Source organism: Rhizophagus irregularis, chromosome 5 (assembly GCF_026210795.1).
Source record: "Rhizophagus irregularis chromosome 5, complete sequence".
NCBI classification, from domain to species: Eukaryota; Fungi; Glomeromycota; class Glomeromycetes; order Glomerales; family Glomeraceae; genus Rhizophagus; species Rhizophagus irregularis.
In genome coordinates, this window is record NC_089433.1 from 1182281 (window position 1) to 1254369 (window position 72089).

Sequence of the window (72089 nt, forward strand, 5' to 3'; positions counted from 1 at the left end):
TAACGCGGAAGTTGGACTTCAACATACAACTTGACCAATATCAGATATGAACAAACCTTATTGAGAGTTGATTGCTCTAAAAATGTGTGAAGCAACCGTTTAAGTTTGGAATATACATTACTATCAAACATTATGATAATAAAAACAGTAAAAAATGGGAATTTCAAGAATCATACAATTTCTTTAAAGAATATAAAAACTTTAAATTTGATATCATCAGATTACAAGTCCAAATTTCAAGATGAAACTGTATACCTCGACTCCATATGAACCCAATACTTCATTGACACAGCCAACTCCTCCTGATCGTATTATATTAAAAAAATTCAACACCTGCCATATAAACTTTTTAGTCATCTTCATCCACCCTTATAGCCTGAACAGAAAAAATCTAAAAAACGTAAAAAGAATTGACGTAAATGACAATTAAAAATGGCTTGTCATAAAAAAGAAAGGCAACTAGAACAAGAATAATTAATGAAAGAACACCAAGAACATAAAAAGAACCCAGTGTATATCCAACAAAAGAAAGAAGTGGACGCTGCCTGAAACTTGAACGTTAAGCTAAATGTCTTTAGCCAAATGTGAAAAAAATGAACAATGGAAAGCGCAATGGAAAGCACAAAAAGTTGTAGATAAAGCTGCACACACGATGTTAATTCCGCTATGCAATCTAGATACGAATTTCACCTCAACAAGAAAGATTTCAAATTTCTCTCATGCCAAGACATGTTCATCAAATGCTCTCACCTATGAGCGACAATGAAACTTCTGACAAATGTAAACATTCAAAATCAACAATCATTGACGAAAATGACATGCCTACCTCTGGGTCTAAGAGGATGAGTGATTACCATCTCCCATCTCCTCTCCATAAATAGACCACCTTTCATTATCCCTGATAGAACTGGTCATTCCTAAATAGTTCAAGGTTTATTATTTTAGGCGGGACGTTCTCACGCGTGAGGTTAGGTTTTAACTTTTAGAATGTTTTATTACTTTATTTTAGAGTGATTTCTACATGGTGCTGTACCTTCATTCTGTCATCATGTTAAAAATAAAAATAATCATTTTTAAGTTTCGAACAAAATGAAACTTATTTTTTTTTTTGATGTTTCAAATGAACTTTAGAAACTTTTTAAACTTTTCGTAATTTTTTATTTAAACTTTAGTAGTATAGTAAAGTTTTGACTTTTGAAACTTAACTTTTAAAAACTTTTTTATACAAATGAAGTTTCGAATTGAAAAAGTCATGTTGATAACTAGGCGATTGTTAATAATAATGAATTTTTATTTGAAATAATAATTAATCTTTAATGAATTGCCATTTTATTAACATTAAATGTTCATTAAAGATTTAATGATTTAATTAATTTATTTAATTTATTTCAATTAATGATTCTTTAACAAAAATAACAATTCTTTTTTAAAAAAAAATAATTTGATTAATAAATTAGGTAATGGTTATAGCACAAAATTGAGAATCTTAATTTTTGATAAAACGATAAATATGAAAATTTTTTGGTCAATAAAATAAGTATTTTTGTTCATTAATTTAAATAATATTATTTTTAATAATTTTATTAGTAAAATTTATGGTTCGGTCGGTGGTTCTGATAGAGTCATCCCCATCCCCAATTATTCCTATAAAAAAATTTATCCGTTATTTTAAAAATGAGCCTTTCACGGATCCATTCACAGAAAATGTAAATAATTCAATAAATTCCATGATATAAGGTTATTAATTCCAGAAATATGAACCTTTTATGGAAAAAAGATGGAATATAAAAAACGGATTGACTTATAAGTATCATTGATCAAAGCACTAGGATAAATTCGGAATTTTGCCAAAATCAAATAATGATGCAATATTTATTACTTGTGACACGTTACTTGTGAAATATTATTTTAAAATGTATAAAAATAATGTATATTTTTTCGTAAATCATGTAGGAATATTCAAGTATATAGTTTAATAGCGGTACGTAGTGTCGCATTAGACTATTATATAGTTTAAATCATATTAAAATCATGTCCATACATGTATACCAATAATTGGAATAAAATATTCAATTATTAAATAGTTCTACTAAATCAAGTGATTTTCTTTAGCAAGAATAAATTTAAGGATAGATTCTCTCATTTATTGTGAATATCCTGACATAAATATAAATTAGGCAATTAAATATAGTGCTTTACAGGCATTGTATTATCTTCTTAATATAAAGCTTAGTAAAGCATGAAATTAATTCTCAACTTCCTACCAACTTTATAATTTATAATTTTTAACTACATTTTATGATTTTATTCAAAAATGTGTTCGTATGGAGAAATCCCTTTGATAACTAATTTCAAGAATACTAAATACTTTATTGCAATAAAAAGTTCCCAATAATAAATTATGCATGATACCATATATAATTTTGATTTAATTAATTGACCGTCCACGGTTTGCTTGTAATTACTGTAATGTAAATTGTAATCAAATAATTCTTCACATTTTCAATAAACGGTTTGTACTTGGAAACTTTTATTTCCTCATGTTAACATTCTCACGAGATCTTTTTAAATTGCTATGCTACTAACTTTCATATATAAAACTTTGTCTAAATGAAAAAGTTTGTATAATATTCTTTCCTACAGCTGGCTACAGTACCACCTCTTTGCAAAATATATAACACTCCAAGTATTCTCATTACCACTAATTCAAACCAAATTTTGAAAATCTTAATATGTGATGACTTAATTATTTTGATAAAAGAATCTATTGAGATTTATTTCGAATTATAAATGAATTTAAAGGAGCAATATAACTCGAAAAGAAATTTCAGCCAAATAGATAGGTAACCCATTAACATTGCAATTATATTACTTTCTACAAACTGTTAATATAGAACTTGATTAAGAATTTTCTTATTAAAAGCGAAAAATCAAATGTTATTGTTGAATGGTTTCGGCTGACTATCATGTGTGGTTAACAAAGAAACGTTCGTGACCACAAAGTTTTCGTAGAAGAGTAGACGTAATATATTGTTCTTCAATAATTAAATAAATTGGGAACATTATTATTTAAACAATAAATTGAAAAACCACTTGATTGTTAATTTTTATATGCTATATTTTATGCATATACTGCACAACTAGATAATTTAAATTATTGTGGCTGTGATTTTTGTACAGCTTTCCGCAATTTCAGGCTTTGTCAATATTATGTGGCAAAGTTTTGAATGTGACCTTGATTGGAAAAATTAAATGTGTAGATTTTTTATTCGTTCAATTTGCTGTAAAAAAAAAAAAATATATTTAAATATAAATAAGTCTGAAGTTCATTGATTTTTGTCTTTCAAAAAATTATATATCATTAAATTAAAAACAGAGAAAATAATAATTATTATTAACCACTTAAATAATATCATAAAAAGTTTATAATTATGTATAATAATAACAATGGTTTTTGTACAATTTAACAAAAGACACTTTTATGTAGCCACTTACGAGAATCTACTAAAATTAAATTAAATTCAAATTAAATTTTTAGAGTCTATAAATATGACAAAAGTTTCTATTATTTTATCTTTAAATGAAAATAATATCAATCAAATTATTAATTATGTTGTTTATCCATCATCATCATGGTTTACAATCTTCCCAAGATATCTCATCAAAAATCAACTCCTTACAAAAAGGATACATTAAATGAAATTTTTATATAACATTACAGTAAACATAAGATACATTATTATCAATTGATTCTGTAGAATGGGAAAAATATGTATGATATAAGTATACAATAATTCGTTAACACGGAAATACCTACAGGATTTACAAATAAAGAAATGGTGTAGAATCATCCCTATAAGAGATTTATCTAATATTATAAAAATGTTGTCAATGTCAGCACAGCCAGGAGCAACTTTAATACTGACGGGAGCAACTTTTTATAGTAAGATTTACTAAATACCAGATCACCATCCATTCACCATAATGAATTTTACCAGGTCTTTGGTCCAAATTTTAATTTTAAAGACACTTGAAATTCAATCATAGATAGTTTAAATAATTTCTATGCATTAATACTTTTCATCAACCCAGATTTAGATCATTAGTTCTTCAAACACTTTCATTTAATTACCTAAAATCAAATTATTATATTATATGTTAGCCTATATATAATTAATATCAAAAGTTATAGAAGATGAATATATATGGATATAACCAATCTGCTTCTTGATTTAGCTTATAATGGATGGCATAAAATCAGGAGCAAAATCTGTAAAGACATTGAACACAGTATCTAGATAATTTTTTAGTTACCACAGTAATCCTAGTTTTGATGTAAATGCTATCTCTGTTAAAAACATACTGAAGAGATAAATGATGAATTGATTTTCAAGAAATTAAACTTTCATTTTTATTTTTATTGTTTTTGCCAATAACTCTCCTATTCTTTTCATAAGCCAATTTTTTTTTCGCCACTTTTATACGTTATTTTCTCCATTTTTTTCACTATGACCAGAGTTACCGTAAATAAACTCCAATGACTCTGGATATTTATACTATTCATTTTTGATTTTACTAAAAGAATTTATTGATGTAAGATGTATAGATCATTATATAAGATTTTGAAATGGAATTTGGAGGGAAATTTACCATTGATGAACAAGAATTAATGGCAAGTAATTAGCATATTTCTTGTAAATAAAAAATACAAGGAAATAGAAATTCAAGAAGATTTTGCAATTATAAATTTTGGAAATATTGAGACAAAACTGTAGTAATTATGCTGCCTAATATTATAAATTTTATTATAAATATTAAATATAGTGTTAATAATCATTAAAAATATTAAATAGTGTAATTGGACGATGATATTGGCAAAATCATATTAATAAGTGGAGAATATAAAAAAATTGACATAGAAGAAGGTTTTCATGTTATAAAAAAATTGATACTGACTGTAAGAATTTCGAAAAAATCAGCATGGTTAAAAAAGTTGAAAGACAGATTTAGTTATAGTTTCATCTGAAAATAATTTAACTAGAGCAGATAAAAATTGTTTAGAGAATTCCCGAGATTTTAATAGCTAAAAAATTAAGACATGAAAATCAACTCAAGCAGATCGGCTATATATAGAGTTAGAATCTCTTTATAATCTAACTCTGCCTTTATTCAAAAGGAAAAGGATGAGTTTCAGGCTTATTGAAAAGAAATAATTTAGTACAATTTTTTATTTCCCTAATTTTAACATTATTATACAATATTTGACAAAACTTTCAATGATGATGATTTCAAATTCTCTATAAACAAAAAATTGACAAATCTCATTTTCTATATTTCACTGGAGAAACCTTGTGCAGGATGAAATTACAGTATATATTGTTATATTTTTGGAAAATTTGATGGTTTTTGTCATCCAAGAAATTATAGCATTATTTGTTTCTATCACAATTTCTAAAAATAAGTAGAAATTTATAGTTAGTAATGCCTATGAAGACTTCAACTATCTGTTACATACATGAGTCCACCGAATGTCTAATGCAAGAATACACCGTAAAGGAAGTTATGGTGGTTGCATTAATGCAGTTTCTGTTGAAAGACTTTGGAGTTGTATGGGATTTTTACAAACAAATGTTACAATTAATTGTATATATATTAGTTACTATTCAATTTATGACTGATGAAGAAACTAAATATTTGATAGATCAAAGGATGTTTAGGAATGAAGTGTTTTGGGGTTTAAGTAGTGTAAATCAAATGGACTTTTGGAATAGTATCACAATAAAATCAACAAATGCTTTTGAACAACATTTATGACAATACAAATAAAAACAAAATGGAAAAATTTTGTAAAGGAACATACTGCAAATATACTAAATATATAAAATTATTAATTACTCTGGATTTCTTATTATCATTTTAATTCTAATGATATATAAGTATCTTAGCAGAACTGTAATCCATTATTCTTAAAGAACTGTAAACTTCACCACAAATTAAGGATTTATATTAGATATTATCAAATCATTGCCATCTTATTAATCAAAGTAGAAAAAATAATACAATAGTTATTTTTTAATCATTCATTTAGAAATCTATATCTGAAATGAACCAATCAATAATTACACCAAATGAATGATAAAATTAATAGAAATTAAATGAAAATACACTTGATCTTTTAATCGGAATAGCAACATTTGAAGAAGTAAGTCACATATTGGAATCTTTTTCATCATTAATATTATTAATTTATAGAAATTGCAAATTATGTATAAGTTTATTAAAAAAAGATGAATTCATTACCCAAATTAAACATATAAATCTTTATGATGATAATCCTACAATTACTTTACCAAACACCCTTACTACTTCTAAAATTTATATTCCTATTATTAAAATAATTTCAAATACTATCATTATCACAACTGATGATGACGAAATACCTGATGATTACTATCCAATTTCTATTGATGATGATACAGTAATATAGTCAATAATATTATTCAATTAAAACAACTAATCAAAGCTTTGAAATAAACTAAAAACTATGAAAAGAAAATACTAAAAGTCAATACACAAAAAGCTGGCAGGTTTTGCATATATATAAATGTTAATAATGATATAGGTTTATATCCTAATACTGATAAAAAACAAGCATTCATTAAATCAAACTTTAGAGATATCAATCAAAGGATTTCTTATCTGTTATATTTGAAATAGACTTAAAATCTTATTGATTCTAATGCTAAATGGACATTAATAATTTTTTTAACTCACAAGATATGAAAGATGACTAAAGCCATAAACAGCTATTATTTTCATATGTTAGACAACCCAACCCATCAAAGTAGAAGTTTTTGGAAAAATCTTGAACAGTTTGGAGCTTTCATTAGTTATGGTGATCTTCCATATACCAGTTCTGACACTGCCAGCTCTCATAATGTTAAACATCAGAATTGTATTAATGATTTACTTTTTCACCTACTTTCTAATGAAAAAATTTCTTCTTGGACTAATAATAAAATATCATATAAGGAAATTACTGAACATCTAATTAACTATTGACTGGATGCATATAAACTTCCCTTCACAATAGAATAAACTTTACCAAAATTAAAAAATTTGTTTACAGTATCATATGATCAATAACTGTAATCAAATACCAATCAACATGAAAGATAAAAAAATTTCTATTTTAAATAATCAATAAAAACAACTTAACTCAAAATTGGCTAGTACATCAAACAATAATGAAATAGAGTTTATTCCAGATTTATATAATAAGGAAGCCCATAGAAATACAAATGATCTATAAAGCATTCATCTCCAAAGATTCAAAAGTTTCTTTGTAAATGAAAAATATTTTGTAAAGTTACAAAAAAAAACACGTGTTATTCATTTTCTTTGCCATATTAAAGAAAAAAAGACATACATGAACAATATAATATACTTAAAGTATTTCTACAAATCAAATCTCAAACAATAACAGTACACAAAAGGAAATAATGGGACCTTGCGAAAATTGCAAAGCTATTCAGAATTGGTTGAAACATTAATACAGAAAATTATATTTGAAACTAAGATACTAATATCATTAGGGTAGTTGATATTAAACTCCTTATACAACACATAGTTAATCAAATAGGTAAAGCCATTATTTCATACAAAGAAATAATTAAAAAACCAAACAATCAATACTTTAATGCCAATCAACAACCTGGAAATAACAACACAGCATCTATATCACAATAAAAAATGGTTCAACACAAGGAAACTTTATTTTAAACAAGCTATCATTAAATTTTCTAATAATAAATCAACTACTTGATAGATATCCCGATAAAATGAAATTTTATATATTTTTAATTTGGTTTTGTGATATTTTTATATATAAATGTATACATTCATACAAACCAACATATTTTCTTCTACCAAAATTTCATATATCTATATTTTACCAAATGATTATATAGGAAATGATAATAAATTAGAAAAACCTTTTCTTTACCAAAATTATCTACACTTGCCCAAATCTTTCAAAGGCAAATTATTCTCAGACACAAAATTTTGGCATAAGAATTTGTTACATATTCTCCTGCTTTGCCCCAACATGAACTTAAAACATGAATGGAAAATTACAATACATTTAAAAGGGCAGTATGCACTTTTTTAGTTAAATTATGCAACATTTATGAAAAATACATCCATCAATTCAAAGATTGTGATACTCCATACAAGATAGATCTTAATAATCATAAATTATATACCAAGATCTTTATTCAAAAAGAAAGAACAAACCTAACACAAAATAAAGAACTTATAATAACTATATATAGTATAAGGAAAGTATCTCCAGTACATTCTTAAGGTATTATAAAAGCGGGCTGCTGATAATTTAAGCTGATTGTTGATTTGGGCAAATCGCAATTTAAATCTTCAGATAAGAATATAAGATCCACATGTACTAAACGTGAAAACATGTAAATTAGTAAATTTAACTCCAAAAGAGTGCTTTATACTCTGCAAGTAAGCTTATTAGAAAAATATATAAGGATGTAAATACCATAAAAAAGTTAAACTGGAAAAGACAATGATAAAATCAAGTTAAATAATTAGTTCAAGGCTCAAAGACTCATTACTTTTATATTATTAAGCTCAACCAAATTTCTCTGCAATGATACAAGATCTTACTGTTACTGCTCTTAATACAGCTATCAGAAATGTATCCTTAGAGCTAACACAACTTCCAAACATTCTGGCAGTTAATATCAACAATATAATCTAACTAAACTGTAATAATATCAAAAATACCAACTTTAGAGATATTCTTAAAAAAAATATTAAAAATATTCTTATTCTTATTCTTATTAACTAATCATGAGCGACTCCAAAAACTACTCTGGCCAAAATGGTGAATCCTATGTTTGATTTGTATTAATTGTATTACTTATCAATTCAATAATTCTAAAAAGGCCAGTATTAACTCATAATGGACAGAATCAAAAACAAAAAGGGTAAAGCTAATAGAATAGTTTTTTACATATATCACAATCCAACATCCAACACCCTCTAACAATAACAAATGCTACATAAAATTAAGAGAATAATTCAACAAAATCAAAAAATTATATAAAATACTATCTAAACAATATATAATTTTCAAATAGAATATTAAGAATAATTCTAATCAAGACTTCTTGATAGTTCTTGATAATTAAAAAAAATAAACCCTTTTTTTGCAGACCGAACATAGTGCATATGCAAATAAATAATACATTCATTATTCCCTTAAAAATGGCAAATACCCATGGGCTCTCATAAACAACTTGCTCATCCAGGATTCTAATACAAAACTAACCAAAGAAAGCAAAGAAAGTACCAAAGAAGAGGTAAGCCACCAAAGTCCAACCTTAGCGTTATTTATACATCGTCTGACAAAGATATCACTGTATTAGCTATGATATAATTTCAGAACTCAAATGGAAATTAAAAGAATTTGTAAAGTAGGAAATTGTATTACAATATTCTCCTTTAATTTCAAAAGGACAAAGTTGGGCTTATTATAAAATTAAAAAAGAAAATTATTCCCTCCAAAAAAACTTCTATCAACTCACCTTTTATCTTTCATCCTTTACACCTTCAACAATTTAAATAATATGAAATAATACTTTTAATTTAAAACAGCAGATTTAATTTTCCAGAAAAGAAAAATTTTAATTTCAGAATAATTTAAAGGGAAATTTTTATTTAGTTTATTTTACAGATAAAAGGAGCTCAATAATGTTAATAAAAAAGGTAGATAAATAAGTCAAAAATACATGTTTAAAACAAGATAAAATATCAGCATACTTGATAGATATAAGTTATATTGACATATTATGTCATACTGTATGATGCAACATTACTTTAATATAGAAAAAATTAATGGACGTATATTAATAGTTGATTTTTCTTTTAGAAATAACAAAAAATTACGTTTAATATTATTTTATAATTTAGCTAATCATAGGACTGGTGAAGAGATTAACAACAAGATTGATATGAATACACATGTGATTAAGCAGATTAAGAAAGCTAAATCTCAAAAAATGGAAATTATTTGTTGTGGTGATTTTAATTTACAATATCGAAGGTTTAAAAAACGACAAGATAATAAACAGTCTATACCAAAAATGTTAAAAATTTTTCAAAAACTTGAGGATCTTAATTTATGGGATGTTCATAAAGAAACTTATGATATGGATAATACAAAAGAAATAATGACTTATTGGTGCTTTATTTGATTATTGGAATGATCCTCCTACAGCACATCAAATTTTATTCAATTTCAGCCATATTTAAATAAGATTATAAAGAATTTTGTTGATGATATATATGAAATATTTACACAGTATTTTGGTATAATTTAATATTTCAATTGCAAATTATTTGGTAAGATAAATTTCTTTTGAAATATAATTTACTTTAGCATTTGGGTTTGCCTATTAATTATTTATTATATTAAACAAAAAATTCATTCATGTAATATTTTATCTATCTTGAAAGTAATTTTATTGGGCATCCCTATAGGATCATGTTATTTAATTTCCGCTTAATATTGTTAATGCATTACTCATTTACCAAATATCATTTACATAAGTTTAGCTTAATACTGTACAACAATTCAATTTGAAATGAAATATAAATGTACAATTATTAAAAATTGATCCGTTTCCTTTAAAAATATCCTGTAAAGTTTCAGTTTCATTTATTGTTAATTTGTTGGATTTGTTAGAAAATGGAATTTGGCTTTTCTTGATTGATTTTAGCTAATTAAATTAAGTTTAGTAAATAGAAATCAATAAAATAAATAAAATAAAATATTAATAAATTACCTTTAAAAACTTCGCGTGCATTGGTAAAAGTTGATTGAAGTTCAATCGGTGTTAGTGCTTGCTTATCTGGTGTTGAAAAATGTAAAAAGGGTTCTAGAACTTCTAAAATTCATATTGTATATTTAGTATATTTAGTAAGGATGAAAATCAATTTAAAAATTAAAAATAAAACTCACCCGAGCCTTCCATTTAATCATTATCTATAAGAATGTTTATTAAGTTGTTTAACTTCACATTCTGCATTTTCTCTTTAGTTCTTTCATAGCTAGTAAATCCTGAATTTGATTTATGCTAGGCGGGTAATTGCCATAACTTCATTGTCACTAGTATCAAGTTCTTTCAATATTTCTACTAAACTTTTTCAGGCGCCGTGATTGCTGATATTTCGATTGCCAATATCAATACCACATTCTATTACAATTTCATGTAAAAAATTTTTTAATCACTTTTTACCAACATGAAACTTTTGAAACCAATGATTATAAATAATATAATCTATAAATAAATTAATTAATTAACTAATAAATGCCATATTACTGAAAAAATAGCATAAAATGATAAAGTACATTGAACTCACCATCTTCAGCCACATATTCTCTTAAATAGAATTCTTTATCAGCATTACCTGGTCTTTTAGAAAAATATTTGTTATAAGTTTCCATTATCATTGGATGATATGGAATTCTTAATTTTTCATCATTAATGAGCCATTAATACCCCTTTGATTTGTTTTACTTTGAGGAATATTTACATCAAAACCCTGACCATTAGCTCTAAACTTGAAATGAGAATATTGTAACGAATAGTGCTCACCACCTCTAAGAGCTAAGAATAATGCATTTAAAAAAGACTTTTTTAACAATCCAGTGGGTATGTCAATGTTTAATGCTGGTGAATACAGTATTTTTTTACATTCTTCAACCACTCCTTGAACATTGGCCTTTCCTTGTTCTGCTACATGTTACATTTTACCATCTAATACATCATATAATATTGGAAATTAATTTTCTTGAAGTAAAATCCATTGATACTGTAATAGTAATGATAAATCATTTAAATGTCAGTTCAATGCATGTATAGCATTAAGTATAGATCTAGCCTTGTATTCTTCACCAGAATTAGTCTTCATAACTGTTATGAAACTACAGGTTTGACTTTCTAACTCCTTTCTATAAGTAATATCTATGCTTTTACCAGTAAATCCAGCTTTTTCACAAAAGTTTTCAAATTGGTGAACCCAATTTTCTGTGGGTTTATCTATATTTACTACTCTTGGCTTATTTTTGAAATAATTTATTTCATCTTCTGTAGGTAAATAAAACTTGAATAGAAAATACTGTATTAGCAAATTAATATAACAATATTTTGGTAGTAATAATAACATACTTTATCATTATTTATTTTATGTTGAAAGAAGAAAAATGGGTATATAAAAAATGTATATAAAAAAGAACGTGTAAAAGAAAAACGCGGAAAGAAAAAAGATGAGTGGATTTAAAAGAAAGCTTAAATAAACTTTCAAAACATGATCTGCTAAAAGTTGATTTGACCATCAACATTATTTGTGACACGTAGTGGTACAATAACGGCCAATCATTTGACGTCGATGGTCATATTGAATACTTCTTAGTTCTTACCCAATAACTATATAATATAATATAGTGTATATTTTCGTATATTTTATAAAAGTACAATAATAAAGCAAAATTCTTTAGAACTTGACAAATTAAAAATTATATGAAACTTTTCTATAAGTTAAAAAACTCTATAAGTAAATATAGAAAATACATTTCGGCCAATTTGTTCGTCATTTATTTAGTTAGTGATCTGCATTTATAATAAAAATCAACTATTATAGATTAAATATCAGTTTCCTATAATATCATTATTTATGAATTTAAGAGAATATTTTTTAATTGATTTAGAAATTTTTGAGCTTAATAAAATTCTAATTATTTTAATGTCATCTGCATATAAAATGTATTAAAATATTTTAATTTCATTTATATTGTTTGTATGATAATTTATATTTATTTAAATTACAAACTAAGAAACGTGTAAATATTTACTACTCTAGACTTAATGTTTAAATAATTTTAAATATAAATATAAGAATAAAGAAAGAAAAAATACATATTTGATAATTGGATAAGCTATAAAAGAAAGAATTTATTTAAATTACAAACTAAGAAATTTGTAAATATTTTACTACTCTAGACTTAGTGTCTAAAAAGAATGAAACAAAAAACAATTTTTATTGAATGCATAATATCAAATTTCACTTAAAAGAATATAGATTTTTTAAAACACACAAATAATCAGTTAATTTTTATCTGTTTTAATATCTAAAAAATTAAATAAAAAAAATTAATTACACGTAAATAATTTGCAAATTACCTTTTTTGTATATATTACATTCCCAATGACCTCATATATTTATCATTCAAATCTTCACTTATTAACATTTACTGTGAATCTTCACTTTCAAGAATTTTATTCAATTCTTTACTAGTAAAATTATGAAAACGACTTTTATAATATGCTTGTGGATGAGATTTAGTAGTAAGATTATTATGCCCAATTGGTGCACTTATAAATTCCATAACATTGCATTTTAATTCAGCATCAATATCTTCAGCTTTCTTTCTATAAGGAAGAAAAATCCACTTGATAATAATATTTAAAACTTCTTTAGAAGATGGCCTTTTTAATGGATCTTCATTCCAACACTTATTCATCAAATCTACATAACATTGGGGAGTATTTTCAATAATTTCAGGACGTTTCCCTTTACAAATACTTAAACTAATTTGAAGATCATGTGCTCTATTATTAAATGGTGGTACTCCGGATGTAAATTCCTACATAATCATAGAAAAACTATATATATCACTAGCTGGAGTATAAGAATTGCCTTTTAAAACTTCAGGTGCCATAAATGGTATAACACCATAAATATCATTTTTTTTCAAAGATGATTTTACAGGTTGACATAGTCTAAAATCACAAATATAAATTTTCTCCTTATTATCATCATTATGATTTAAAATATTGCCATCATGAAAATCACAATGAATAAGATTTTGATTATGTATTGTATTAAGCCCAGAAATAATTTCATGCAACATATATAATTTTTGTTTCCAATCATTTTTGATTATTTTTGGTAAATTTTCTCTCAAATTACCTTTGTTTGCATAATCCATTACAGCCATATAATTATCTGGACTTTTTGTAAATCCATAAAAAGAAATAATATCATATGAATCTAAACAACTTTCATGATATTTCCACTACAAAATAATAATAATATGTTGGTATAAATAAATCAATAAATTATAATTTAAATTAAAAAATAAGTGTTATACTATCATACTTCATTTAAAAATTCATTTAAATTTTCATTAAAATTATTGCGACATTTAAGAATTACTTCTCTGTCTCCATCATTATTTAACCAAATAGCTTTGTATATAGTACTATATTCTCCCTCATTAAGATATTCAACATTTCTAAAGTTATTATAGGAAATCCACTTTAATTTTTTTTCAATAATAAATTCATCTATAATTTTATTTCCACTTCTTCCAAATCTATAAATTTAAATAATTAAAATTAAAGTTTATTTATATTTAAATTTTATATAGAATTTAAAATTAAAAAAATAACTAATATTAATACTTACTCTAAATTTAAGTAGGATTTAATAAATATTACCTTTTAGTTTTTGTATAATATATATATACACAAAATAACCTATAATTAATAACTTACCAACTAAAATAACAGATGTTTTTTAAATAAAGAATTCAGGTAACTATAGCTGAAATGAATATTATATAAATATACAACAATAAAAATAATTAATAACTTACATGCTGTAATATTAAATTTATATTCTATAATAAATTACCAAATTAATTTTTTAAATAAAAAAAAATTCAATTAGTTTGAATTATGTAAATATTATGTAAATAATTAACATATATAACTTACGTTCTAAATAAATTACCAAATTAATTTTTTAAATAAAAAATTTAATTAGTTTGAATTATATGTAATTATGTAAATATGTGTAATAATAGAATTAAAGAAATAACTTATAACTTACGTTCTAAAATACACCGAATAATTTTTGAAATGAAGAATTTAGTTAGTTTAAATTATATAATATTAGAATTAAATAAATAACTTATAACTCACGGCGGTCTAAAGTAAATTACCAAATAATTTTTTAAATAAAAAATTTAATTAGTTTAAATTATATGCAAATATTATATAAATATGTAATAATAAAATTAAATAACTTATAACTTACGTTCTAAAATAAATTACCAAATATTTTTTAAATAAAGAATTTAGTTAGTCAATTATATGTAAATGTTATAACAGAATTAAATAAATAGCTTATAATTTACCAGCTAAAATAAATTACCAAACGGGAAGAATTAATTTTTTTTAAAATAAAGAGTTTGGTTAGTTTAAATTATACGTGAATAGTTTATATAAGTATGTAATGAGTAAATTTATCATCTCCCATAGCGATCTCGTCTGGGCAAATTACGTAATACAAGCCAAATTAATAATGCAAGTGATATTTCGGGACGCAAATAGATATTTACAATGTTCCAGAATAGAGGGGTGTGACGCAGGTAACAAAAAGGTAGCACGTGCGACGAATAAATTATTTTACATGTAATAATAGATTAAATAAATAACTTTTAACTTAGTTGTATCATGATGATCGTGGGATATATAAAGTTTGCTTAGTAATCAAAATGAAACACGGATCCGGTTTTCCTCAGCTTTATATGGCAACAAAAAGTAGGCTTATAATAAATTACATCCTAAAATAAATCATCAAATAGTTAGTTATATGTGGCTAAATATGTAATAGTAAAATCAAATAAATAACTTATAACTTACCAGCTAAAATAAATTACCAAATAATTTTTTAAACAAAAAGTTTTGTCATATTATATAAATATTTTTTTAAATAAAGAATTTAGTTACATGTAACACATAAATATATACTAATAATAGAATTAAATAAATAAGAATATAGTTAGTTTAAATTATTAAATTATATAAATATATAATAATAAAAATAAATGACTTACAATCTATATTATTAAATAATTTTTTGAATAAAGAATTTATTTAGTTTAAATTATACGTAAATATTATATAAATATGTAATAATAGAATCAATTATATAACTTATAGCTTACCAACTAAAAGGAATCACCAAATAATTTTTATTTAAAGAATATAGTTAGTTTCAATTATACAAATAATAGGAATATAGATGACATATAACTTACACCCTGTAGTATTATTAATTTTAATTAGTTAGATGTAAAGTATATAATGTAAATTAAATATAATATATCACTTACAATCTAATCATTTAAATAAAGAGTATAATTAGTAAAATTATATAAAATATTAAACGAGTATATATTATTATTTTTAAATATTGTAACTTACCATCTGTAATATAATTTATTATTGAATAGTTATTTAAGTAAAGAATTTAGTTATTAAATATTATGTAAAATAAAGTAAAGGATAATGATTTAAATAACTGATAACTTACTAACTATAGTATTATTAATTATTAAATGAATTATTTAGTTATAGGAATATAACAAAAATGAGATACTTTTATTATTCAATTATAAGATAACGGACTGATAACCTATTAACTTACGAGCTAAATTATTTAAATCAATGTTAATATTACATTATTATATAAATTATAATAATATTTAAATTATTTGCAAATAATTCTTATTTTAGTTAAATAAATATTTATATATTATATTTACCTTCAGATTCCTTGGTGCCACTTGAAACTTATTGCAATTTGATTGATTTGATTAAAAAATTTTAGAATAATTCAAATTTATATTAAATATTCATGTTATATGCTTTTACCTCTGTCGTTATTATGAGTCATTGCTATATAATTATACCAAAACTCTTTTTTAACTGAAAAAGATAATGTAAATATTTGTTCTTCAATTCTTCAATTAAACGCCTTGGGTATATATTGTTGATCATGTATGACAAATGCGTGCCAAGCCTCATTGTAGCGCAGCAAAACTAAGACTCAGCCACAAATCATACTACACTTCTGATTGGTTGACCATTTGCACCTGATTTAATCACAAAAATTTAAACGCGGTTTATAATTCTCCCATTTTTACGCAGTAAATTTTAAGTCTTTCGCCCAAGGATTCTTTGATCCGCCTTAGGTTGAATAGATTAAAGGACTTGGGACTTGGGATTAGAGTGTGTCAAAATACCAACCTATATTAGTTAATTTTGAGTTTCCTTTGTCACATGTAATGAAAAAAGTTTTTTTACTTAATTTTTTGAACTTTAATGGTGTAAAAAAAAAATATTGAGATATTATTAATATTGCTAACAAAGTTGATTTACCAAAAAGAAAGAAGCTGAAAATTTTTTTATCTATGATAGATAGTTAATATGTTAGGAGTGACAGACAAAACTTTAACTGTTAAGTCAAGTCAACGTCTGCGTCACATTGCCACGTGACTGTTGTAGACTTTTTTAAAAAAAAAATTTAAATTTTTTTTTTTATGATACTAAACTCTTGATGTGAAATGCCTTGGATTTAAACTTTTGACATGATTTACTTTTATATTATTGGACTTGATATACATATACTTGTGTGTTTCAACTTTCAAGTTTTAATTTTTTTTATGTACTATCATAACGAGAAAATAGAAATATCAGTTAACTTAGCCACTAATCTTCCTCTTACTTCATTATAAACAAATATAAATGCTAATAGAGAAAATGGTGATAATAATGTGGATTTAATTTAGTTAATAATGGTTTGAATAGATTAGAAGAATAGATAAGTAAAAATGTTAAGTTAAAGAGTAGGAAATGAAATTTATTTTTTTTTAATACATAAAATTAAATAACAATTTTTGAACTTGTTAAATATAATATTTATATTTTGATACATCAAGCCGTATGAATTTACGTCAACAACATAGCACAACAAGGCGCAACCAACACCTCTACTGTAGTTATTTTGCATTCTAATCCAGTATAAATCCGCAAAATTCACATTGCTTATATATATCGAATTTATTATCTGGATTTGAATCCGAACACTTTTTTTTCACTTGAATGCAAAATGAACCAAAGTATATTTATAGTTAAAAAATAATGTTCGCCCAAATTCAAATCATTGGAAAAAATGAATAAATTGACATTATAACACTAGAAAAAAATAGAACGAAGGATGAGAGAGAAGGGAAAAGAGGAAATGGAAAGGACGAGAGAGGGAAAATGAAGGGGAATAAAGCGAGTGGAAAGGATAAGGGGATGAGAAAAAGGGAAAGGAATGAAGAGAGGGGGAAAGTGCGAGGGAAAGGGAAAAAGGAAAGGAAAGAACGAAAGAGAAGAAAAGAGAAGGGAATAGAGTACTAATGGAGCGAGGGGATGAGATGACGAGAGAGAGGGAAAGAAAGAGAGGAGGAAAAGTGGAATAGAACGAGGGAAAAGGATGAGGAGACGAGAGAGAGGGAAAAGTGCGAGGGAAGGGAGGATGAATAAGAAGGAAAGGGAAGCGAGGGAAAAGAATGGGGGAAAAAGAATGGGAAAAGGGAAAGGAAAGGACGAGAGTGGGAAAGGGAAAGGGAAAAGAATGAGGGAAAGGAAGAGAGGGAGAAATGGAAGAGGAAAGAGCGAGGGAAAATAAACATATACCACACATACCCACACCACCCACATACATACCTAAAATAAGATGTAAATAAATGTAAAGAAAAGAAACCCTAATAAAGAAAACCTAAAGAAAAAAGAGGACAGGAGAAGAGTCCTAATAAAGAGAAACCTAATCGGTATTACCGGGATTAATGTCTAGTTGATAAAGTTTACGTATTTTTCGTAATACTTGAAGGTTTTTTTTTTAAAATTTAATAGTAACGCATTTATTAATTATGATTAATCAAAAATAATACACAATTATACAAACACCTAGAAATAATATAAATAAATTATATTACCCTCTATTGTGTAAAAGCATTACTAATCTAAAAATATTTTATAAATTTTTTTCTAATTTTTTTTTATATTTTCCTATGTTTTCTAAATTTTCGAATTTTCTAAAATCATAAACTAAAAACAACATTGGCAGAAAAATAAATCAAATGTAAAAATTCCTATTATAATCTAAAAAAAAAAACAAATTGAGATAAAAAAAAACAATAAAACAAAAACAATATAAATATAAATTATTAAGAAATAAAAAATCTTAAATCTACGCCCTTGACGGAAATGAATCCAAAAATCGGTCGAAATTCCTTATCGTCCGCGTGTTATCTTCAACCAAATCCCAGCGCAAATCCAAAAACCTTAATCTTAACTTTGTTTCATTAATAAGGACAAATTTGTTTATTCGCTATCGGAATCTTCTCTTCGTCCTTGCGTTGCCACAACACGTTTTTTGTTTTCGTTAAATTTGTCTTTCTCTGTACTCGATAATACTTGAAGGTTTTTTTACCAGTACCAGCTATAACGAAGTACATATAGCTAAGACATTCAAACAAGTTTTAATCACAAACTTCGTGATGTTTTTATCGAATGTTGATAAAATTTAAAAAAATATCAAGTAATATCATAAATACCTCTTGAAACACCCAGATTTATAAAAAAAATAATATATATTATTGCCTGAGATCAACATCATCGTTTTGATGACCAAAATTTCTTTGCTCCAATTTTCTCTTCATATATTCAGGTATATGAATTTCGACCCAAACTTAGTTCTATCACAATCATTTACATTGAGAAAAGGTGACGAGTATGGTTTCGAAGCTTTCCTTTAGGGTTTTTTGTAGTAGAATATGCATAAGTTTATACAAATGGATATTATATAGTTCTCATTAAGATAACAACGTATAGTCCGAACCCGAAATATCAATTACCATTATTGCTGAATGTTCTAATTTTGCATCCTCATTCCTAGTTGGCCTTTTGCAAGGGGTTTTTGTTAATAGAAATAACGTATCTCATATAACTAATAATTTAAACCCAGAATTTGCTCATTTTCAAGGCGGTAATCTTGCGGTTAACATAAGTAATGTAATCAGTAACAATGATAAATTGAAACTTGAGTATAAAAGTTATAATTTACTATACTAGTAAACGCGAATTTGCCGCTGTAACTTTTGTACATTCGATACAATAGCGGTAGAAGGGAAGCAATAAAGATTATAATATACAACAGGGGACATCCTTATATTATCACGCTATTGCCGATCATTTCAATTATTTATTCGATATTATCTCATGAAGAAAATACGATTATTGGGCTATTTTTATTGCAAATTGTATAAAACCAAAATAATTTTTATTTAACTTTGTTCATGTAAAATTGATTGAGAAATGATGTTTTGAAAATTTATATTTATTACATAAATTATAACAATACAATTGCAAGTATTTATTTAATGATAACTTCTCGGTTATTAAAAATTATTCATGGTTATTTTAGTCATTAATTCTTGAATACCTAATTAACTGTTAATATATTGTAAAAGTTTCAAATTTCGCCCGAAGCTTTAAAGTATTAGAAAATGGTCGACATACAATCATACATATTAATTATTGAAAATTTTCGCCTAAAGCTAACTTTGGAACTACATTTTATTTTGCCACAAAATTTTTATACCAAAATATTAATATATGAAACTACTAAATAAAATAATTTAAAATTATTTTTTAGAATATTTATGGCCTGAAATAAAGTTTCAAAATTAGTGTGATATCACATATGATCGGTAAATGATCGACATGTGATATAAGGTACTGTATGTCTCCTTAACCTAACCTAAGTGTAGACCTTAAACCTAAACTGGGGTGTACGATAAGATTTGGTATGATTCATAATCATCTTATTATATGTATGTTCTAGTTCCGTTTGCTCTGTACGCATTTGAGTTTAAATTTCGTCTTGAAAGGTATGTCACTTTCTTTTTTAATTTATTAATTTATTATTTTATTTTTATTTTATTTTACAGTTGAAGTAATTTTTTAAATATAGAATATACTGAAATATTTTTTATTGAAAACTTAGGATAAAAAAGCGAATATATTATTAGTGTTAAGCTTAAAGGTCCCAAAAGCCTTTACATAAATTCTTTAGTCATGTTTTATTAGTAAAAGACATAAAATATATAAATTTTATATATTTAGTTCAATAATATGGTCTATTTATCTTTTAATAATAAATAATATATTTATAACAAATTTTATAAATGAAATAAAAATTGCAAGAATTATAGTTATTTTAGATAAATATTTCTTATTTCTTTGCTCATTTTCTTAAAAACACTAATACAATAATTTTTTTATATAAGATAAATATTTCTTCGCGCGAAAAACAACACGAAAATTTTTCTAAGATAAACACAAAACGAAACTTGACCAATGAAATTCATCAAATTTTAATAGTACACCCCAGTTTAGGTTTAAGGTCTACACCCCACAACCCCACATTAGGTTAAGGATGCTCATGTCCACCCTGTTATAATATACTGCGTTATCGATACCTGATGCTTATTATAATTATGAGTTGTTAAAAGTGAATAAAAAAAATTACTCATGCATACATACAAATCGATTTTCTTAGTCAAAAAAAACGTGGTACAGAAATATTATAAATTTTTTTTTAAAAAAAAAAATTAGTAACGCATTTTATTAATTATTTAAATCTTAATAGATTACATAATTTTTTTAAAATACTTACTATTACTTAGAGGTATCAATAATAACCCTATAACTAACCAATCTATCTATAACAATACTATAGACTAAATTAAAATAGAATATGTAATTTTTTTTTTTTTTTTCATTGAGCCAATCGAGGATTTTATTGATATTGATGTAATGGTATGAAAGTGTAACTTGATTATACATGCATATTCAGTACAAAAATACTTACTACAAAAATACTACTAAGTTACGAAAGCTAGCTAATAGAGTCACTAAAACCCAGAAGCCCGCCTTCTCAAATCAAACGGATTATATAAAAAAGGATAAAACTCACCCAGAAAAAGGCGAACAGGAAAGAAGACTATAACTAAAGGAATGGAAACAAATAAAATTTGTATCAATTAAAAATTTACCGTATTCTAAATAAAATTGGAAAATATCTAAATACAATTCATTAAAAAAAATTAAAAATTATATCTAAAACTTCCTATACTAATTATCGTTAACTAAACATGTAATTTCAAAAAAAAAATTTTTGTAACCCTAAAAAATTCTCCAACAAGGTCATAATCCCATCCAACCCGTATAAGACCTTTGGTTATTAATCTTTCCATAGGCCAAACGTAAAATAGAATATGTAATAAATACTATTCCGTTTTCTAACTAATAACTAAACACGTGCCAAGTCGCCCCAATAGACCTATTATCAATTATGCTATTCATCATTTTCTGTTCGGTTACTAATTTTAATAAATTTTTATCGTGTCTTTGCCAATTCCTTTTTTCTTTTCTAAATTGATTACTTCCTCGCACCTTTTTGTACAAATTTGTTTTTCAATTCCTCGTAACAATGGACCCATAAGCTGAAAATCATCCTTATCATTAGTGATTTTGTTAAGTCTATTATTGTACACACCTCTTAATAATTCCCACTCTCTTGTTTTACCCAATAAAATTGATGATTGATCAAATAATATACTCGAAAACGCAATATTTATATTTCGCACCATTGCTGCTTGATCTATATCGCCCTTTTCTAACATCTTTTCTTCGTAAGATACCATTGCGCTCAAAATTACCTCTCTAATCTTAAATCCATTAGCTTCACATATCCAAATATGGATCCCAATCTTCGACTTCTTTTTCGCAACGTATACATATATCGTTATCGATCATATTTACCTCTCTTTGATACAATATAGTATAAGTCGGTAGTGCCTTCAGAATATTTTTAATTTTGTAAGCACGTTCATAAGAATCATGAATTAGATTGGAATAAGTCATTACATTTTGTTAGCAATTTAAATAAGTACTCTAAACGACAAACAAGCGATCATAAGTGAAATTATAATAAAATAAACCTTCAATTAGTTCACTATTTAAAATTTCATTCTTGTATTTAACCATAGTTTGTAGTTTGGCCCAATCCCTAAACTCAATGATTTGTTCCAATACAAATTAAATTCGTTTATTAACAAACCATCCATCATAATAGAACAATCAGGAAGTCTTTCTATTGTTGAATTATTCATTGATTTCATATAGTTCGCTAATTGAGCACTGACTATGTTAGCTTTTGTATATTCAAACTGGTTAAAAACCTTCAAAGTAATATTCATTTTTTCCAACCAGTCTTCTAACCAAGTCAATTCCACAAAGTACCGTGCATCTAATCTTTTTCTTTTACTTGCCAAATTTATAAAATTAAAATCAAGGATTCTACTTTTCCGACATTTTAACATATAGATTATTGTTAATATCCAGCAGCAACAGAGCCATTATTAAACCATGTAATATAGTGCTAGTTGTATCCTTTAAAGTTATAATCAGGCTCACTTTGATTTCGCCGTTCTCAACATCTAAATCATCTCTTATTATCCATGGATCCGATCTGACAGGTCAGATGACAGATTCATCCGCGGATGAAACAGATGATCTGAATCATCCGAACCTGGGTTAATCGCAGAAATTCCGTTCGGTACTGCGGATTTTGAAGCCTAATTCCACCGAAAAATAATAATGATTTTTAATTAAGAATTTTTCTAACGGGTGGTGACTGAAATTATGACGATCGACCAGCATTAAAAAAATATAGTGCCAGTAAAAATTGATAATTCTGGCCAACGGTGATGATCACCCGGTGATTTGAAGTAAAAAACTTTAATTAAATATAATTTATAAATTTGTTATTAATGGAAAACAATTCTTTTTGTTATTACATAAAAAAAAAAATCGCTCTAATTCATTTTATTGAAAAAACTGGATCGGCAGGTTAATTTTTTTTTTCTTTTTATAATGCAAAAAATATTCTATTAGATACAAATAACATTCACCTTAGTTTATCATTTTAATTGAGTCTGGCAAATATCTACAAGCCTAACCCATAAAAAACAAAAATAGAATGACTTAATTAAAAAAAACACAAAACCATACCATCTCCAAAGTCATTACATATAAAAAAAATAAACCTAAAAAGTTTTTTTTCAAAAAGTTAATTCTGACGGATGAAAACAGATCATCCGGTCAGATGATCTGTCATCCGTCATCTGACCTATGGCAAGCCGAGCTGGACTAAACTATCAGGCATTGGGCGGGTGAAAAATCAAGCATGGATTGACAAAATGTTACACCGTGCCTGACATTTTACCTGTTCATGCTTGATATTCATCTGTCCGTGCTTGATATTTATCTGTACGTGTTTGATATTTTTATCTGTTCATGCTTGATGTTTATCTATCACGTGCTTGATATTTTTATCTGTTCATGCTTGATGTTTATCTGTTCATGCTTGATGTTTATCTGTACGTGCTTGATGTTTTATCTGTACGTGCTTGATGTTTTATCTGTACCGTGCTTGATGTTTATCTGTACGTGCTTGATATTTATCTGTACGTGCTTGATATTTATCTGTACGTGCTTGATGGTTTTATCTGTACGTGCTTGATGGTTTTATCCGACCATGCTTGACATTTTTATCCGTCCGTGCTTTATGTTTTTATCTATCTGTGCTTGATATTTTTGTCCGTCTGTGCTTGATGTTTTTGTCCAACTGTGTTTGATTTAATCCAACTATACTCGATAATTTTATCTTTGTCAAAAATTAGTTTCTTTGTCAGCACAGGGTTGATATTTTGTTGGTCACATGTTTTTAAGTTTAGCGTAGTTTTAAAAAAAATTTTTTTTTTTTGGCTTTTTTTTATAAACAAATTTTGTAGAGAATTTTTATTTTTAATATAGGCAAAGGCTTTGTTTGGTAGAATTTCTTTGGGAATTTTTAATAAGATTTTTTTTGATAAAAAATTTCGTTAGAAAATTTTTTTCATTGATAGGGACATTTCTGAGTTTTTTTTTTTTTGATGATAATTTCGTTAAAAACTTTTATTTGATAGAAATTTTATTGGAGAATTTTTTTTTAATAAGATTTTTTTTTGACATATACTTAATTTGTTGGAACAATTTTTTTTAACAGGAGAGATTTTTTTTTTTTGATAGAGAATTAATTGAAAATTTTTTTTTTTTTGTAGAAAATTATTTGAAGAATTTTTTTAATAGGGAAGATTTTTTTTTTGATAGATAATTTCGTTACTAGAAAATTTTTTTAACTAGTGAGATTTTTTTTGATAGAGAATTTCGTTAAGAATTTTTTTTTAATAGGACTGAGGGAGTTTTCCTTGATAAAGAATTCTTTTGGAATTTTTTTTAATAAGTGAAAGTATTTTTGACGGAGAATTTTATTAGAGAATTTTTTTTTTTTTGATAGAAATTTCATCATAAAATTTTTTTTTTAATGGGTAAGATTTTTTTTTTTTTGATAGATCATTTCGTTAATAATTTTTTTAACAGGAGATTTTTTTTTTGATAGAAAATTTCGGTAAAGAATTTTTTTTTTTAATAGGAGGGAAGTTTTTTTTTGATAGAAATTCTTTTGAGAACTTTTTTTAATAGGTAAAGAATCTTTGAATTTTTTTTTAATAGGGAAAATGTATTTTTTGATGGAAGATTTTCGTTAGAAATTTTTCTTAATCAGGGATATTTTTTTTGATTGAGAATTTCATTAGAGAATTGTTGGTTGAAAAGTTTTTTTATTTTTTTGATGGAGAATTTTGTTAGAAGTCTCAATAGAAAATTTTATTGAAAATAGTTTTTTTTTAATAAGGGTATTGAGAATTTTGGCTTGAAATTTTTTATTTAATAAAGAATTTCATTAGGAATCTTTTTTTTTTATAAAAAATTGATTGAAAATTTATTGGAAATTTTTTATTAAATTTTACAATTTTAATAAATTTTTACTCCTCTTCGTCATCCCATAACTTCTTTTAATCTTCCATCGCTCCTTTTCGTCTCCCATCACTCCTTTTCGTCTCCCATTGCTTCTTTTCGTCTCCCATCACGCCTCTTCGTCTCCTATCACTCCTTTTCGTCTCCCATCACTCTTTTTTGTCTCCCATCGCTCCCTTTCGTCTCCTATCACTCCTCTTAATCTTCCCATCACTTCTTTTCGTCTCCTATTACTCCTTTTCGTCTCCCATCACTCCTCTTAATCTTCCCATCACTTCTTTTCGTCTCCCATCACTCCTCTTAATCTTCCCATCACTTCTTTTTGTCTCCCATCACTCCTTTTTATCTCTCATCATGTCCTATTTCTCCTTTTTGTTTCCTATCACTTCTCATTACTCTTTTTTATTCCCTTTCATCTTCTATTACTTTCCATTACTCCATTGTTATTTTATTTTTTTATTAGCATCTTTTTCCTTGATCATTGTAATTTACTTATCTTTTTTATTTCTTGTTATTGTTTCTTTTATTTGTACACTTCAATAAAAATAAATATGGTGATTTTTTTCTTTAAAACTTAAATTTTAATATTTGTAAATAAAATTTAATTAAATAAGATATTTTGAATAAATATATTTGCAAAAAAATTTTTTTAAAAAATATCTTTTTAATAATAACCGATCAAAAATTAGATAGTACATATATATTTGAAAAAAAAAACCCAGGCGATGATCGCCCAGGCAATCCCAATTTTTATTTATATATTAAAAGTATTTAAAATAGTAGATTTTCAAAAATGTTTCCAATTAATGATAAAAAGAAGAAACACTTCAAACAAATTTCTGCTATATACTTTTCTTAAAGTTAACATTATTAACTTTTTAATTTATGTCGGCTCATGCGAAGCTTTACTAGTATATAAAATTTGCTTAATTTACTATGCTATTAAGGATTCTATCATAGTTTTTTTTTAATTTTATCTTAATTTTATTAATGTAATTTAGTAATTTTTTAATTTTATAAAAAAAGATCTCTAATGAAATTCTTTATTAAAAAAAAAAATTTCAAGCCAAAATTCTCGATACCCTTATTAAAAAAAAAACTATTTTCTAACAAAATTCTCCATCAAAAAAATAAAAAAACTTTTCAACCAACAATTCTCTAATGAAATTCTCAATCAAAAAAAATATCCCTGATTAAGAAAAATTTCTAACGAAAATCTTCCATCAAAAAATACATTTTCCCTATTAAAAAAAAAATTCAAAGATTCTTTACCTATTAAAAAAAGTTCTCAAAAGAATTTCTATCAAAAAAAAACTTCCCTCCTATTAAAAAAAAAAATTCTTTACCGAAATTTTCTATCAAAAAAAAAAATCTCCTGTTAAAAAAATTATTAACGAAATGATCTATCAAAAAAAAAAAAAATCTTACCCATTAAAAAAAAAATTCTATGATGAAATTTCTATCAAAAAATACTTTCACTTATTAAAAAAAATTCCCAAAAGAATTCTTTATCAAGGAAAACTCCCTCCTATTAAAAAAAATTCTTAACGAAATTCTCTATCAAAAAAAAATCTCACTTGTTAAAAAAATTTTCTAGTAACGAAATTATCTATCAAAAAAAAAATCTTCCCTATTAAAAAAATTCTTCAAATAATTTTCTGCAAAAAAAAAAAATTCTCAATTAATTCTTTATCAAAAAAAAAAATCTCTCCTATCAAAAAAAATTGTTAAGTACATATCAAAAAAAAATCTTATCAAAAAAAAAATTCTCCAATAAAATTTCTATCAAATAAAAGTTTTTAACGAAATTATCATCAAAAAAAAAACTCAGAAATGTTCCTATCAATGAAAAAAATTTTCTAACGAAATTTTTTATCAAAAAAAATCTTATTAAAAATTCCCAAAGAAATTCTACCAAACAAAGCCTTTGCCTATATTAAAAATAAAAATTCTCTACAAAATTTGTTTATAAAAAAAAGCCAATAAAAAAAAAAATTTTTTTTAAAACTACGCTAAACTTAAAACATGTGACCAACAAAATATCAACCCTGTGCTGACAAAGAAACTAATTTTTGACAAAGATAAAATTATTGAGCATAGTTGGATTAAATCAAATACAGTTGGACAAAAACATCAAGCACAGACGGACAAAAATATCAGGCACAAATGGATAAAAACATAAAGCACGGACGGATAAAAATGTCAAGCATGGTCAAATAAAAACATCAAGCACGTACAGATAAAACCATCAAGCACGTACAGATAAATATCAAGCACGTACAGATAAACATCAAACACGTACAGATAAAACATCAAGCACGTACAGATAAAACATCAAGCACGTACAGATAAACATCAAGCATGAACAGATAAAAATATCAAGCACGTGATAGATAAACATCAAGCATGAACAGATAAAAATATCAAGCACGTACAGATAAATATCAAGCATGGGACAGATGAAAATCAAGCATAAACAGGTAAAATGTCAGACACGGGGTGACATTTTGTCAAGCCATGCTTGATATTTTATCGCACAATGTCTGATAATTATGTCCAACTCGGCTTGCCATACTGACCAGATCTGAAATCTGGTCGGATCGTCGGATGACAGATGATCCTATGATCGTAACCAATTTGTCTATATTATCAATTCTCGAATTGTATTCTACATCTATTTTTTCTTCAATCATCATTTTATTTACTACCTCGTTCTTCATTTTAATATTTCTTAACGTTCAAAAGGTACAGTATATTATGCAGTATATCGTCCTGAATGCTTTTCTTCCTAATATCTCTTTCACAACCCTTAAACTTGATAAGTCCGGATGATTATATGAAAAATTTTTTGTTATACCAAATTTTACTAATTAAATGTGGTATAACATTTAACGAAGTACAGTGGTGTGCAAAAAAAATGACAATTTTTCAAGTCACGTTAATTTTTTAACCAATAAACCAATCAAAAAATAAAAAGTATTATTTTAAAGCTAAAACATAGTAGACTTTATTAAAAAAAATTAATATGGTATTCGTTCACCATTTCTGTCAATAACCTCCCTACAACGTTGCGGCATTGAATTTACAAGATTAATTAGGAGGTTATTTGGAATTTTTACCCATTCTTCATGCAAAAAAACATCTAATTCATTAAGATTTTTTGGTCTACGCAACTCTGTATTTCTCTTAACAATTGCCCAAAGGTTTTCTATGGGGTTTAGATCTGGACTATTGGATGGCCAGTCCATAACCTCTGGGACATTATTTTTGAGAAATTCCTTAGCAACCCGACTAGTATGTTTAGGATCATTATCTTGTTGCAGCCGCCAACTATCTCCTAACATACTGTACACCTCTGGAATTTGTCTTTCTAATATTTTTGTGTAAAATTTTCCATCCATTATCCCTAAAACAAAAAAGACTTGTTTTACCTCTTATGCAAAAACCACCCCATGCAAAAATTTTACTTCGGTCTTTTGGTATGGGACGAATTGGCCGTTGTTTTTTATACCAATGCCTTACTGTGTTGCGGAATAGCTGGAAAGCTGTCTCATCACTAAATAAAGTATTTTGCCAGTCATCATTCATGTGATTTTGTGCCCATTCAATACGTTTATGCTTATGGGCTGGAGTAAGCATTGGTGTAGCAAGGGGGAGTGCATTTTTGTATCCGTGGCTGGTCAAATACCTTGAAACTGTTGAGCGAGAGACGTTAACACCAACATCTTCCAATTTGGCAGCAATGAACTTGGCGGTAATTGTGGGTTTTCTTTGAATATATTGTCCAATTTCACGAGCAGCCTTTTGCGTTATTTTACTAATACGTCCATTGCCACCTCTATGTTTCACATCTCCGGTTTTTTTGATTTTTTTAAGGTTCCTATATATTGTCCTAAGTGGTATCTTTGTCAAAGAATGAATTTTGGCGGCAGTACGTATTCCTTGCCTCCAGAATTGTAATATCGTTTGTCTTTGAGTTTCTTGCTTAGATAGTGGCATTTTATACGGTTAATAAAATACAATTTTATTATATATGGGAAAAAATTTTTCGTTAAAAAATAAAGTAATCACGGGGCTTTCATACGCATATTTATTTGTGTAGATACGACTAAAATCGGATAAGTTATGCCTGCTGATCATTACTCAAAAAAATTGTCATTTTTTTTGCACACCACTGTATAATACATAAACCCACATATGTAAATGTAATGAATTTTTTTTTTATAATGAACTTTTTTCTGAATATAATGATGAAGATTTTTACGAGATGAATTTTTACCATAAGGGATAATCTGACATTCATTTTACATGAAATTTTTTTCAAATATAGTAATTTCACACATTATTTATTTTATTATAACCATGCTTCATGTTTCATTCTTTTTGTTTATTTTACCTATTTCCTTATATGAAAATGCAAAAGGTAAACCCCAAAAAAATCTTGACGAAGTTGAAGGCCCTAAAAGTCTATATTAATTTCTATTTCATCATTTGATGAAGAATCATCATTTATATTAGGTTGGTCATAATCTTACTGCTGCGTAAAAAAAGAAGTCTGTTTAAAAAAATAGCAACACCTTTTTTTAAACAAAAAGACTTAGCTAATGAATATGGTGTTAGCGAACTAAGCAAAGGAATGATTAGTGGCATTTTAAAAGCAAGAAACCATTAGCTAATGGATAGATCAATAATTTTAAAAAACGCCACGCAATATAATATTCATGGAGAAGCAGCAAGTGCGCCACTTCAAGTAATGCGTGAAGATCATCATCAAATTTTAAAAAATTATGACCCTAAAGAATCAATTGTGATGAACTGGGTCTTTTTTGGAAGATGCGGCCTAGTCATACAATATCTAATGGTCAGGTTACTGGATACAAAACGGTCAAAGATCGTGTAACTGTTTTGTTTACCTGTAACGCAACTGGAAGTAAAAAATTGTGTCCTTTGTTTATGAAAATCCCTGAGTTCTTAAAAATATTGATAAAAAATCACTTCCAGTTGATTATTACAGGAATACTAAAAGTTGGATGCAGGTGTTGGTTTGGAACCAATATCTCAAGAAACTTGATATCAAAATGAGAAATCAAGGTCGTAAATTCTTCTTCTGTTGATAATACTCCAACCCATGCCTTATATGAAACTACACATCTCACAAATATTACTATCGAATATCTCCCCTCTGCGCACTTACAACCTTGCGATCAAGGGATTATCAATAGGTTTAAAGTAAGTAATAAATTACTTCAAGTTATAAAAATTCTATACATACTTAACTTGATTATGTAAAAATACTTTCGATATTGCGCCTAAAAAAATAAAAAAATTAATTAAAGGCATATGATAAATATAACGAATATGGCATTAATCCTGTTTGAAATTAATATTATAAAGTGCATTAAGTATATTGCGCATGCATGGAATAATGGTGCATAAGATACGATTGAAAATTGTTGGATATTTGCCTAAAAATGATGGAAATTATTATAGACGATAAGACTGATGCACAAATTTATTCTACGCATATATAAGAATTGGAAGATGTCCAAACATTGATCGATGAACTTAACCCTGAAATCCCTTTAATGCTAAAGAATTCGATAATGATGAAATTACAACAGAAATGTTGTCTAACGAAGAAATTCTCAAAGCAGTTCTTCCTAATAATCAAGAAAAGGAAATAGAAGAATCTTTGAATCCTTTACCATTAATTACTCATAGCGAAGTTGATAATAAGGTGATTTTATATTTAGAACAACAAGAAAGTGATTTGATATGAAAAGAAAGAATTGAAATATGTTAAAAAACTAAAAAAAGAAGCTTTAAAGCAGAATTTTACTTCTGTAAGGCAAATTAATTTTGATAGTTTTATTAATAGATTATTAATTAAAATTTTTTTTACATAGCAAAAGTTAAATTTTTTTTGTAATGCAAAATTATTACAATTACTTGAGCCATGCGCACCAGCAATCAAGATCTCGTATGAGCGTTTAATCTAATTTACGTAAAATAATAACTTAAATATGTTAAGTAAATTACTCCTGTCAGAATTACCTCTGGCGTGAATATACAGTGCATACTTTTTTTGAAATGCACATAATAAATTGCTTTTAATTAATAAAATTTAATATCAAAATATTTAACAAATTACTTAATATTATGTAAAAATATTCGTTATACGATAAGTTCATGGTTTGTCGATACTTCCACACTAGCACGTGATAACACGTAAAAAAATTTCTTTTTTCTTTTTTTCGTACCGCTACTTTTAATGTACTGCTATGTATTTTCTATTTGTTTGCATAAATAATTGTTATATAATAAACAAAGGAGATGCGTAACTAACAAAAAATAAATAAATAAATAAATAAATAAAGAATATTAAATTCCTTCCTTTTTTTTTAAAGCTTGATGATTGAATAAATCAATATCTCTTCAATTATAAATAAAGTGTATAGATAATTCTAAAATTCACATAAAAAAGAAAATAAGAGTTGGATTTGTTTCAATTTTTGTAATATACAGTATTAGCCTCGTTCTGTCTTGCTACCACTCGATCCTGATTTTTTATCAATTTACCTTGATTTTAGATTTGAAGTAAAGCTAGATATCTATGATGCCAATCTGACTGCTGATTCTGTAATTGCTTTACGTATTGCTTTTAAATACTTTGTTCATGAGTTGTATCAAATGAATTTTAATGGTTTCCGTCAAAATATTTACCACTATTTCAAAGTGGATAAACACAATTGAATCTCTTAAAAAATTCAAGTCAAAGCACCGTTATTATCAGCATTACCTATAATTAACAAACATTTATAAGTGACTGAGGTATACCAAAGCGCGGTAGCAAAGATTTTCGAACCGGTTGGATCAGAGAATCAACATGACACGCTTACGAGCTCGTTAAACGCTTTAGAAAAAGCACTAAGCAAAGAACGAAATGTATCCAGATAAATCTTTTAATAATGCACGTGACTGGCCAAGATTTAAATATCCTAGACTTGCCACACTCCAACCCACACTCCCAACCCACACCTAAACCAACACGTAAAGAAAAGAGGCCTAAGAGAAGACTTCCTAACGTTTTTAAATGGTACAGGAGTTTTCAGCAACAACGAAATTAGACCTAGTAAAAAAAAGAAGATGAAAAAAAAAACGTTAAACAACACTCCCAACCCACTCCCAACCCCACACTTCAACCCACACTCTCAACCCACACCCAAACCCACCCACCCAAAGTCCCAAACCCACACTCCCAACCCACACCCGAACCCACATACCTAAAGAAAGATGTAAAGAAAAGAGGCCTAAGAGAAGACTTCTAATAGTACAGGAGTTCTCAGCAACAACGAAAGCGTGCATCAAAATTAGACCTAAAAAAAAGTAGACGAAAAAAAAAAACGATAAACAACACTCCCAACCCACACTCCCAACCCACACTCCCAACCCAAACCCACCCAAAGTCCCAAACTCACACTCCCAACCCACCCAAAGTCCCAAACCCACCCCTTTGTCTTCCCTTTTCCCTTCGTTCTCAATGAACGATTGCAATCGTTTATGTGAAATGTGTTCCATTTCGTCTGTTTCATCTAATTATATAATAAAAATTAATTACAGTATGATGAAATCGTGATAACATGATAAAAATAATCTTGCACATACCATGGCTGTAATTATTGTCAACTATTGTGGTTCATTCTCTATGAAATTAATAGAAAAAATAATAAAAACACTATTTAATAAATAAATACAATTTTTGTCCGAAAATAAATTATAATTACCAGGATAGATATTTTTTATCCCATTCATTAAAAATAATATAATTCATTAGCAGTTGGCCTTTTTTCAGGATCATTATCCCATCATCTTTTCATTAGTTCAACGTATTCAGGCATAGTTCCTTCTATAATTTTGTCTAATACCCTTGCAAATATTTAAAGAAAGATCAAAGTCATGAAGAATATTATGAAATGCTGATGCGATAGAGAACTATGGAGAACTATGCTTAAATTAAGTGAGGTGCAGTAGCCTCTAAATAAGAGGGTGGGTCCCCTAGAAATGTTAGTTAATGTATGGTCAGTAAAACTGAGTACATTATCAATATCACAAGTGTTTTTACGTCTGCAATGCCTACAAGGTTAAGCTTAGACCTACATGGTAGACAAGGTGAAACGAAGGTACAAGGTCGTAGACCTACATGGTACCATGATAAACACGTAAAAATAGAAATGATAAGACTATCTCCAACGCAAACGCCGCTGGTTGCTGCTACGTAAATAAGCCAAAGATGTGTCATACGTACTTTGGATTTGACATTGGTACCTTCTCCTTAACTTTCGAATAGACTTACGAATTTTCATACGATTTTTGGTTCAGTTGTTACATTATTTTTATAAAGAGTATGGATTCTTAACTCATATGTATTAGTTCACGGTGAGGATCAACTTGTTCGTAAATCTTTTATTCGTGTTGCTTCAGAAAATAAAAGTATATATCACGACTACCACCACGAATTTTCTTTAAGATGTACTGTACATGATGAATCTAATTATCTATAAAAAAAAGTAATTAGAGTTAGCTAGCTAAGTGAGCGTAACGTAGAAGCTTCACAGTCTCCAAAAATTTGGTGAACAGCGGCACCTAGTCTTATGATTCATCAAGTGATCTGACAAAGACACAGCAATAGGCCATTGCTTCACACCACCAACTTCTCTCCTAGACATCATTAAAATAGACGTGAAGCAGTATCCATTACAGATTTATAGACCTGCCAGCTCAATAGAGTTGCCGAAACTTCCCTTATCATTGCATCCACTTGTTCTATTTTAATGACCAGGTCCATTGGTTGACTTCACTTGAGTAGATTAGTCAGTCTAACGTTTCTCACCTTTCTATTCTTTTCATACTTAGGAATGAGAGAAAATGAAAAATTTATTTGCATGAAAAAAATAATTTATTTCTTTTATCTTCTTTTTTTTTCTTTCTTTTTAGGTCCATCTTCTCTCTGTCTAGTTCTTCCGTCTTCTCTTTATTAGGCCTTCTCTTAGGCCTCTTTTCTTTAAGTCTTCCTTTAGGTGTGAGAGAAAGGGGAGAACGAGAGGAGAAGGGAGAACAAGAGAAAAGGGAAGAACGAGAGGGAAAGGGGATGAGAAGGGATGGGTTGGAAGTGTGGGTTTGTGTGCAGGTGATGTTTTATCTTCTTTTTTTTCATCGTTTTTCATTAGCTCTATCTTCTCTCTTCTCTTTATTAGGTCTTCTCTTCCTTTAAATAGAGTATGGGTTTGTGTGTGGGTGGTATATTTTTGCGTTTTATTCTCCTTTTTATGTAAGAAAAAACATATAGGTGAAAAAATATATAGGTATGAGAAAATTTTATTAATGGGTAATAAAAAGAAAAAGGACTGTATAAATATTTTTTTTTGTCGCACAAGCTTTTCGTATAAAAATTTTGTGGATGTGTAATATCAGAATATCAGATATATAATTAAAAACCACAACCTATTTACTTTTAATATTTTGTGCGTAGTTTCAATTCATCTTATGTTGAATTTTCCAATTACCCGCAATTTATTTAACTTTTAACAACCGATAATAAGTTCATAACACAAGCTATCGGATCTTATTTATACAATGTATTATAATATCATTTCGGAATTTCAATAAGTTATTAGTCATATTTCAAAATATTAAAAGTACGGTTATAAAATAAATTTTTAGAATATATATACTCTCACATTTTGAATTAATATATTCGTATGAAATATACATTTTATTATGCTTGTACTGATACAATTCAATATCTGAGTTAATTTTCAATAAAGAATTTTATTTAGAAATAATAAATAAAAATCCAATAGTTAGAAAAAATATCATACTAACGAAATATTTTACACTCCTCTACATATCTACATACAATGAAACTATCGTCATAAAAATTCTAGAAATGGAAACCATTATTAAGTCCGAAGTGCCATACGGGCATCCGGACATATAGTCCTTCATGGCATGTTTTATAACACAAATTTCATATTATATGACATGAATTATTTTAACAAGGAAGGTTGGGCAAATTTGTGTGGTATAGATGAATCAAAAATTTATTTTAATTGGATTGCTTTTGATAATGTTATTGATAAGGTTATTGAAATGTTGATGTCGTCATCCAATAATAAGTTACACGTATCATTTTCAAGTATCGATGATCAATTTCCAGCTTCTAATGGATAGTAGATAATTAAAATTCTATAATAATGTAATTAATAAAGTTTTAATATAATAATATTATAAAAATATATTGTATTTATTATATATTAATATTAAGTGTTATTCATTTTTTTTGTAAATGGTTAACATATTGGGGCGTGTGCACAAAATTGATTCGTGTGCACAAAATTGATTTTTGAAGTTTTCATTCCCAGTCACCCGCATTATATCTGCTTCTTTTTCATTAATTTACGATCATTCTCATGAAGCGCCAAAAGCGTATACGCTACAGGTGTTGCTTTCTTAGTATGCAAGGTTATAGATTTTTCTAACAAAGAACTTAACAAGGAGGTTTTGGTGAGTACTGACACGTCATAAAAGAGAAACCCAAATTTAGAGTTCATACTTAATAATATTCTTAAAATATCAACCGTATTTCGTTGAATTAGTGTTGAATTTTTATTATTTGTGATTATTTCCTTTTTTTTACATGATAATCTTTGAAGTTAAAAGAGTTTCCAGATCTAATACATTAGAAAATTAGGAATCGATCGATCGATCGATATGATAAATCACGATTTATATACCCCTTTAAATATTGGTAATGACTCATGAATATTAAGTTTTTTTTATCAAGATTCAAGATTTTATGAGTCATTATTTCCTTTATGAAACAATATAGTAAAAAAATCTTGATCTACATCGAAGTCCCATATCATCTACTGTGTAAAAGGTTTTTAAAAAGTATAAATATACCCCAAACTCCTTCAAATTTCTCAATACTTCTTTTTCATTTTTCTTTTCAAAAACTTCAAATAAACATATTCATATAACGAACTCACTCAGAAAAATTAAAGTATGGAATATATTCCGTACTTTATTTATGGAAAATATATTCTCAATACTTCATTTTTCGTTTTTTTTTATCAATATATTTATACAACAAACTCACGAACTCACGAACTTAAAGAAATTAAACTCGTACTTTATGGAAAATATATTCAATATGAAATCTTTCCTCTTTACGAACTCTCTCTCTTCGATAGGTAACTCGTCAGATGAAACTAATAAACCAAGAACACCTTTTACCAGATATGTTCTTTTGTTTTTCGATATTAGAAAAAATACATTTTATTATTTTATGAAAATATTTTCAATATGAAATTTTCTTTTTTATTTTTTTTATTTCCAGGCAAAGACTTGTGTTTCTTGGTTGGCAATGAAATAACACAAAGCAATATAAAACAATACTCAAACTCAATATTTAAGGTCAGGTTGAAAAATAAAGAATTGTATTTACAAATTAAGATTTACGGTAGACCAATATTAAGGTAAGCATGCGCTCCCTGCTTGCATAGTTTTAATGATACAGGCTTACAGATAAAAAAAGTTGAAAGAAAGTACATGTATATATGAGAAACTGGCTTTCCTGGAGGAGGGTTAGCCTATGTGTGGTATCCCAAAGGACTATTACAGTAGGGGTTTAAAAAAAAAGTGACAGAAAATAAAATGAAAAAAAATAATATAAAAAAAAAATGAAAATGAAAAATAAAGAAATGAAATGAAAAAAAAAAACAAAAAATAAACAAAAAATAAATCTTTATTGTGCAAGTTCCAGGGTGTCCACTCAAGTAGTATGATACCATCACCTTTCCGGAGACTTTTTTTTTACGCGTATGGTGGTGGTTGCTTCCACCTGGTACCAGCCATACTAACGACTTTTTTTCTTATTATTTATAGATTCCATTTATTGTTAACCTTGTTTTGCGCCTGTATTAACAAACATTCATAAGTGACTGCAGCCACCAGTGTACATATGTCAATGTCATCATTAACAGTCCACCAAACCTTTACAACTGGAGTGATAAACCTTACAACGATTCCTGACCATAACAGTTTACCATCCGGAATGACTTTCAGCTGTAACCTCGGATGCACCAAGCATGATACATGCGATGCGTGAACCCTACAGTGCGCACCTACTCATACGTCCATCCAGCAAACTATAATTTATACGTACCACTTAATGCCTCGTTCTCTTTATGTCATGTATGGCATTTGAGCGAAGTTGGTTTGTAAAATTATTTGAAATATATTGATATATTGAAAAAATTATATATTGATGATATATTGAAAAAATTATATTTTTTCTGGTTTGTAAAATTATTTGAAATATATTGATATATTGAAAAAATTATATATTGATGATATATTGAAAAAATTATTGGATATTTAACTAAGGGGGTAAGGCCTTTTTATATATATATTTTTTGTTATACAAATTAATAGTCATTTTTAATGATAATTACTTAAATTAAAATGTGTATTATAGTGATCATAAGTGCGAAAATGTGTGTAATTTTATATACAAAAACTTTGCAGTGAGTCATTATGAATTTATGATTATAATATAATTCTAATTAATTCTTACTGTATATGTGCGAAAGTGTGTGTCAACGCCAAACAATTTGATTATGTAACACTAATTTGTATATGAAAATTTTGCAGTGACTCATTATTATTATATTAATAAATATTAATAACATTTCCACTTGGTCGTCTAGATTGTGATTTTGTATTATTCAATGCTTTTTGGATAATTGTTATTTGTTAAGATGGCTTACACTCGTCCAGGAACAGATCGTTTCTATACTTAAAGGTCGTAACTTCCGGTATTCATAAATCATAATCATTGTTTAAAATGATCCATGTATTTAGTTGTAAGATCATCTATTAAAATAAAATTCGCTGAGAACAAGTAATTGGACAACTTTGGACTGCATTAGCCATTAGATAACTCTAACCGATTTTAATCCGATGATAACTTATACCATTGTAATAAACTTTATAGCTAGTCCTAGTTGTGTACTTGGTACTCAAATATACTATTATTAACCTAACACTAGAGTGAGACTGTAAGTATAGGCGCAAGAGTACATGATGCTCCAACAGTAAGCTCAAGAAATTACAAAAATTCATCTTATCTACGATTGACTATGTATTATGTAAACATGTTAGATTGCCATAATGATAATTGTGCGGTAAATTTTATTTGTTTTTTTATTTATCACACAAGGTGTATGCATCTTGAATATCTTGAATGCATCATCCAAAGAACTTCCATCATAAAAAATTAAATAAATAAATAAATTTAAGACGACAAAGTTAGTCAAATTATAAATGCGAAAATTTTTTATGTAGTAATGACATAATAAAATAAAAAAAGGTTTCGCGAGAGTACTGAGACCAAGATTGAATTTAATAATATGTAACGTGAATTGGGTCATTCTAGAATTTTTTTTTTTCAATGTCTTTCACCTGAAAGCAGATTTTTTCACCTGTTTTTTGTTCCCAAGCTACTGTAAGAAAAAAGATTAGTATTTAACCCAATTAAGTGATATGATTTTTATGATTTTGAAAATTTTTATTTTTTATTTTTTTTTTTGATAAAACACGTGATCACGTGATAAATTTCTATTGGTTGAATTTATATCATGTAATCTCATGTGTAAACTTTTTTTAGAAAACCGCAATAAAGTGGTAACAACAACAGGTCGCAAACACAAAATTTGCGATTTTTTGATCACTACAAAATTGCACAAAATTTATCAAATTTAGTCAGAATTCACATAATTTGTTTTTTTTTTCGTTCACATAAATTCACATATTTTATTGAGACATGCCGCAAAATTACACATAATCAGTAAAAATTTTCTTTTCACCACAAAACACAAAATTTATTTTTGTCACACACAAAATTTATCTTATAGCGCCGCAAAAAATCATCGGCCCTGGCACGCTGTATAATTTGGATTGCGATACCAGAGACACAGAAAAATATATATAAAGGGGTAGGGTACACAGATGCGTTGCCATCATAGTGAAATTAGACAGAGTAAAGTTTTTGATTTGCGTACAATCTAAGAATTTTTCATCCATAGTTAGGCCATCAAGTTTGCGTATTTTTTATCAAAATTTTTATATGTAAGAAATTAGTTTGCGTATTTTTGGCCTAAATTGGCTAATATTATATTTACTGTACGTTAACCGCATTGTAATATTTAGTATTAATTGAAAGAAATTTCTTAAGGGTTAAAAAAGCGAAATTTTAGAAAAATATAATTGAAAAAATGGTTTTTCCTCCTTATTCTAAATTTGAACCCAAAAGAACTTCCCTAATTGACTATGAAGAAATGGAAAAAGAATTTAAGAATAAAACCTGGTCTTTTCTTAGAGTTTCAGAATTCTATATTCATGGTGATGTTAAGGCTACTATAAATTCTATTTTTCACATTAGTATTTGGTTTTATAAATAATATAAAAGTCATGATAAAATAATTAATAACTTAATGTCTGAAATTTTATTTGCGTATTTTTGCAGGATTTTCAATATCAAGTGTCAATTATGCGTACTACTCATGTAAAAAGTCTCTGCGTACAGCTCATAGTAAAAAAAAATTTTCGCCACCTGACCCTTATATATATATTTCTGGGTCCTGCGATACCTCAGTACCTCCACAAATTGTACAGAAAAGATGCAATTATTTAGGATCAGTTAGTTACTGGATTAGTAGTTCAAATAATAATATATAAAAAAAAAAGGAGTAAGCATCCCGAAAAGGTGAAGAAAGTAAAGAAACTTTTGCAATTAGATATAAACGAACGTTTGAAGAATTTAGAATTATATTAAAAAGCGGGTATATTCTAACTTTGATTTGTGTAACATTGTGATTTTAAGTTACTGCGCATCTTTTGCAAAATTCTCACATATCCACATGATAGATCCGCAATGTATTTATCAACACACATACATTATTCCTAATACAGCATTTAATAAAAAATCACTAAATTTTAGCACTTTTTAAAGTCTGTTACATTTCATTCAAAGCGCAATGTATATATAATATACTAAATATATATATATTTCTATACGTTTTTGAATAACAGGACTCTGACATAATACTAAAAAAGTTTTTCTTCTGTCCTAAAGTGCGTATCAATAATCCGATACGATCTATATGGAAATATCGTAAAGTTCTTTCACTAGTTCCATTCATTACATGTTATATAGAGATTTACTTTTTAGTAAAATAAAAAAAAAATGACGAATTTTTTTTTAACAATATTTTGTTTGTTACCTTATTGTGTGACTATGCATGAGTGCATGACTCATGCAACAGGGTCATGCATCTGCATCATGCACCTTTGCTGAAATGCATTTTTTTATTTTTTGGCATCCTAACAAAGTAACAGATTTAAACTTGAGAATATTTCGTAGAAGAGTCAGGTGAAAAAAAGTACAATAGAACAAGCTATCCTTAAAAATAATCACGAGGATTTCCGGATCTAATTTTTTTGAATAATCCGTGCCTAAAAACGACTTTTTTATATATGTATAATATCTTTTATAATATCAAAATCTTTACATAATAAATATTCATGTGAAAATTTTGTAACGTATTAGGTATTTTCAATACTATTCTTTGATCAACTTTTGTTGTGCTACTCTATAAACCAATAATAGGTCGCCCCAAAATTAGTATATTGATTTTTTACCCAGACCGGCACCTTGCACATCAATAAAAAAAAAAACTAAAACTAATCCAAATTTGATAAGTACATTGATGAAACGCCCAGAGTCTTGTGAAGCGTCACTTGACAAGTTTTTAAAAATAAACAATTATGAATTTACTCAATATAATGCAATATTGAGTATATTATGTTTAAAATTCATCGTATCCATCGTTCGATTTTTTTACAATAATAATACAGTTAAGAGTATAAAAAATATATCTAAAAATTAACGATAAAAATCGTAAAAAGTAAAAAAAAAAGAAAGAAAGAAAGAAAATTTGCGTCATCTACTATGCAATATTTTTATTAGCCGCACATTTTACATTTTACATGTTGGTAAAAAATCAAAGACAAATTGTTTATTTATGTTTATGTTTACCGAATATACCGTAAATGAAAAACTCTATTTTTATATATGGCACATGTGGTCACACAGGTCACACAGTTAAACAGTAATGTGATTATGGTTTTCTTTTGTTTGTCACAAAATTTTCATATTTCCTTATATACTTTCAAATTAATCAAATTAATCGATAAAATGATAAAAATTCCGCTAAACCCATACGTAACTTTAATCCGTGTAGACTGTATATAAATAAACAGATTTTCTTTTCATCCTTTTTCTTTCTTTTTTTTTTAAAAAAAAAAATATATAGATATAAATAAAACAAAATAATAAAAAATGTCTGAACTTAACATGGGTATGCTCTCATTAATATTAGAAAAATTACAAAACGACGGAAAAACCCTTTACTCATGTCTTTTAGTTAACAAAACTTGGTGTGAAATAATTGTTCCGATTTTATGGGAAACCCCTGGACGATTCAAGTCAAATAGTAACGCAATTGAAATGTTATTTGATACGATAATTTCACATTTACCAAAAGATTCGAAGAATACTTTGAGAGAAAATGGAATTAATTTTATTGAACAAAAATATGAACAACCTTTATTTAATTATATTAGTTATTGGAAGAATTTAAATCTATATCTCTTAGAAAGTATGATTTCTATTAAAAATATTAAAAACTCCAAACGTACCATTATAAGAAAAGAAATGTTGAAATTATTTATTAATAAAAATACAAGTTTTTCATACCTTTATATAACAAAACAATATAATCATCAAATACATCTTTTTCCGGGGGTTGAACATTGCTTTTCAGGGCTTGAATACCTTTGTTGTAACGCTAGTGTAGATAAAAAAATATTAGAAGGATTGGCTAAAACAAGTAATTCGATAAAGAAATTGAAATTAAGATTTAACGTTATGAAAACTAATAATTATGAAATTATTAAGTTAATTGAAGCTCAAAAAAACCTAAATGTTGTTGGTTTTAATAAACAACCAACTAATGTAATAGACCAATCATATTGTAAAACACTTGAAGAGTCATTAATCAAAAACGTGAATAATATCCAATATTTTAGCATGAATTGGAAACCTGTTACGAATATTCTTTCACAACTTGTTAATTTAATAAGTTTAGATATAAAATTATCAAGTTACGCAGATTGGAATTATTTGGATAAAGTGTGTTTACCTAATTTAAAAATTTTGAAAACTCAAAAAATCCCATCTAAAGATTTGGCAAATTTAATTCAAAATACGAAAGGAAATCTTATAGAAATAAGTATTCAGTATGAGGGTAATGATAATAGAAGACTTTTACAAGTAATTTATAATAAGTGTCCAAATCTTAAATATCTTAAAATATCATTTAATAATATTGATATTATAAAATTAGAAAAATTATTAATTGAATGTAAATATTTAAATGGGTTATTTTTAAACACATTAGATAATAATGATCCTGATTGGGATAATTTATTCGAAATATTAATTAGATCTTCACCTAAGAATTTATTTAGATTTAAATTTTCTTATTATTATAAAATTTTTAGATTTAATTCTTTAGAATTATTCCTTGATAATTGGAATAAACAACCAATATTATTACAAACAATTCCTGTTTGTCTTCTTGTAGATGCAGATTTTAAACGACATCAACAGCAGGTGAATGATTTAATTAATAAATACGTAACAAAAGGTTCGGTTAAAGCTTATGATCTTGGGAAAATTTTTGAAGATTTCGAATGGACTCAAAATAAGTCTCGTGCATATTTTTGATAGCGTAGTAATGATAGATTAGTTAATAGTTTGGTGAATTACAGTATATGTATTATTATTTATAATTATCATATTATTTTCTTGTAATGAATATTTATTTATTAATAAAATTTTATAAAATTACTCGTCACGTGATTACGATGTGCAGTATATGATATTTTTACTATTACCCTGAAGAGAGTCAAGGGACATCGCATATATATAATGTTCTATATTCCCCTTCAAAGCACATTACATCTCGGTTTGACGTAGTCTCCCAATTTATGAATATACAACTTTTTTTTGTTTTTATATTTTATTATTCCACGAGTAACGTAGGATTCACGTGATTTAATTTTTATCTGACTGTTATTGATATTACATGAATACATGGAACGAAAAATTGCGTATTTTATCAGGGTGTCATACAGACTAATTGGTCAAAATGACAGATTTTATACTATATAACTATAATGATAATTTTTAATAATAAATACCGAAAAATGCAACCGACCTTGTGTGACACCCTAGACTTAATTTGTAATTCATAATTCATAGACATATTAATATAATAATAAAATTTAAAATTCTTTTAATGACATAATAAAGGAGAAATTTGTGTTACCTTGAAAATGAATTATCCTTGAAAATGAATTATTGTGAATGAACAATTTCCTTTTTTCAAAAAATCTCCTTTCTTAGTATTTAATTTGTGTAACCTAAAATATTAGTAGATCTGTATGTAAAATAAATTACAAATTCAGCATTACGCCGATATTATATCATGATTTTGTAAAAAGCTATTTTTTTTTTATTATTACAGCTGATTTCATAATATACGGGACACCTAATAGTTACCGAGAGACAATTCGGTACATTCGGTAAAACTCGGTAAAGTACAGAATAAGGTCGGAGCACTGGTCCGAGCACAGTGGTGTAGTTTTTATTTTATTCCGAGTTATACCGAATCTTACCGAGTTTCTCTCGGCATGAAGTAAAAATGATTGGTGTCCCGACTATCCCGTATATTATGAAATCAGCTGTAATAGAAACTTTTTATCAAGACTATCTTTTTTTTTTTTTAAAAAAAAAAAGGAAATAGGATTTGTTGTGTAATAAAAAAAAAGTATATCTAATACTTATTTATTCACGTTTTTATATACTTTATATATAATTTTCTTACGGAATAAGGAGCGAAGAAAATTCCTCCTTAAGTAGTATCAAAAACATCAGTAACTGGAAGTATTAAAATATATTATATAATTTATTTAGTTTTGTAATATTTTTTTTTTTTTTCAAGTTCATTAGCTATAGAGTAAAATTGTTTATTAAGTTCCATCGCAAAATGAATATATTAAAAGCGGGTTTACCCCAAAATCTTGACAACCATAAAATCTACAGTCTACAATCCCGACACCAAGATCTCGACAAACCCAAATCTCGTTGAAATAAAATCCCGATAGTCACAAGTTCTGAAGGTTAAAATATTGACAGTCGAAATCCCAAAGTTTCTTTTTTTTAAAAAAAAAAAAATTATATAAATTTTCCAATTAAGCATATAATTTTAAAAATGCAGTGACGCAGTAACGGATCTTAATTTATTCAATATAATTAAAATATAATTTGTAAATTTTATTAATACCAATGTAAATTGTTAGCAAATATCAATGCAAATTAACTAACGTTACGTCGTTACTATATTATTAATGAAATTAAAAGAAAAAATTTTTTATCTTAGTTAAAAGGATTATGTACAGTATATTACTAGATCAGTCTGATGGTTGGTACTATCATCGGCTATTAATTAGATTACTAAATGATTCCTTATCTTCTAAAATTAGAAATATTTGCATTAAAAAAATTAACTAATCTCAAATTCATCTGATCGAATCTCGGTCTGTCATAATTTTGATTCAATCTGGATTTACATTTATTGGGGGAGATTTTGGTGTCGAGATTATAGACTGTCGATATTATGGGTATCAGGATTTTTGGGTGATCCATTAAAAGTATAATCCTTAGAGTATGTGTAACATTTTGAATGTTTTTGGAAACAAAAGATTTAACAATATTTAAAACCGTTTTACAATTTTATAACAAAAAAGCCTAAGAAGGGGAAAATTGAAAAAATTTAAAAAAATTGAATTAAATTGGTTTAATAAATATCGAAAAATATAAGAAAAATTAAATTGATTTAAACAATGATTTGGTCGAAAAAAATTAATCGAAAAAAACAAAATTTAATAATTGAAAAAAGAAATTAAAGTTGATCGGTTGGTTAAACCGGTTTAAATATAATCGGTTAATCAAATCACAAACCAGTTAAAAACCAAATCGATTAAGCTCGGTTATAAAGGTATACTGTGCTATATACAAAGCTTTATTACACATATACTGTGCATTTGTATAACAAACGAGTTTTAATAGGTTTCACACTCCAGTTATCCTTTGTCTTATGACTCTTATCGTGTCTCATACATTCCTTGCAAAGAAGGTCGTACTACGCTCTACTAGTTTCACTTCTAATATGTAATGATCATGTGACTGTTTTTTGTTGCAGAAAATCAAAAAAAATTCCCACGTTTTAAAAACTTGATCACCTGCGTCACAATAGCGCTTTGGGTGTTCCGGGTCTTGATGCTTATTATGAAGACCTTTATATAGTTATTTCGAGGATTGGATCCCATGGAATAAAGTTAAACTTTATATGCTTTCCTATTCTTTGCTTTGAAGAAGTTTGTGGGAGGGAGTCGGGATTGTAGATAATTTCTTTCGGAAATCTAGCATATAGAGAAATGTAGGTAAAAAAAATGCAAATGATATTTAGTATTAGTAATTTATCTAGCGGAGCCAATCACCAATCTGAGATAACAGCCCAATGTTGTCATCAACCAACGAATAACAGTAAGTTACTGGTACGGGTCAGTGAGAAAGACGCACACAATCAACTACTCCAAGAACACCAACTACCTCAAGAACACCAAATAGAGCGCAATAAAATAATATTTTTCACGGTTCTCATCTTAGTATTTTTTAGTATTTTTAGTAATTTCATCTTGAATGTATAAATGCATATTATTCTTTTTATTATAGTTTATTTCATAGAACGCATTTTTTTTATTAACAATTATGGGTAGTCAGGTGACGTTTAAGTCACCTGGTCACGTGATTTCGGTGTTCGCATTGTTAATATTTATTTCAGGGAAGCCTCTTTTTTTTCGTCTTTCTTTTTCTCTTTGTTCTCTTTAACTCGGGCGGTGGCGTATGCTCCTGTTCCGCAGAATTATTTTTTGTCCGATTCGTTATTGTTTGGGATAGGTATTATAGCTCATTCTTTAATAGCCAGTATAGCCGGACTTGTGCCGTTCCTGTATCTGTGAAATAGTTTGACTAGAATAACCACACTTCTTAAAATAAAACTGATCTATCTCTCTCTATTTGTTACCTGCATAATATGTCACGCAGTGTGACTACTATTAATTGTGTGGTGTACCCAGTGAAAAGGATAAGAAACATTGTAAATTATTAAAAAATTAAAAACCACAAGTACACGAGTAGAAAAAACCGCTAAAATTTTACAAAAAATTTTTTTTTTCATTATCATATAAACTTAAAAAAATTTTTTGAGGCTGAACCCCTTGTTTTGCTGTGGGTGTTCTCGTATATAAATATTTTTCTTTCACTCTGTTTACTCACTTTACTGTAAATTTTTATGTTATTTCTTTTATTATTAATTGAAATATATTTTTTTTTTTACTGAAAAACTTCATGAAGGCGAAGAAATGTCTTAAACATGCAAGCTTCAAGCTTTTATAAGCTAAGTTAATTATGTTTAAATAGTAAAGGATATAAATATATATTTTACATATTATTTATTAGACTGTATTTGAAGAAAACGTTATTAAAATTTTATTATATATGCGTATTTTTGTAATAGAAAAAAAACAATAAATAAAAAAAAATTGTTTAAATTATACTAGATAAACGCTTCTTTACTGTTTCTTTGCTCTTTTATTACGTAAAACACTACAAGAAAGTAATCTTTTTGCGCTATTTTTTTGTTACATAAACTAATCCTATCAAATTAAAAAAAAGGATTCTTTTTAAATTATTAATATATACAGTATAGTAACACCTTTAACCTAATAATTAATAAATTACAGATTATATGATAATGATATGAATGCTCAATAGAATAATATTTACAAATAATTAAATATACAAAAAATTATAAAGAAATAATAAATATATTAAAAAATAAATCTTTTTTAAAGAAAATGTTTGAATATTTGAAAAACTACTAATAAAATAATTAAATGTGTTAATTACGCTGACAGAGAAAATTTTTATACGGATTATAAAATTCTGGTCGAAATTATTGATTCACGTGAAGTAAAGTAGGCCAAATTATTTTAAATTTTTATTAATATAAATATACTAAATATAGAAATTGATCGAAGTTTAGGGAAATTTCGGGTACGGATATCCGTCAGTAAATCCTCGGATAAATTTCTCGGATATCCTCGGAATGTATCCGCCATCCGCGGATACTGGAAATTATCCGAAAATTGGAACATCAACGGAAACCGTTATCGAGTCCGAAGCGCAGTTAAGCCATCACGTGCCTGACGGACAACAGGACATTTGTGAAACCGATACGATGATTCACAAATTTATCTGAAAATATTTTTTTTCTTTACTATAAATATAAATGTTAAACATTTTGCTGAGACCAATAAAAAATTTTTGAGAACAATTTTTAATAAAATTTTTATATTGTTGGTTTGACTTTGCATCAATCTCATCAGCCTCATCAACCTTAGACTTCAGTAAATACTAAGCCAAAAATTAAATCACGAGTGTATATTTATCCTATATATCATATCATTTTTCAACAAATAATTATATAATAATAATACTTCAATGTTTTAATATATATTTATCCATTTGCACTTATTAATAAAAAATATTATTATATGAAAAAAACTATCCGTAATACTTTCCAAATGTTTACTTCTCACAGCCCACAAAAAGCCTACCCAAGCCTCTTGTTATATTATATTATATAAAGAGGGCCTCATCTTATATTTTGGTATTAAAGTCTATTAATTATTGTTAACATTAAAGAGTATGCTTCTAATAAAATAAAAGTCGGTTCACAAATCAAACAATGACCATCAAACGAAATTCTTCAATATTTTTTTCTGGGACATTGTCTTTGATAGAGGACAAACTTTATTTAAAATTACAAAATTTTAGTTTTATACATAATAATACATCTTCTGAAAAACAAACGGAACAAAATTTGAAACTTTTTTATTGCTTAAAAGTGACTATAATTCTAATTATTATAGGATTGATCGTGAATGATTTTTTTGGATATATTTACAGAGGAGAATTATCTTTAGAAGATTATGATAATTTGATAGTATCTTGACTACCATAAATATATTAAATGTCTAAGAAATGGCTATAAAATATGTGTTCTTATAATCATTTATCACTACCATTTTTTGAACAAAACATAAATTTTGTTACAATTTAGATGAAAGGCTGCACGAATAATTTATCTAGAATGAAGATCTATTTGACATTAACAAATAAAATTAGATAGTTTATATGATCGAAAAGAAGATACAGTTCTTTAAAGTGAAATTTAAATAATTAAAATAATTAAGAAAAAATCATTATTGTCTACTATTTTTATGTTAGCCTTTTTTGCAGATTATTTCTGGTAGAAATATCTGGATATAAAATTTAACTTATCTTTTTCTGTTTTATTGTTGAGCATACTAATATATACTAATAGAATTCCATATAATAGAATTAGAGTATTGTTGGCACAATATATAATAGAATTCCATTTAGAGTCATTAATGAAAAAATATAATAAAGGTTAAACAAAATCTTCAAGAGGAACTCCTTCAAAAGAATTTGCAGTATCTATCGTAATGGTGTCAAATGCAAAAGAAAGCATGAAACGCACAGGCCAAAGCTTTCCATCAACGTGACAAGATCGAAAAGTTGAAAGAGAATGTGGGGCAGGAAAGATAATATACAACGAGAAAGATACAAGTGGTATGCTGAAGAACTTTATTCCCAGGCCAAAATTTCGCTTACTCTTAAATAATTCTTAATAGAATTATTACTTAAAAAAATTTAATAACGCCCTTAGAATTATTACCTATTACAACCAAAATATTTAAAAATATATTAATACACTAAAAAATAATACATATTTTTTATATTGGGATTATTATTTATTATCTTTTTACCTATAAATTTTTGTTAAAAAAAACCCAAAAATGGAATTATCTGATAATACCAATTATATGTCAGAGATAGTAGGTAAAGCAGTTGCAAAATTTAACCACTGGAGAAACCACTTTTTGAATTCCTTGTACTTTACATGTAATGAACTAATTTTGAAGAAATTGCCTTTGAAAAAACCTCTACAACTATTGGATTTTCTAAAGAAAAACATCCATTTAATCTTTCAGTGAATTAAGCAAGATTAAAATGTCTAGAAATAGGTGACTGTAAATGTGTAGGTTTAAGTTGATAAAGTTATAATATAAGAATATGGCTGAGTTTGTTTAGAGAATAATAATAAGATAAACCTCTTAAAGCTCGATGATGATTTTGATATTATAAAAGAAAATACTAAAAAATGTTTAGTTACCCATTTAGTGAAAGTTTATGACAAGATTCTTAAAGAACACATCAAGATGGAAATAAGAAGAGGAAGAAAGTTTAGAGGAAATACAATATATAACTGAAATTAAAGATCAGGTAATTCCTTCCCAATAGCAATATATGTGGAAACTAATGTTAATACCTCCTTATCAACACATGTAAAATAATCATACTCAGCTATGACTTTTCTGATGAAGTTTATAATGAAGATTTTTCATTTTACATATAATTTATAATTTTAACATGTCTAATACTACTACCTTATATAATTGAAATCCTTGTGAAAAATATCCTATATGTCAAGTATTTCAAGTTCTTTCTCTATAATATTTTCTATGGGGAAAAACAAAAGTCAAAATGAAATGAATTTCAAAGAATACATTAACTATATTAATAGAAAAAAAAATTGATAATACTCTTTATTATTTTTATATTTACAATGCAATGAAAGGTTATATAAATTTTAATATCAATATAGTGAAACTAGAGAGAGAGACAAATTGAGAATGGTTGCAAAAATCTGATAGAATAATAATAAATGGTTTCCTCACAACTACTGTTGACTAAGGTAATAAAAAAAATTAAAACTAAGCAAAAATGGAAAAGTTTTTGTGTGGACTTGGCATAAGACTGTCATATACTTCTGAAACCCAAATTTTGAAATGACTTTATAGATCATTTAGGCGAAAATAGTATAGTTTTAGCTTATATTGAGCAAAATTTGAGTATCAGAGAGAATTATTTACAAGAGAACACAATATAAATGAAAAAGTGCAAGCATGGCAGAGAGATCTTCTTAAAAGAGAACATGAATAAGTGAGAGAGAATTGGAGTTGAAGAAGTGTGAACAAGACTTTGATGAAATCATGAAAAATGAAAGCAAAAAGTAATGTTTCAGATTTTGAAAAATAGGTTCGCCTAAAATTTATAGAAGGTTCTTTAATATACGCACATCATAGATATGATGCATAGTTGTCATTCACGTTATAAGAGGATTTCCCATGATTAAATTTCTAGTTTTTTTCCAGATTTCCGGTTCTTTTAAGTTCTTTAAAGAAAATTCTTTAAATATTTAAGGATGTAAAAGTTTGGACTTTAGAATTTAAACTAAAGAATTTAATTTTAATCCTTGTTCTTATATGTCTTAATTTATTAAGATAATTAGGCATATGCATCATAACTGAAACTTTATTATCTGATCTGTCTCCCATTTTCAAACTATAATCATAATTCTAAATAGAACTACTTTAAGAGTATGAATATATTTGCAAAATGTTTAGAGCTTATTATTGTAATAAGAAATTGCACAAAAGTAATCTTTAGATATACAAAATATTATAAAAGAAAAACCAAAGACCAAAATCCACAGAAAAAATGAAGAAAACAAATAAAATTAATCACTAATGATGCAGATACAGACTTTTGAAGAAATTATTAGCACCCCTAAAAAAAATTAATCATGATCATTTGGTAAAACACGTCAAAACTTTTCTTGAATCAAATGATAGCAGTAATATAGATTATAGAGCTCAAAAAGTTGTTGACATTATACCACATGATGAGCCAACAGAAATCAATTTTAAAGGAGGGAACATCAACAAAAATTAAGGCCAAACTGAATAATATTAATAAAGTCACCCGCAATAGATTTCAAAGAAAAAACTATTGCAACTCACTCTGGAGTTAATTTTAAGCTCTATTATTGTCCAATTTTCTGTGCAATTCAAGCCCTTGTACAGAGACCAGAAGTGGCTAATAATTTCATTCTTAAGGAGAGCCAAACTTTTTTCATGGCAATAGAAGTGAAAGAAACATTACGAGCACATGAAAAAGAGAGCTTACGTGTGGACATGACAATTGATGAAAATTTTATAACAAGCAGATGTGTAATATTTTTTTTGTTTCCTTTATTAAACACCTTGTAATACATGATTAGTTCTATACTAATAAACACAAAATTTAGTAATCATAATATTAAAATTTTATCTATCTACAGTATACAACATCTATGCTACTATACACTATTTTTATTATGATATCTTTGCTCTATATTTTATTGTTATACTAATTGTCAGCGTTATACATGGACATAGTTGTTATAGCAGACATGGCATGTTCATAAAATTGCCCTATAAAAAAAAAATTATGGGAAAAACATCAATAAATGAGAAAGAAACTCGGTCACGTGATCATTTTTCTGAAAAATTTTTTATAGGGTTGAATATAAAGTTTTGAATTATCTTAAGTTTTTCAATATAAAGTCTTTATTATGATGATTAGAAATATTTTATTTATCAAAAAATAAATAAATAAATAAATACTTTCTGCAGTATTAGATAATTACGTAAAAAGAATTTTAGGAATAGGATCTCTAGTTAATATACAAAATACGGGAATTAAAAGCCCCATCTCATGGAAGGTTCATACACATTTACTCATGATTTTAAGTGTAGACATAATTAAATAAAATATTGATTTTATTATGCCATTAATTTTAGAGGAAACTTCATTACGGTCAGGTGCATCCTATCACGTGATTATTAAGATCAGTTGATTGGTTCTTTTTACTTATCATCATGTACATAGTCAATGATAACATGACGCGAAACAAAATTTTATTGGAAGTAATCAATGCTGAACTACTGATCATTTCGTAATGTTTATATATTTTTTTATCTTATTTTTTTTCTTACCTTTCGGACTATGACCTGCTTTTTAAAATTGCGAGGTATAAAGCGTTAACTATGAATGTAGTATGATTTTCATAAATTAAGTAAAAATGGATAAAATTGTCCAAAAAAATAAAATAAATAAATAAATTTTTCAAAAATAAAAGAAAAATGGACAGATAAACTTAGCACAATTTTATTTATTTATTTATTTATTGACGAGGATTATAGAAAATCAAAGATATAAATAGACGAGTACTGAGGAGATACAAAACAAGTAGACGCAATATAAAAGTACAATTGAATTGAAAAGTAAAAATGCGTAAAATAGTATGATCACGTGATAGGTTCAGAATAACGATCCTGAACCCCGGGTCTGGGTTAAATCATTTTTATCACAAAAATCAATTATCACGTATATCACGTAGATCATTTTATCTATCCTGAACCCGGGTAAGCGATCCCAAACCCCGGGTCTGGTTAAATCATTTCATCACGCAAATCATTTATCACAAAAATATTTTATCACGTTATCACGTATCACGTAAATCGTAAATCATTTTATCACGTAAATCACCTTTTGACGTTCTTACACGTAGCATTTACAGTATATTTACAATGTATTAATATGAAAGGTTATTGGTCATAACTTAAGGTTTTAAAATCAAAAATTAAATAATTTAGTTAAAAGAAACTTTTTATTGTATTAATATAAGGTTTACTATAAAGAAGTCTTTTGTTTTTGTGAATATTCGTTATAGTGAACGAAAATGGTTAGAACCGACCAATGAATTATTTATAATTTCTTTATCTGATAATAGTTCTATTGACATTTCATAGTATGATCTTGTAAATTTAATTCCTTATACAAATAATATCAATAATAGAGTGAAATACCAAGCCTAATTTTATGATAAATCTATAATAATATACGTTCTATATAAAGTTCACTATAAGCCAAATTTACTATAACGAGCTTCACTATAACAAGCATTGACTGTATTAACTTTGAGCAATGTTTAGATATTGTTTTTGATACTATTTAAAATTATATATTTAGTGATCTAATTTTGTCTAATTATTCTTCAAACTTATTGTGGAAAATCTAAAGCCATTAAATTTGGGCAGTTTTTCGATATCGTTATAATCAATTATCTTAAAAAGTCCATTAAATTTGGACAATTTTTTGATATAATAATAATTAAGTTAATGTGCGAAGAATCGCCCATTAACTTAATTGACCATTAGGTATGGACATTTATTCGTGCCCAAATCTGTTCCCACCAGATTTTTCGATTATTAATGTCCAAATCTGTTCTTACCAGATTTTTCAATTATTAATGTCAAAATCTGGTTTTACCGGATTTTTCAATTATTAATGGCCAAATATGTCTTTACCAGACTTTTCTATTATTAAGTTGGCCAGAATTGGAACATTATTTATGGCTTCTTTTCTAATATGTGTTTTTATAATTTTAAAAGTGTTTTTTGTTAAAATACCAGAAGGGCAATTTGGTAGAAAATGAAAAATTATATTATATAGTTTTTTACGTGACATTATTATTGAATAAAAACAATAAAATGACGACGATAAAATATATTATAAAATTTTAGTAAAACGTACAGATAACAAAACCGATAGAAAAAAACGATCCATATTTATATAAAAATCTGCGATATTTATAGGTACGGAACTCGGAAGCCTTTTGTTAAATATAATTACCATATATGTTTTTATTAGAATAATTGGTTTATACAATATGAAGTTCTATAATAGAAAGTTTTTATTTAAACAATCGTATAATCATATTTTGAAATGATCTACAAACCTTATGATCTTAATAATATATTTTAATTAATGAAAAAATGATATTTTTTGATTATACAATAAGCTTGATTTGGGAATTCAATTAAAAAAAAATAAAGGTTGTATCCAAATCATTAATATTATCGATTGTTTCATTATTTTCAAATTAGGAATTTTAATGTTTCCATTTAAGATTTCATTGAAAATTATGAAACAGGAGAAATTAAGATTACCATATATAGTTTAAATTTGTGATTTATTAGGATAAGTGTTTACATGTATATTTTTGTTTCACAATAAAGATATTCACACATTTTTATTTAATAAAATAATTTTCCTTCAATCCTTTTAAAGAAATGACCTTCATATACGGATTATTAAAGAGTTTTAAGTCAACAAAATAAGCAATTTCGTAGATTTCATTGTTTCCAATTTTAGGCATAAAAAAAAACAAAGGAGAAATTGATAAAAAACAATATGACTAAAAATGGTATACAATTAGTAAAAAGTAAATTTATGACAAAGTATAATCCAAATTATGAAACATAATCATAATTTTCGATAGAAATTAGATAGTTATTATTGTCCCTAAAACAATTTAGGCTTTAGTATTATTTATTAAATCGATTGTACATTAATTAATACGACTTGGTGCAACCGCATGAGATGTGCAATAATATTCTCACACTATTCAATGCTATTAGAAACAATATATTTCGATGTTTTTTTTTCAGATATCGAATGTTGCAGTTTTTATCTGGATAAAATATCCGGATATCCGAACTGACCTAGATACCAGATAATAAATATAAATTTATCATAAAATTTTGTGGCGCAGCAATTTGAATGACCACGGCAATAAAACCAATCTACAAGAAAGAATTAGTATATATCCAGATTTTGGTTTCCATCTAGATGGAGACTAGAAAATATAAATTTAATAGTACGGATTCGATATGAATAAATTCAAAGAAAGAAATAAACATCATTTTTAAACAAATTTACAAATACAATGTTGCATTATAAATACTATATAATATAATTCGAAAGAAAATATACATTTAGTCTATAAAATTAATGCCACCACAAAATTTTTTGTCAACTAATTATACTGCGGTGCTGCGCCATAAAGGAGTACGCAATATGTAACCAAATGTAACCATCCAGAGTTGGTCAACCATAAGAAAAAAGATTAATTTTCAAGAAGTGAAAACCACAAAAATTTAAAATATAATTTAAACCCACCACCTACAATATTTTTTTAAAGTTAAATTTAAATGTACACTTAGCCAAAACGTTGTCACCTGATCACCCACGTGAATTCCGTCGCACTATAGTAGCCGATTTGACGCACCTCATTTGACTATATGAAAATACTTACAAAATTGACGCACTTATACCTGGGAAGTTGGGTTAGACTTTCCAAAAATCCGCGCATATGCAATGGAATTTTACTTTATCAATGGTACATTTTAACCAACTAGAATATGATAGATTTCAAAAAATTTTGCTTCAGTAATCATGTATTCGTTTCATAATTGACCTATAAAACTGGAAAAGAACTTATAGTCACTCATTATTATATAAACGACCAGAAGGTCAACAATTATTAGGGTTAATGCACGTAAGTGATAGAATATCCTCAGCATAGAGGTGTTTGGCGAAATTAATGGTAAAAGGCGTTCGAAAATAATGGTAATCCCTATTTCTCCTCACTAAACACATTATCATGTTTGTGTATTGACCTCAAGGTGCTACAGGTGCTACACTGCTACCCGTATATCCAATAATAATTGAAGACAATGAAGTGTAAATAATTTTCTATATTTAGTTAAAATTCAAAGGATTTTTTATATAATAAAATGCTGATCATTTTATCACGTGATACCGGCGAATTTCCGATTTTTTTTTGAATAAACGCAGTTTATACCTAGGTTTCAAGGTTTATTTATATGTGTATTTTTGCCTCCTCTACAATTGGTAAAAAGGGTTTAAAACTTCATTTTTGACTTATACCATGGGGTGCGTTCAAACGCAGTGCGTTTAAATTTTTTAAACCCAAATTCAAATGATGTAAATTTAAGTAATTCTATAAAGAAATTCTCTTTTGGAAGTCATGTGTAATTCACCAGCCATGAACAGATAAAAATACTCACACTTATGAATTTAAGAGAAGACCGAAAAATAATATTCTTGCGGAAAATCAAAATGTTGAAATCCAAACTTTTAACATTAACCAGGACCTTGAAAAAAAGGAAGGGGAAAGGATGAGAAGGGGAAGGGGAAGGGGAAGGGGTAATAAGCGAGGGAAAGGCAGAGAAGGGGGAAAAGAGCGAAACATACACCACACATCCAGTCACCCACATACTCACACCATACACACTAAGAACGAAGGGATAGGTAAATATACTGTATATTGAGATGTACGTGAATGAAATTGTTCATAAGTTATAGTCTTATTTGTGGGAAAGTCTATCTTTATTAATTATAAGTCATGAATAATCTAAATAGTATAAAAATTGCTTGATAATTGATTGATTTTAAAAAAATATATTTATGATATTACGATATACCGCGTATCAATAAAATAATCTCTTGATCAGTAGCTTGTGTTATTCTGTGACATACAATAAATTTTTTACTAATATTATTATTATTTCATTGGTTGAAATGAAAACCTATTAACTAGTAAATCGGTAATTTTGATTTGAAAATAACAAACTATTTTGCTATGACAATCTTATTACCAGATGAAAGGATTGTTTATATGAGAAGAAATAATATTCTCGGTTTGTATAATTACTTGGGATTGATTATTATCATTATTAGATACTGCATGTTTATTATAAACATAATTTATAATTTACAGAGAATCCATTTATATGATACCAATTATGAGGGATGGAATGCCACTAACGTGGCTTATTTACCTCTATCACGCCTATTAATCATATATACTTCCCAGCGTAACAACTTGTATATAGGATACGGATAACACGTTCATAATTGGAAAATAATTCCGCTTGTTAATTTATGAAGTCCAAGCAACTTATTAACACAATGAATAAATTTGTAAAGTACATTAATTATAATAATAAAAATAATTTGATATAGGAAGATTTGCTATTCTAACGAGTTTCTTAATACAATTCTCATTAGCTGAAAATAATCTCCATCATATAATTTTCTGTTTCTGGGTCTTTAGTGATGCCAAAAAAAAATAATCTTTTACCAAGTAATAATACAAACAAACGCAAATAATTATAGTTACTTCTTCCTTCCTTCCTTTCCTTTTCAAACCTCCTGACTTCAGTGGTGGAGTATTTGCTACAGTTTTTAATTTTCTGACAAAATTTTTCTTGTTTTTCTGTCTTACATCCCGTCTTTTCTGTTTCGATAATGATGAATTTGTGTCAGCTCGTGTATTTTTGAGAGGATAAAGATGTTTAAGTGCATATATGTCATCTTCACTTAACCTTTCACGTTGGCCTGAATTGTAGAAAGATATTTATCAATAGATGATGTTGATTGTATAAACAAATTGAAAGGAGCCTTATACAAGACCAACTATGTAAGGATCTATTTCTACTCCCGGCTTTCATATTTATCCGTCTACGTGAAGAATAGTGCATTATAGAATTGCGATCGTACGGCTATAACACCGCACATTCGATGTTGAAAGCTTCTTATAATTTTCATCATATTTCTCAACGTTCAAATAATCGTCACAGTCAGTCAATGCACTCAAGTGTATGCATCAGTTCGTGTATAGCACTGCCTATGGGCTTGGCCAACCCGTGGTAACAGATAACTTCTTTATGATCGCGAAATGAATAAGAGCCACTGGCATTATAGTATTATAGACAGATTACTACCTAGGATCAGTATCCGCTCGCGTCAATAGTCTTAATGCAGTCATTTTGGTTAATTCTCACCACAATCTAAACGAACTATCGCTTAAATACTCTATTATTAACGCAATGAGAGAGATTTTAAGTTCAGGAAATATATCTCCGAATTCATATGGGACGATCCATGGCACAGGAATCAGAGTCACTCATATAACTCAGTACAATGATCTATTTTCTTGTTTATAACTTAGTTGCAAAAAAATAAGAGGATTCCTGGTCTATTTATTTAAAATAGTAAGAAACATGGTAATAATAATTTTTCACGATTATGAAGAAAGTTTTTTAAAAAAAGTTTCACAAAAATGTCAACAACTGTATAACACAAACGGTAAATAATAACAGATCAATAAAATAATAAAATGGAAAATATAAATATAAAAAATTCTACTATTTTGTTTAATCAACTTAAAACCTGATCACGCTACTCGGAATCTAAGAATGCCGAACGCATTTTTTCTAATCTACATATCATCATCTTTCAATAATGGTGCGAACACTTAGAAAATTAATTCATAGATTATATATATGTACTTCGCTAATGAACATAATGTCTGTCCGATTTCTTTTTCCCACTCTTCTGTCTTTGCCAATCACACTTTGATATGAATTTACTCACGTGTTAATATATACAGATTCTTTGATTGGCTGATCTCAATATATTATGATAACAAAATTATTGGTTTTTAATATACTGTAAAATTTAAAAAAATGAAGTACAAATTTCATAAATTAAAACTAATCAAATAATCTAACATATATTTATCAATTCTATCAACCATTTCATTTTTCATATTTTAAAAAAAGTTTCGCAATCATAAAGCATCACATGATCATCAATATAATCATGAGTCATCTTGCATAAAGTTTAAATTTCAACATTTATCTCATCTCTCATTCTTTCCTTTTCCATCTTTCTCATATTCATTTAATATACTTCCTTTTCTCTCCATTTCGTTTACTCTTCCATCTTTCTCATATTCATTTAATATACTCCTTTCATCTTTACGTTTAACCGTACAAAGAAATATTGAAGATGTTAGAATAAACTCTCCTTGTTTTTAGTACTTTGTTGGATACTTTGTGAGTCTGTGAGTACCAGCTTTGCTGCAGTCTCACAGTAGAGCTGACTGGGAATTTTTTGAAGCGGTATAGTACTATGCGAGGGTTGGAGCATAGGCGCTTGCTTATTAGTAAGCTCGTAGGTACCAGATAGGGCCGGTTGGTGTGGAACTGCATGGTGCTATGCGTAGTATTTTTTACAGGGTGGGGTATAGTGCACTTCTTATGAAGTCCCTTTGTGGCAGGGCCGGAGTACTTTGTCATTAATATAATGATGAAAAGTAGCAAGATTTTAAATAAAAATTCTTGCTTTGTATAAATCAATTATCTTTTTTATAATTTATATTAAATGATTTAAAGAATCTGACAAAACTTTATATGTTTGATATTTTCTATGAAATTACAATCAAATATATATAACTTGTTAATAATCCTTGTTTTATTAATTAATCAAATGCATTTGTAGCTAAACATTATAATTAATTTACAATTTTGTCCTAAAATATATATTTTTTTATGGAGAAATAAAAAAATCGATTTACTTTTTTTTTTAAAAAAAAAATAATAATAATTTCAATTCTTTTTGGCTATTACTGAACTAATAATAAAATAATTTTATAATTTTACCAATAATGATATATGATAATAATTAATGATATATGATAATAATATGTATTTTTTTTTATTTTCTATCTAATTTTTTTATTTTTCTCAAAATATCAAATTCCTAGTGATAATCATTGGCTTAGTGTTGAATTCCAATGGCGAAGCAAGAATAGGACTTGATATAACAATTATTAATAGTTCATGAAACTTGAATGTATTTTGATTAAAATGTTGCTATTCTTCGTTAGACAGATTCTTTAAAGTTCAAAGTTTGCTGTATTTGTACATGCATAACTAGGATAGAAATTGCATCAAAACAACACTTCAATGATAAATTGTGAAATCTCGAAATTTGGAAAAATTTTGCACTAAATAATAAAAAATATATATCTATATAATAAAAAAATTACAATGGATCTCCTTTTCCGCCTCTAAAATGAATAATCCTATCTAATTTAAATTGTTTCAATTAACTTGATTTGTAGAACTGGTAATCTCACTCTAGGAAATAAGGAAAAGATTGTATTTCTTTTTCTTATTGGAAAATTAAAAATCTTAAGAAAGAAATTATGATTAATAAGCTTTTCGTATGTAACATTATTGGTATATTCTTAATTAGATTTTGAAATGACCTTTTAATTCTATTCCCATATAAATAATATAACCATCAGGATATTTTTCTTTCAGAGATATTACCGATTATATTAATATTTCTGTTTTTTATCTTTTCGAGGGAAACATTAGTTTGTTTTACACAAAGATCTCTACACAAAAACTTTATCAAATTCTCTCCATTGATCCTGAATCCATAAATCGACTTAAACATAATATTTTGTAATGCTGCCTGTGATGATTTGATAATTGCGACATACGAAATTAATTAGGAAACATGTAATTAGATTTGAGGATTTAAAATTTATATCGGTCAATAATCCTTTAAGGTATGTCATCCGTCAATCTCACTTCATTCTTTGGTTTAACGATAATTATTTAACATCAACAAGTCAAAATATACAAAATGTCAAATGAATTTCAAAACTTATCAAAAGTAACGGACTAAAACAGAGAGTATGTAATAAAGGAAAAGTTTTAGATTTATTGAAATATTAAATTGTTTCTTTATTAGGTAAAAACATTAATTACATAATATAATGAACATATTCTCTTTAGACTCGGACGAGAATGATTTATTATTTTCTCGACCTCATAATGATAATGTTTATCATTTTGCATCCTTTATGAATTAAAATAAATAAAATAAAATTTTAATAGAATAAATATTCTAAATTCAAAATATTTAAAACATACCGGCAAAATATTTCATTATAACTCTTCCATAATCAGATATAATGTTGCTGATGAATAAAAACATCTTTCCGTTGCTGTTTAGTAGTAACAATATTTGGCCATTGTTGCCGAAAGGAAAGAATTTGCTGTTCCTGTTGCTGAGGAAGATTTTGCTGTTGCTGTTGAGTAGAAAGATTTTGCTGTTGTTGTTGTCGAGTGAGAACAATTTGCTGCTGTTGTTGTTGCTGCAAAGTACGTTGTTGATATTGTTGGAAAAAATTATCTTGTTGTTGTAATTGAAAGGGAACATGTTGCTGAGAGTACTGAGGGAGAACGTTTTGATACTGTTGTTCAAAGGAAATATTTTGCTGTTGCTGCTCAGAAAGAACAGGCTTAGGTAAAATAAAACGTGGAGTTGTACGCGTAATATAACTAGTTTTATTATTAGATTTATTTTTCTTTTGAGGTCTAAGTTCACTAAGTTCACTAAGTTCATGAGAAGGACTAGAAGAACTAGTACGTTTATTCATACTTGTTAAATTGAGAATTTTAGAGAACGCGTATTTACGTGTTAAAAAAATTAACTATGGCAAGTACGGTAAGTACTACTGTACATAAATACTTTGATCAAGTCGCACAAATTTTTACCGCACGTGATTTTGATCCCTTTAAAGAATAAATCATATATAGAAATGCAATAATATATAAGTAGAAATAGTAGAAATTCTAATTTTTTAATTAAACTGATCTCGTATTCGTGTTTAATTTTAACTTGTATGATTCTTTTGTGAATCAAAATACTAATCCTTAATTTTTATATACATAATCTTCATAATCTTAAAGATAAAAAAACAAAAAATTTATGAGAAAGAGTTTAAAATTAAAAACAAATTTGGTATTTTCCGAAAACCACTAAAATTTCAATTTCACTGCATGCATATCCATGAAATAATTAACCCTATTTTGATAAATTCTTTCCTTCTTTATAAAAATAATATAATAACAAACAATAATAGATTGATTTTATTATTGAATTCAATTTATTTAGGTTGATTGACAATTGTTATGTTGATTGTGTTATATTGGAATATCTTGAATAATGTAGATTGTAGAATTGTAGATCATATATATAAATTGATAAGTTGATGTTACCTAAATATGCTGACTGAGGGTACCAAATATTTTTGGACATAGTCAAAGTGAAATAATTATTAATATTTTTCCAAATGATCATCTTTTTTTGGTTAAAGTGGTTAATACCCCTTCTACTATATTAATTTTATGATGAATGATTCATGTAATACAGTTACCAGAATTGATATATACGTATTTATGATACATGCTGTACATAATAAACAAATTCTTTAATAAAATATATGAATTTGGTATATCTAAACATCAATGACATTTTAATTTTTAATATTGTTCTTTTTATTTATTATTAGTAATCTATATCTCTATGCTAGTTAACATGCTTATACGATTGTTTCTTTATATATATATGTTCTTATATGGCGTTGCGCATTGCGCAGTCAGCTTCAGGAGCACATCGTATTACATTGTACAACGTATAAATAGATTTGAAAAGAAAAAAAAGGAAAAAAATTTATAACTTAGACTTCTCGAATTCTTTACTATTGATTAAACCATCGTTGATCCGACTGTTAATTCAATAATAAATCCAACTATGTCGGCAATGGAATTCGATCAAAATTTCGATTCATCTGGAGGATTCAATAAAACTTCACTCATTAACTCGCATAATAATATTAATCTTAACCCTCCTAATTTTGAGAATGATGATGTTATCACTTTAAACGTTGGTGGTATCAAGGTATTCGATATTCTGACGTTTATAAAAAAGTAAATTTAAACAAATTGCTAACGTAAAACAAGTTATATCATTATTTAGTATGAAACGTATCGTTCAACGCTTACATCCTATCCTGAAACGTTTCTTGGAACCATGTTTAAAGAAAGAAACAAAGATTTGTTAATTCCACGGGGAAAGAACAAAAATGAATATTTTTTTGACCGTTCTGGGGAACTATTTAAATATATTATCCAATTTTATCGAACAGGAAAAGTTATCATACCACGTGAGTGTATCTATATTTAATGCATTTTTTTCTTTAAAATAATAATAATAATAACAATAGTTTTATATTAAATTTCATTATTTTTTTTTTATATTTGAAAAAAAAAGCCGAAGTTGATACCAAAGAGATGGAAATTGAATTAGACTTTTTTCAAATACCACGTCCAATATCATCTACGATTGATAAAATAGCGATTTCAAAAGTAAATGAATTAGTAAACACTTTTAAAGATTTAATAAAAGAAGTAGCGGAGTATTATATGAGGAAGAATTCTTTCAGGGGGTTCGAGGCTGAAATTGATATTTGTTTTCTTGATAATGGACAAGCGACCGTAAAGGCCGGATTGGATAATACTTTAACAGATGCATTTGAATCTTCAAAGCATTATGCTTATAATATAATGTCAGTTTATAAAAATGAAATTAAGAAATGTCTAGAAGCAGAATATCCAGAATTGACATGGACGGATGATCATAAGGTTGGTTCCGTTCAATATTACAAAATCAAGCTAACTATTAGATGGAATTTAGACTATGATAAAATCCTCAGTAGTTCTTGTATGTCCTAATTTTTATAGATTAATTAATTTATTTCAATTAGTTATAATAATTTTGTTGATATTAAAAAAAAAGTCTGTGTTTAATGTATAATGATGTACTTTTTAGAAACACAAAAATTTCTTTTACTGTATTGATGTTGCTTTTATCATATAATTAATTTAATGGATAACATTAAGTTTCGAATCAATTAAATAATTATTTCTGTATGCAGATGGATAATTATAGAACGAAAATACCAACATCATCAGCATGTTTTGCGAATTTTATTTTCGGGTGATAACTAATCAGTTAAATTTATAGATCGATACTTGTTTAAATATTACTATTAGACATTCATAATAAAAATAAATAAAAACTGTAAGAAACAAAGAATATTCAACGAATGAACAAATTTTTATTCATGAGTAGCTTATATTAATTTTAAATATATGTAAAAATATATTTAAAATTGTACAATATATTGTGCCAAACATAAAATTACGTACACGCTTATTTATTGTTTATTATTTATGATAATGAATTTATAATTGAACGCTATTTGAAGAAGTAACAATAGTTTGCTTTATTTCAAAATTAGTAACAACCACCACATCATATTACAACTGCCTACTACAAATATTTCGCTACAAATATTATGTAATTAATGCTAAATATATAAGCAAACTATAAAATTGAAATTAATAAATGAAACTTTTAAAAAAAAAAAGGAATAAGGATTCCTCTGATCGAATCAAATTTTGGAGTTACCGTTACTAGCTAAAGATGTATTATTATCTGCTTTTCCAGCTTCAGGAGAATCCATCAGATCATTTTCTTCCTTTGATGTATTCTCATCTGTTTTCGTTTCAGGACTAGTTTGCTGTTCATTCTGATTTTTATCACCTGGAGCATCATTCGTTTTTGCCGCATCGGTGGTATTGTTTTCATTCTGATTTTTATCACTTAGAGCATCATTCGTTTTTGCCGCATCGGTGGTATTGTTTTCATTCTGATTTTTATCACCTGGAGCATCATTCGTTTTTGCCGCATCGGTGGTATTGTTTTCATTCTGATTTTTATCACTTAGAGCATCATTCGTTTTTGCCGCATCGGTAGTATTGTTTTCATTCTGATTTTTATCAATTGGAGCATCATTCGTTTTTGCCGCATCGGTGGTATTGTTTTCATTCTGATTGTTATCACTTGGTACATTATCATCCATCTCTGTTACATCGGTGGTATTGTTTTCATTCTGATTTTTATCACCTGGAGCATCATTCGTTTTTGCCACATCGATGTCAGAACCCTTCATAATTTCATCATCTTGCTGTTCTGTATTCCCAGTCGTAGTAATATTAGTCATATCAGTCTGTCTCTCATTTGTATTACTATTTTGTTCTGTTTCTGCACCTTCATGCGACCGTTTCTTAGGATTTTGTTCAGTTATTACATCTGTCATTTCAATATCACGCGTATTATCCTCGTCTTGTTTCGTAGTACTATTGGTTGTATCGCTTGTATCATTTTGTTCAGTTTCTCCATGCGGCCGTTTCTTAGAATTTGGTTCAACTGCATCTATCATTTCAATATCATTGTCTTGTTCTGCATCTGGCATGTCAATATCATCATCATGTGTCCCATCTTTGATTTCCGTACCAACAATATCAGTACTATTCGTCTCATCCTTATCTTGATCTTTCGATGCAGTTGAAGTATGAGTGTCTTGAGTCTTATCCTTTTCTTCAACTTCTTTATCTTTAACCTTTCCTTCATTTTTATCAGTATTTAGCTCTTTATCATTGACTTGTCCAGTTGTCGAAGTCTCTTGATCCTTATCTTCTTCAGCTTCCTTGGTTTTATCAGTACTTAGCAGCCCTTTATCATTGATTTGTGTTGTCGAAGTCTCTTGATCCTTATCTTCTTCAGCTTCCTTGGTTTTATCAGTACTTAGCGGCCCTTCATCATTAGCTTGTCCAGTTGTCGAAGTCTCATGATCCTTCTCTTTTTTAACTTCCTTATTTTCATCAACACTTAGTGGCTCTTTACCAGTTGTCAATGTCTCATGATCCTTCTCTTCAATCTTTTCTTTGACCCCTTTATCATTATCAGTACCTATTATCTCTTTATTATTGACTTGTTCAGTTGTCAGAGACGTGTGAGTCTTCTCTTGATCCTTATCTTTTCCGGCTTCATTACCTTTCTTTTCTTCATTAGTTTTTGGTTTTTCTTCTTCTTTTACATAATTATCGATATCAACTGAAGGTGGAAAATATAAGGGTAATAAAGTCTCATATACATCCTTATTTTCGTCTTCGAATACGCAAAATATGATCCTATCAAGCTAATATGTGTATAGAATGAAAGTTAGTGAGGCGAAATAAAATATCATGGATTACATAAAAATCAAATGTTACCTTATCAAAATATTCCGAATTCTCCTCCAACCATTTTCTTATGGTGTCTAAAGCAAGTTGTCCAGCCTTACCACGTGGGTACCCATAAACACCTTTAAATTTAGACGTTAAAAATTGTTAATGAATTAAAATGATGATAAAAAAAGTATGATGAAATCTTACCTGTACTAATATTCGAAAATGCCTAAATTGTTAACAAACTATTATTAAGAAAGATATAAAAATATAAAACGATTAAAAAATTTATTATTTGTACATACTATACTTTTTAAATTATTTTCACACATGACATTCATAGATCGTACGTAAGCGCTACGAAGTAGGCCAGGTTTTTCACCTACAGGACCGACAGTGTGAATGACATCTAAATAAACAGAATAAATGAAAAAAAAAAATTAAATCATGTGCATAACGATAATTTCAATTACGATTTCAATTTTAACGTACGTTTAGATGGCAAGTCATGACCTAAAATGATGATAAGTTAAAGACAACAAGATTAGTTAGCGATCGTGCAATTAAAGTTTAAATTAAATGAATCTTTATATACCGCCAGTTATCTTGGCATCCTAAATATTCATATTGAGGTAAAAAAAAAATATATATATTTAAAACCCGATTCTTTTGTAATATGGAATAAATTCACGTCAATTGTAATTACTTACTCCAGTATCGCAACCGTTAAGATCCCAACACTCTTTTCTCAGTCCAGGTCCTGCAGCGCTAAAATATTATAATTAAACAAATAATCAATAAAATAAGTACGTGCATTTAATATTCAGATAATTATTTACCTGTGAATTGCTCCATCAACTAATACACGGATAAAAAAAAAATAATATAATAAGTTAACCAAATAAAGATTCTATTGGAAAAAAAATTTTTAACAAAATAATTTACCTCCTCCACCTCCCAAGAGTGTTTCATTCGCAGCATTGACTTAATAATATGTAAAATAAAGATATTGATATTTAAATATACCATATTTAAAAATTGTTGTTGAAATTGATTTAATATCGCGTAAAAACAAACCTATAGCATCAATCCTCAATTTCGTGATATCTGCTTGACTTTAAAAACACAAATAAGTAAGTTACAACATAAAAGCAAATAAAATCATTTGTTTAAATGTAAAAAAGAAACATACATTAGAGAGATCTTTTTATTAAATTCTTCATTGTGTTCATACTTGCGAGTAACTTCAAATATTAAACAAGTTTAAATAAATCAATATCTAAATATATCTTGTAAGGAAAACCACGAGGTTAAAGGTAAAATATATGAATTGATTTCCTTACGATTTGCCGCCCTTTTTAAATTACGCGGTGAAAAACTTCTTTCTTCATAGGCTTGCTTTAAGGTAGGAATTTCTTCCAAATCGATATACGACCTTCGTCTCGACATTGAACTAAAACTCATTTGATTTTGAAAATAAAATTGTCGCTTCAATAAACCATTCGATGCTGAATAAATAGCTCGATGAATCATGCCCTCATATAGAGTCAAAAAAGGAACATCGATTCCGATTATTCCTCGGAATTTCACGGGTATTTCACGGGTATTTCGGAATTTTCATATTAATAAGGAATATGATTGATATTTTATTAAAATTTATAAAAATTTATGGAAGATGCAATACTAGTGTATAATACATATAATTTTCAACTGTGATATAAATAAATTACATGAAACTATATAATCATAATACAATAGTTCTATATAAATCGTCTCGCAATTTGTCGCTCGTTTAACCAATAAGAAGTGTATGTAGGTTTATTATTACTAAATGTTTAAATCATCAGTTGGAGATGACGTTGGCAGATTAGTGCCAGACCAAGGTTCTGTACGTCGAGGTGGAGAAGAAAGTATAGCTAAGGCTTGACATGCTCTATAAATCTTTAATAGAGATCATATATTGGTTACAAATGATTAATGCGTAATAACTGTAATAACTAATATAACGATAGATAATACATACTCTTCGGGCCAATCTTCTAACATTTCCATCAATCGCAACAACTTCCCAAGCGAAATCTATACCAAACATCATTTTAATTCCGTAAACAATACGCTTAGCATGAACTTCCTTCATCAATACATAATCATCGCTGGTATTATATGGAATTAGGGCAGGATTTGAGTCAAGTGCTCTCTGTACTAACGTGAGAACAGTTTGTTCAATCGCTGGAAGATCAAGCACACATTCGGGTGCATTAACTAGATAGTACATTATAAAAATTTTAATTTTAGCTTAATTCTTTTAAAAATACACAGAAAAAAAGGAGAAAAAAAAATACCAGCGATTTCGAAAGGTTGTGATACGGCCATGACACCATATTTTTTATCATGATGGTACCTAAACTCGTAAGTTCCTACTTCCCATGGTAATTTATCTCCTTTAAAGCATACGTCACCAGTTTCCACTTGATCATTATTATCAATGTTCTTCGATCCTGTGTCAGAATCATCCTCTTCTGGTGTTACATAAAAATACCGTCCTTTACTTGATACACTGGTCACCATCTTCGATGAATTTGCAGTAACCTTATAGATACCAATCCAATCTAAACGCGAATGATTTTTTGGTGCAGTCCATTTGACACATATTGGTGAACCTAATTCAAATGTAATGGGATTCGCGTCACTACAGGTTTCATTCTTATCATTGTCAAGTGAAGCCATACTATTTGATGATGAATTATGTAAATCATTTGAAGGATGAACCGGCGCTAGTGAATATTGCTTAAGATCTTGATTTTTTATATTTTCGGTAACTCGTCTGAATCACAAACACAATACACAATGTGACAAAACTTAGTAAGTGTGTGAATAGATATAAAGAAAAATAAAACATCACATACCTAATTATAATTATGAACGCGCTAGTTGAATTTTTCAATAAACTTCGAGTCTCAAAAACTACGCCTTGTAATCTGGGTCTTGCAGCTTCAACAATCTCTCCTACGACTTCGGCTGTCTCCTCGACAACCTTTTCAACCGTTTCAGCTACTTCTCTGACAACACGTTTAACTACTTGAAATTCCGGTGCTTCTTGAATTTTAGAAACTTCTTCTTTAACCTTGACTGGGATAATTTTGACACGTTTGATGGTCTTTGTTACGCCAGCATCCTTACGAATCTTATCACCATATAATTTTCTCATATGTGGACTTTCGACATAATGTAAAAATAAGAAACTCGAAATTTGAGCAAATAGCGCTAGACCAAAAATAAGCCAACTGTTTGCCATTAAAGTTATTCCCCAGAAGGCAGCATGACCAATAAGTTTTTCTGGATTATTAAGAAATCTATATATTCCAGTGTAATATAATGTTGTGGGATAATCATCGAGGAAGAAATCACCATAAAACCAACCAAAATCACCCAATACTTCAAATACTGAAACAGATGTCCAGATATGTAAAGCAATAAGAAGCATGCCCAAGGTATGACGCAATAATACCATGCCATAAGTCCAATCTTCGGGGAAATAGTACATCTTCCACGCAGCGGCAAGAAAAGTTACGTAAGTCATGCATAACGAAAGATTATAAATACTAATGAATAACAAAAGATTAATCATAAGTAAAACCTTTTAATTATACGAAGTCAATAGTATTTAAAAACGCACCTCTTCCAATTTGAAAATGCTTCACTAACGTTACCGCCAAATTTAATGTAATGTTTAGTTAAAAACTTATTTTTACTCTGAAAATATAAAACTGCACCTAAGACATAAGAATGAAAAATATGCCATGCCAAACACTGAGCAACTAAGAAAAATTTGATCGCATTATTAGAAGCACCCGCAATGGATAATGGAATAATTGCCGCGTAAATAACAATAAAAATGACGAAAAGATCATTTGAACGGAAAAGGTCGAAATTTTTGAATACGATAAGATCACGACAAAAATGATAATTTGATGTGTTTGATAAGTCTGGAAGTGTAGGTTGAATTTCATTTGAAGCTGATAAAACTTCGTTTATAGAAGTTGTAAATTCATGTGTTTCTGATATAATTGGTTTTGATAATTTTGCATTAAGTGGTGTAGGAGGATTATAAGTCTTTTCAATATCTAACAATGAAAAATCATAATTAATTCACATGAACCATTAATACGACAATATATAATTATATTTATTTATGACTTACGTGGATTTTCAACGAATGTTAAAAATGCAAACTGTGCCGCATGCGCCGCCAAACTTACAAATAATACTTTATAACTTGCCATCATGAGGGAAATTCCATAGTAGCCTGCATATCCAACAGAGTACATCGGGTGTGGTGCCATTTCAAATACACCATCAAACGTAAGTGATTGATCTATAAGAAAAAAGAAATCCCCCCAGTCTGTGATATAACATATAAAAAAAAATATATATATAATATAAATATATCATTAAACGGTTCCTTAATTACATTTCCAAACAATTCCAAAATCTTACACCATGCAAAATCTTTTACAACACGATGCGCATCAGTTTTGACCCAAACATTAAACCATAGTAAAAAAAGACCACCAGACCATCGTGCTATATTAATTAACACGCCAGAACCTTCTGGAATATTAAAATTAGCAAGCGCAAAACAAATATACGAAGTAAAATCGTTTAAAAGAATCAGGTCAACAAGTTGACGAAAAAGAAGCCACGCATTAAATTCCAAAGGAGCAGTCTAGCGATATAAAGACAAATTAAATATAAATAAGCAAATCAATAGAATATAATACAATACAATAAATGTAAAATGTCATACCTCAAAATTATAGTCGCTTCCCATTTTTGTGCTCAATTCTTTTTTAAGAAATAAATATAATTTTTTATTTTTTTCCTTGTCGAAAAACTTATTGCGTTTAATCCACAAGACAACACCGCGCTTATCACTTTGATATTTCAATATTATTCCTAAACCAACATTATACGCGAATCTCCAAAAAAAGAAAAGAAGGAGGAAAAGCCATCTTGAAGTAGAAGCAGGAAGTACAAAAAACAGAATGACTTGGCACCCGATCACAGTAAACGTAAAAATATCAAATGTTGATTTTTTTGCCTTAGTGTCAAAAACTGTAGTCAACATGTCTACAGTATGCGGGACTTGAAAGACTATAATATAATAAAGGGTAAATAAAAAAGTTCAGAAGCGACGCGTATTATAATTATAATGATTTAAGAAAGAGCTACGCTTCAATTCTCTTA

At 27.3% G+C, this 72089-nt stretch overlaps 14 protein-coding genes across 14 annotated transcripts in view; 7 read left to right on the plus strand and 7 right to left on the minus strand.

Annotated features, from left to right (window-relative positions):
* Window positions 1-5481: 5481 nt before the first annotated feature.
* Window positions 5482-5814, plus strand: OCT59_024801 (uncharacterized protein; the record flags this gene model as incomplete). The annotated part of the gene is made up of 1 exon (XM_025333406.2): window positions 5482-5814. One exon carries the CDS (start codon window positions 5482-5484, stop codon window positions 5812-5814), a length of 333 nt encoding a protein of 110 aa, XP_025172925.1.
* A 972-nt stretch (window positions 5815-6786) lies between these two features.
* On the plus strand, window positions 6787-7062 carry OCT59_024802 (uncharacterized protein; the record flags this gene model as incomplete). Its single annotated transcript, XM_066134104.1, has 1 exon — window positions 6787-7062. One exon carries the CDS (start codon window positions 6787-6789, stop codon window positions 7060-7062), a length of 276 nt encoding a protein of 91 aa, XP_065991680.1.
* Window positions 7063-11931: 4869 nt separating this feature from the next.
* Window positions 11932-12255, minus strand: OCT59_024803 (uncharacterized protein; the record flags this gene model as incomplete). The annotated part of the gene is made up of 1 exon (XM_066134117.1): window positions 11932-12255. One exon carries the CDS (start codon window positions 12253-12255, stop codon window positions 11932-11934), a length of 324 nt encoding a protein of 107 aa, XP_065991681.1.
* A 1081-nt stretch (window positions 12256-13336) lies between these two features.
* OCT59_024804 (uncharacterized protein) lies at window positions 13337-14070 on the minus strand (the record flags this gene model as incomplete). Its single annotated transcript, XM_066134122.1, has 2 exons — window positions 13337-13732; window positions 14059-14070. 2 exons carry the CDS (start codon window positions 14068-14070, stop codon window positions 13337-13339), a joined length of 408 nt encoding a protein of 135 aa, XP_065991682.1.
* An 8308-nt stretch (window positions 14071-22378) lies between these two features.
* OCT59_024805 (uncharacterized protein) lies at window positions 22379-22696 on the minus strand (the record flags this gene model as incomplete). The annotated part of the gene is made up of 1 exon (XM_066134128.1): window positions 22379-22696. The coding sequence occupies one exon, from the start codon at window positions 22694-22696 to the stop codon at window positions 22379-22381; it is 318 nt and encodes a 105-aa protein (XP_065991683.1).
* Window positions 22697-31268: 8572 nt separating this feature from the next.
* OCT59_024806 (uncharacterized protein) lies at window positions 31269-31689 on the plus strand (the record flags this gene model as incomplete). The annotated part of the gene is made up of 2 exons (XM_066134135.1): window positions 31269-31338; window positions 31505-31689. 2 exons carry the CDS (start codon window positions 31269-31271, stop codon window positions 31687-31689), a joined length of 255 nt encoding a protein of 84 aa, XP_065991684.1.
* A 1382-nt stretch (window positions 31690-33071) lies between these two features.
* On the minus strand, window positions 33072-33488 carry OCT59_024807 (uncharacterized protein; the record flags this gene model as incomplete). The annotated part of the gene is made up of 2 exons (XM_066134141.1): window positions 33072-33286; window positions 33371-33488. The coding sequence occupies 2 exons, from the start codon at window positions 33486-33488 to the stop codon at window positions 33072-33074; spliced, it is 333 nt and encodes a 110-aa protein (XP_065991685.1).
* Window positions 33489-34039: 551 nt separating this feature from the next.
* Window positions 34040-35185, plus strand: OCT59_024808 (uncharacterized protein; the record flags this gene model as incomplete). The annotated part of the gene is made up of 4 exons (XM_066134148.1): window positions 34040-34185; window positions 34312-34400; window positions 34949-35085; window positions 35165-35185. 4 exons carry the CDS (start codon window positions 34040-34042, stop codon window positions 35183-35185), a joined length of 393 nt encoding a protein of 130 aa, XP_065991686.1.
* A 733-nt stretch (window positions 35186-35918) lies between these two features.
* OCT59_024809 (uncharacterized protein) lies at window positions 35919-36140 on the plus strand (the record flags this gene model as incomplete). The annotated part of the gene is made up of 1 exon (XM_066134155.1): window positions 35919-36140. One exon carries the CDS (start codon window positions 35919-35921, stop codon window positions 36138-36140), a length of 222 nt encoding a protein of 73 aa, XP_065991687.1.
* Window positions 36141-41864: 5724 nt separating this feature from the next.
* Window positions 41865-43868, plus strand: OCT59_024810 (uncharacterized protein). Its single transcript, XM_025319801.2, has one exon. It carries the CDS (start codon window positions 42373-42375, stop codon window positions 43819-43821), a length of 1449 nt encoding a protein of 482 aa, XP_025172922.1. The 5' UTR covers window positions 41865-42372; the 3' UTR covers window positions 43822-43868.
* A 17802-nt stretch (window positions 43869-61670) lies between these two features.
* On the minus strand, window positions 61671-62423 carry OCT59_024811 (uncharacterized protein; the record flags this gene model as incomplete). Its single annotated transcript, XM_066134164.1, has 3 exons — window positions 61946-62423; window positions 61857-61879; window positions 61671-61782 (listed from the first exon to the last, which is right to left on the minus strand). Exons 1-3 carry the CDS (start codon window positions 62363-62365, stop codon window positions 61671-61673), a joined length of 555 nt encoding a protein of 184 aa, XP_065991688.1. The 5' UTR covers window positions 62366-62423.
* Window positions 62424-63201: 778 nt separating this feature from the next.
* OCT59_024812 (uncharacterized protein) lies at window positions 63202-64877 on the plus strand. Its single transcript, XM_025319799.2, has 3 exons — window positions 63202-63669; window positions 63748-63934; window positions 64042-64877. The coding sequence occupies exons 1-3, from the start codon at window positions 63523-63525 to the stop codon at window positions 64500-64502; spliced, it is 795 nt and encodes a 264-aa protein (XP_025172920.2). The 5' UTR covers window positions 63202-63522; the 3' UTR covers window positions 64503-64877.
* A 144-nt stretch (window positions 64878-65021) lies between these two features.
* On the minus strand, window positions 65022-68375 carry OCT59_024813 (uncharacterized protein; the record flags this gene model as incomplete). The annotated part of the gene is made up of 12 exons (XM_066134180.1): window positions 65022-66814; window positions 66888-66979; window positions 67050-67071; window positions 67148-67251; window positions 67335-67355; window positions 67438-67456; window positions 67553-67610; window positions 67682-67700; window positions 67788-67826; window positions 67920-67957; window positions 68035-68086; window positions 68186-68375. The coding sequence occupies 12 exons, from the start codon at window positions 68373-68375 to the stop codon at window positions 65225-65227; spliced, it is 2244 nt and encodes a 747-aa protein (XP_065991689.1). The 3' UTR covers window positions 65022-65224.
* Window positions 68376-68456: 81 nt separating this feature from the next.
* OCT59_024814 (uncharacterized protein) overlaps window positions 68457-72089 on the minus strand; it is a 3804-nt gene continuing 171 nt past the window's right edge. The window contains exons 2-9 of the mRNA XM_025319796.2: window positions 71650-71996; window positions 71340-71568; window positions 71044-71244; window positions 70519-70966; window positions 69749-70444; window positions 69185-69666; window positions 68866-69104; window positions 68457-68783 (exon numbers count right to left, since the gene is read on the minus strand). Coding sequence (XP_025172916.1) covers window positions 68670-68783; window positions 68866-69104; window positions 69185-69666; window positions 69749-70444; window positions 70519-70966; window positions 71044-71244; window positions 71340-71568; window positions 71650-71996 — 2756 coding nt within the window. The 3' untranslated portion in view covers window positions 68457-68669. The remainder of the gene's footprint in view (window positions 68784-68865; window positions 69105-69184; window positions 69667-69748; window positions 70445-70518; window positions 70967-71043; window positions 71245-71339; window positions 71569-71649; window positions 71997-72089) is intronic.

Excerpts from the sequence above, each read along its gene's own strand:
- OCT59_024812 (XM_025319799.2), top strand. The coding sequence starts at position 63,523 with ATGTCGGCAATGGAATTCGATCAAAATTTCGATTCATCTGGAGGATTC. Across the intron at positions 63,670-63,747 it reads TAAACGTTGGTGGTATCAAG|TATGAAACGTATCGTTCAAC; the intron begins GTATTCGATATT and ends ATCATTATTTAG. Across the intron at positions 63,935-64,041 it reads AGGAAAAGTTATCATACCAC|CCGAAGTTGATACCAAAGAG; the intron begins GTGAGTGTATCT and ends TGAAAAAAAAAG.
- OCT59_024810 (XM_025319801.2), top strand. The coding sequence starts at position 42,373 with ATGTCTGAACTTAACATGGGTATGCTCTCATTAATATTAGAAAAATTA.